Source organism: Amblyomma mixtum, chromosome 4 (assembly GCF_055824585.1).
Source record: "Amblyomma mixtum isolate Tamu chromosome 4, ASM5582458v1, whole genome shotgun sequence".
NCBI lineage: Eukaryota > Metazoa > Arthropoda > Arachnida > Ixodida > Ixodidae > Amblyomma > Amblyomma mixtum.
Window position 1 is genome coordinate 13,465,657 of NC_143015.1, and position 71,589 is coordinate 13,537,245.

The 71,589-nt window shown below is 49.7% G+C and overlaps 1 protein-coding gene and 2 pseudogenes across 1 annotated transcript; 1 reads left to right on the forward strand and 2 right to left on the reverse strand.

The window, feature by feature from the left end:
* Positions 1 to 9,768: 9,768 nt before the first annotated feature.
* On the reverse strand, positions 9,769 to 13,252 carry LOC149345735 (uncharacterized). Its single transcript, XM_089586217.1, has 3 exons — positions 12,518 to 13,252; positions 11,132 to 11,262; positions 9,769 to 10,324 (listed from the first exon to the last, which is right to left on the reverse strand). The coding sequence occupies exons 1-3, from the start codon at positions 13,124 to 13,126 to the stop codon at positions 9,934 to 9,936; spliced, it is 1,131 nt and encodes a 376-aa protein (XP_089442343.1). The 5' UTR covers positions 13,127 to 13,252; the 3' UTR covers positions 9,769 to 9,933.
* Positions 13,253 to 14,204: 952 nt separating this feature from the next.
* Positions 14,205 to 49,385, forward strand: LOC149345736 (uncharacterized; annotated as a pseudogene).
* A 2,036-nt stretch (positions 49,386 to 51,421) lies between these two features.
* On the reverse strand, positions 51,422 to 53,343 carry LOC149345737 (uncharacterized; annotated as a pseudogene).
* Between the last annotated feature and the right edge of the window lie 18,246 nt (positions 53,344 to 71,589).

Sequence of the window (71,589 nt, forward strand, 5' to 3'; positions counted from 1 at the left end):
CGCGACGGTCGTGGCTGGGGTTGAAGCCGATAATTGCCGTAGTTCCGAGAACCGTTAAGGTCACGGTTACTGCAGAGACAGACGTACCCGCGGAAGCGTTTTGACATGTTGTTTTTAAGTATTTTGCTTTTCTTTCCATAGGGGTGAGAGTTTTTCTAATAAAGTGGAAGTGTGGAGCGGGGCAAGTAACCCAGGGGGCCAATACGTAGGTGTGTGCATTCTCGCAATGCACTATGTTCTAAGTGAAAATGATGCCCTTTTCACAATATGTGCATTTGAGAGGGGGTTATGTGCCTTACGGAAATTGGAGGGCGGGCCACGCGGCTAATAACCAATCGTGTTAAGAGTTTGACACGATTGGATGCTGAAGAATGTGGGCCGGGCCCATGTGTCTTTAAAACTGGGTCCCGCGGAGCCCGAGATGAGGGTTCTGGGCTACGGAGGAAGATGTAACGCATCTTCGGCTATGCCCAGTATGGGCCTCCACTAAATGTTAGCCAGTTCCATGTTGGTGTTGCGCTCACTGCTAAACATTGTTTCTATATATGTAAACTATTGTACATAAAGCTTCAGTTATATCCGCTGCAAGCTCTCTGCTGTTTCCTAGTATTGTCTAGCAGACCTTGAGCCTTCAAGTCATCAAAAGCCGTCTCCGACGGGGAACCCCTGGTGCAAAGGAAGGAAGGAAGAGGAAAAGAACCTTTTCGCCTTGTGTTGCTAAAATTTACTGGCGCAGCCCACAGGATCCTATTGCTATCTGAAGGAAGCACAGAAAAAAGGGAAGGCAAGGAAGGGGAGACGTCCAGGCATCAACAAGTCGAACATCGGTGGTTCGGGAGGACAAGGTGCACGCGGAGAGAGGCGGCAGCCGTCGAGGAAGCTAGGGCTGGTCATCGGAAGTCAACTGACGTCGGCACCAGTGCAGCGGCGACAGTCGAGGCCACCGGGCGGCAAGGAACAACTATTCGCAGGCGGCCAACTTCAGTAGGGACAGCAACGATCTACGGGGAACAGCAGTGATCCGCTTCAAAGAGGTGAGTCCTCTTCGTTCTTCGCATTGGTGCGAACGCCGCTGTCCTAATAAGGCTTCCAGCATGGATGGAAACACGCTTCGGTTGCTTAAACCCCCGACAGACAAAAACCCCAGGAAATGAGTGACGAAGAGTACGGTGAGGGCGCCGGAACGAGTGATGTTCCGGTGGAGCCGGTTGCGTCGAGGCGCCAGATGTAAGATAAACAGTTACTGCTCGTTGAGCGACCAATTGAGCTTGCAAAACTGCAGGCTATAGACCAGATTTTTTTACCCTCGCACGCAGACTGCGGACGCGCGCCTACTCTCGACGCCAGTCGCCATCTGTCGGCGCGCGCGGCCCGAGGGACTGCGGGTCGCGCCGGCGCCGCGCTTAGAACGCATGTTTACGTGTTCGCTTCTGCCGTTTTGTGCTCCATCAGCTAACGTATGAGGGTGTGTGCTGTGCGTCACTACTCACATTTGCCCTATTCCAGACAGTGCTGCGGTTATCTTGTGCGCAGTTACTCGTTAACGTGACATCCGAGGGTAGTCGACCAGGTAGTGTACGGACTGGAAACCGGCACTTCGAAGCAGATTTCTGCGCTGTCGTGTCGTTTGTTGTCGCCTTTTACGTGCGATATCATCTATGATAATATTATGCATTAGAATGTTGTTCTATTGACTTGACTCAGCGGAGTAGTAACTGGATAGGCGAGCTGCAGACTGAAGGTTGTCCAGACGGAGCGCGTGTTTTCGATCACCAGTACGTGTTCAGCATCCTTGCGCTGAGCTTGCTCTTGTTCCCATTCAGAACATTTCATGCACAGGATTGTAAGCACGACCGCTACCGATTTCAGCTGCTTTTTCCGCACGCATGTCAGAGGTATCTGGGGGGTAAAGGTTTATCTATAGTATCTTTCTGCTGTTGGTATCTACCTTAGCTTGGTTTGGTTGATTAAGGTTTTACGTTCCAAAGCGACTCAGGCTATGAGGGACGCCGTAGTGAAGGGCTTCGGAAATTTCGACCACCTGGGGTTCTTTAACGTGCACTGACATCGCACAGTACACGGGCCTCTAGAATTTCGCCTCCTTCGAAATTCGGCCGCCGCGGCCGGGATCGAACCCGCGTCTTTTGGGCCAGAGCAGAGAGCCGTAACCACTGAGCCACCGCAGCGGTGCGGTATCTACATTATTCATAGGAAAATATGCGCGATTTCATTACATTTTCCACACTTAGCCAAACGCCTACGCAACGCTTTCACACGCGGCGAGAGCTCCTGAATAACATAACGCAACTTCGGACCTCAGAATTAGTGAAAGCTGGATTAGCTGCTCATATCTATTCAAGCTTTTATAAATTAAGCGAAAGTACGTTTTTATGCACCAGGTTGCATAAACCATGACAAAATTTGTTTTCTGTTGGCGCTGCGACTCAGTTGAGCTCACAGCGGTAATTTGTTGATAAACTGGCGCGGCGACAAGAAAGCCGTTTGTGGAGGGGGGGGGGGGGCTTTATTGCCGGCAGGAAGGAATAAGAGTGCATGGGAATTGGAACTGCATACTAGCCGCACACCTAATTCTTGATATTGAATAAAAAATTTCTTTGCGGTGGAGCACCAAGACGGAATTCGATATAAGCACGAGCGCGTTCTAAGCGCCGGCACAATTAACCTGAATGTCAAACTAAATGTCATTAAAACACGTCAATGTTATCGCTTCGATAACGTAAATACTTCCCGCAACACAGCCACGCAGCGGAAGTATGCTCGACAATGTTTTTTTAGCGCCCGAAGCGCGGCTATATGCAGGCGCGGCCGCGGAACTGCCGCAGCCCCGCAGTCCCCAAAGAAACGCCCGCACCGCGGCGCGCCAGTCGGTGCAAAATGGCCGCGCCCAGGAGAGGCTCAAAAATCTGGTCTATACAGCGCAGAGGCGGGCGGAGAGCTCGTGCTCACCAGAGGCATGGGACGCGCACAGGGAGTTGAGGCACTTCTCGAAGCTACTCGCAAGAGCCCTCCCAAAATTTCCGGCGGACGCCGAGGTTCCAGTGTGGTTTGAGTCCGCGGAGAACACGCTCCAGGCGTGCGACGTCCCAAGAGACCGATGGGGGCAGATCATCTTCCCGCTAATAGCGGAAAAAGTCCAGTTTTTCTCAACACGGCGGACGCCATCTCAGCACAAAGATTACGACGCGCTAAAAAGGGCGGTGCTGGAAGAGCTTAGGCTTTCCGCTGGAGAATACCTCGGCCGCTTCCGAGGCTCGCACAAGAGAGCGAACAAAGGGTGGCGGACGTTTGTAACGTGCATCCAGAGTTACCTCCTATTGTATCTTGAGTCGACAGGAGTCAAAACCCTAGAGGGACTAACCGCGTTACTGGTGGCGGAGCAGGTAAAGAGCCATTTGTCGGAGGAAGCTCTAAAATACACAATCCTTCATGAAGGGAAGGAGTGGGTGAAGGCGCCCGAGATGGCCGCGCTCCTTCAAACGTTTGAGGAGGCGGAGGGTAAGAACAGCGCCGGCCAAAAGTCCGAGCAGAAAAATTTCGAGGGTCCCAGCGCAAGAGGTATCGCGCCAATCAAGGAGAGGGGTAAACCGTTGACTCTAAAAGCTCAGGTGCCGAACGCTAAGTCGCGCTTCATCAGCTGCTTCAGGTGCGGCTCAACAGGACATTTGAAATCGAACTGTCCGCATATATCAAACCAGACCATCCTGAAGGCACTCAGTGAGAACGCAAATAGCCTGTCCGCTCGGGTAGCTACGGGGTGTGTAGGAGGCGGGCGTAGTGAGCTGACGGCCGTGGCACTCCGTTGCAAGGGTAAGTAAATAAACGCTATCCTTGACACAGGCGCGGAAATTACGGTTGTGAGGGAAAGTGTCGTACCACCCGGGCTGACTAAGCCTCATGGGAAATTAAATTTGATTTCCGCATTCGGTGAAAAGGTGGAAGCCAAGCTGGCGTTATTGCCAATGACGATACACAAGGACACAGAAGTTTGCGCTGACGTAATGGAAGCCGTACCTGTGCTATGCGCCCTCACTGAAAAGTTGGTCACGCAAACCGATTGCCTGCTGTCGCAGGAGGCATGAGAGTCCCTCGAGGTGGAACGAAAATTCCAGGGGATTATAGCTTCAGATGAAAGGGAAACTGCGGACTTCATACAGTCAGATGATATAGACAATGGAGTGCATATTGCAACCGCGCAAAACGACGCAGGACGAAGAGAGGAAACCACAGGACAACACGCGGAACTTCAACTGTGCTTTCCTCTCTTCGTCCTGCGTCGTTTTGCGCGGTTGGTTGGAATATGCACTCCATTGTCAACCACCAACTAGCCCGCCTTCACTTGTTACAGGTGATACAGAGCAAGCCACGGGAGAGATAGGTGGTACGCTAATCGCCCAGACTTCTCTACGCGATGAAGGAGTAGGCTCTGAGGAGAGTGAAGTTCCTGGGCCCACAGTAACGCCAGGGAATGCGAAAAGCATGGCGGAGGTGTTCAGGGAGGAGCGAAGGCAAGAAGAGCCTTTACAAAAGACATGGAAAGATGCGCAGGCAGGCAAGGGAGGTATGACGGTAGTCTATGGGCTTCTCTACCATACGAATAGGATAGTGGGGCAGCCGGTAATGCAGCTTTTACTGCCCAAATCCCGGCGTGCAGAGGTCCTTCAAACTGCGCATGAGTCGAGCTGGGGAGGCCAATTGGGGTTTCGGAAAACAATGCTTAGAATAAAGTATAACTTTTTCTGGCCGGGGCTGCGGGAAGACGTAGGGCTACACTGCGATCGTTGCCACAGCTGTCAGACGCGATCAGACCTACGCAGGGCGGGCAACGTGCCCATTCAACCGTTAGTTAGTAAGGCCCGGCTATCCCTTCGAGCAGGTGAATATTGATATAATCGGACCGCTGGAGCCTACGTCAGGGAGAGGTCACAGGTACGCGCTGTGCGTCATTGATCTGTGCACTCGCTGGCCTGAAGTAGTTTGCCTACGCTCCCTCAGTGCCAGGGCAGCCTGCGACGCCATCCTGACGGTGTTCAGCAGGACCGGTGTGCCGGAAGTAGTCGCGTCGGACTGCGGCACGAATTTCACCGCGGAGCTCACAAAAGAGTCTCTGGCAAAATTGGGCTGTTCGCCGAGATTTTCAACCCTGGGCCACCCGGAAAGTAACGGGGCAGTGGAGCGCTTAAACAGGACTTTTAAGAACAAGTTGTATCATGTTATACAGAAGGAGGGCAGGAATTGGGACACGTGCGTCCCTTTCCTTCGGTGGGCCTACAGGGAGGTGACCAACGACACGACCGTGGTGGCCCCTTTCCAGTTGCTCTACGGGTGGCAACCGGCGGGCCCGTTATCTATTTTGAAGCGCTCTTGGGCAGGCGAAACGAACTTGCCACCAACATTAGCTACGTCCCCCGTAAAGTACTTGAGGCAGCTACAAGCGCACTTAAGGCAAGCGGCGGAAGCGGCGGAGCTGATCAGTGAAAGGCAGCAGAACGTGTACGCCCGCCAGTATAATAAGCGTGCTTCCATCAAAAGCTTCGAGGTGGGAGAAGCGGTGCTTGTGTTTGACGATCAGCGCGGAGGGAAAATGCTTCCAAGATGGTAGGGGCCAGGTACGGTCATCGGCAAGTACCACGACCATTCCTACTTTGTACAGATGCCTGAAGGGGGTAAAAAGCTCGTTCATGGCGGGAAACTCCGCGCATATCAGAGTAGGGTAAATGGCGCTCAGCGTCATGTTTGAGGAGGACGCGTAAGCGGATGTTGAATGCACCTAGCCCAAATAGTTCCCAGCTAGGAACAGAGGTACTCTATGCGGAAATAACCGCCCACATGCAGGAGGGACCGAAGTGCGATTCGGGACATATTTAAGAGGTACCGAGACCTGTTCGACGAGAAACCCGGGGTGGCCAAAGTAAAAGAGCACGACATAATCCTGGCAGAAGGTTTTGCGCCTAGAGCGTTGCATGCGTACCGGGTGCCAACAAGCTTGAGAGGGGAGGTGAGTAAGCAGGTAGATGAGCGGCTGAATCTCGGCTTAATTGCCCCCTGCGAGAGCCCCCACGCCCATCCCGTCGTCTGTGTATCAAAACGGGATGGTAGCATAAGGTCATGCGTAGAATTCTGCATGCTGAATGCGGGAACGGTTGCAGACGCCTATCATATGAAACCACCGGGAGAACTAATAATGAGAGTAGGTAGGGCGAGATTTATCACACTCCTAGACCTCCGAAGGGGCTACTGGCAGGTGCCGATGGCCTCCTCCTCTCAACCCCTGACGGCATTCCTGTGCCACTGGGGGCAGTTCGCTTGGAAGGTGATGCCCTTCGGGCTAAAGAACGCCGCTCAAACCTTTCAAAGGGCGATGGACGACCTCCTGCGGCCACATGCAGAGTACGCGTGTGCGTATCTGGATGATATTTCGGTGTTCAGTGAGACCCTGCAGGAACAGCTGCAGCACCTACACAGGGTTTTCGAGACTCTGAGGCGCGTGAACCTGAAGGTAAAGGTAGAAAAGTTTCAAGTAGCGCGAGAGTCGATAAGATACCTGGAACACATCGTCGGTTCTGGGAGGCACGCGCCCGATCCAGAGAAGTTAGCCGCAACTCAGGGGCTGAAAGCGCCGACGACGACGAAAGAGCTCCGCAGCGTCCTAGTTTTGTGCGGCTACTATGGAGAGTATGTGCGCAGCTACGCTGAGGTGGCGAGGCCGTTGACAGCACTGACGGGAAAAAGGGTCGCGAACAAAATTCCGTCCTCTAGCGAGGCCGGCAGCGCTTTCCAGCGCCTCAAGGCTGCGCTTTGTGAGGCCACTGCTCTTGGGACGCCGGACCCGGACAGGCCATTTTGGCTTTACGCAGACGCCTCCGCGCTCGCCGCCGGGTCTGCATTTCTCAGCGGGATCAGGACGGTGCAGAGGTCCCGATCGCCTTCGCGAGCCACAAGTTCTCTCCGACGCAAACCCGATGGTCCACTATTGAGAGGCAGGCCTTTGCAGTAATCTGGGGTCTAAATAAGTTTGACATCTGGCTCTTCGGCGCACCGGTTACAGTAGTATCGGATCACAACCCCCTTGCGTTTCTAACGCTCAGCACTCCACACGGGGCCAAGGTAACACGTTGGGCGCTAGCGCTGCAAAGCTACAACGTCGTGGTGCAGCACCGCAAATGGAGCTCGTACAGCAACGCTGACGCATTATCACGGCTACATAGCTTTGCCTGGCATTCGGACGGCGGCGTACGGGCCGTGGCGGAGGACGGGGAGGAACCCCTGGTGCCATCCGCAACCGTGATGTGAACGTGTGATGAAAGATGCGAACTCTGCCAACGGAAACAGTTCGGACATAAGAACACTGTGCCGCGGGCTGTAAAGGACACTGCATGCAGACCGTGAAGCCGTAGCTTTCATTGTTTGTACGCGCGTTGGTAAGCACGCCTTAGACGGCAACTCCTCACTGGCATGGACAGCAACTGCAGAGTGCCGTCTCTATTTGTCTCGCGCCATGTGTTTACGTGACATTGTTTGTTGGCCACGCGGGAGGGGAACGACCGACTACAGCCGCAGGGGTAGCGTGTAACGCGGAAGCTGTAAGCGAGTTGCGGGACTGCTGGTGTTGCAGTTAAGCCACTAGCCCTTTTGTTTGTGTGTGCTTATTCATCTAAGCGTGCTGCAACTCTGAGATGAATTTTGAGTGGGGCGTGTAGAGGGCTAGCATGCGCTATGTGTGTTCATTCCCCGCCTCCTCCCCCCCCCTCGTTCTGTCGCGGCTAAGGGAGGTTAGCTTCGCCGTTGAGCGGGCCCCAGGGATATTTGTGGATGCGCGCGGTCTCATTAGGAGCGCCCATATTACTGTCTCCTGTGTCGCTGCTGCAGACTCCGGAGAGCCCCCGGCGGGGTGGGATGGGGGGGGGGGGGGGGCTGCGAGGAGGGCGCAAAACGGGAGGCGGCAGTTAGCGCTCAAGGCGGGCAGCAGCGAGAGAGGGAGCGGCCGGCTCGCCCAGACATCCCATTGTCCCTTTTCGGGGAAAGACGCGAGTGTCGGGGTCGCGGAGCTTGTTTCTCGCCGGGACCGCTTCGCGCCAGTGTAGAAAGAGCCATAAAAATGTCAGGAGCGCCACTGCATTGTACGCCGACGGCTCACAGCGTTTTGACAAACAGCAGTTGCGGCTCAATTTAGATACTAACGCTTCGTCGGAGGTTCTACACCTTTTCTTTTGAAAAGAGAACACTGCTAGACGAAGCCGGGTCGGGCGCGTCCGGATGAATGGGAATTGTGGGCGACGGTGCAGCTGGCTGGCGTCCGGTATGGCCACGAGGCTCGACAACTCGGTCTCAAGAAACGGGCGCGCGCAGAAGACGTCACCGGACAGAACGAACACAGCCACCTGCTTAATTAAGCACAGTGACGGCCACTTGAGTTATGACGCCGCCCGAACCCCGGAGGACGGCTGTTGGGTCCACAGTCCATTGTGATCCGACTCGTATCGGAAAGTGGTTCTGCGCTCCCGGGTGTTGTTCGCGACGGTCGTGGCTGGGGTTGCGGCCGATAATTGCCCTAGATCCGAGAACTGTTAAGGTCACGGGTACTGCGGAGACAGACGTACCTGCTGAAGCGTTTTGACAATTTGTTTTTAAGTATTTTGCTTTTCGTTCCATAGGGGAGAGAGTTTTTCTAATACAGTGGAAGGGTGGGGTGGGGCACGTAACCCAGGGGGCCAATCCGTATGTGTGTGCATTCTCGCAATGTGCTGTTTTAAGTGAAAATGATGCCATTTTTACAATATGTACATTTGAGAGCGGGTTATATCCCTTACGGAAATTTGTGGGCCGGCGACACGGCTAATAACCAATCGTGTTAAGAGTTTGACACAATTGGATGCTGAAGAATGTGGCCCGGGCCCATGTGTCTTTAAAACTGGGTCCCGGAGCCCGAGATGAGGGTTCTGGGCTACGGAGGAAGACGTAACGTATATTCGGCTATGCCGAGTATGGGCCTCCACTAAATGTCATCCGGTTCCATGTTGTTGTTGCGCTCACTGCTCAACATTGTTTGTATATATGTAAACTATTGTACATAAAGCTTCTGTTTGTATGCGCTGCAAGTTCCGTGTTGTTGCCTAGTATTGTCTAGCAGACCTTCAGCCTTCCAGGCATCTAAAGCCGTCTCCGACGGGGCACCTGTGGTGCAAAGGAAGGAAGGAAGAGGGAAAGAACCTTTTCGCCTTGTGTTGCGAAACTTTACTCCAGGACTCGATCAAGACATTGAGAAGCTGACCAACGCATGCCCAACGTGCATATAATAGTGCAGCATGGCCCCTGCACGACTAGCCGTGCCGTGGCCGGAAGCAGAGGAGCCGTGGTCCTAGAATACATGTCGATTTGGCGGGTGCTGTTCAATGTCACATGGTGATGATTGTGGTAGATTCTCATACGAAACAAATCGATGTAGCTCCAACGAAGGCTGACATTTCGGGATAAAGAATTGAAGTACTGCAGACGATGTTCAGCCGATTCGGCTTGCCGAGAACCCTTCTGACGGAAAACGGTTGCAGTTTACTAGGAAGGAATTCAGGCCATATATGAAGCGCAATGGCATCAGTCATATACGGACAATTACCCACAAGCCACAGTCTAACGGTCTGGCGGGAAGGGCGGTACGGACTGTGAAGCAGAGGTTAAAGAAAACCCTCGAGGTATGTTGAGACGGCGTTGTCGGTGGACAAGCCGCTCCCGGTCGATGCATCAGACAGCGTAGCCAGGCCGGAGAATGACGCTTTATTCTCGGATCAAGGGATATTATATAGCCAGAGGGGCGAGGGAAAGAGGGGCGAGGGAGAGAGAGAAACGAATGAAAGATCGGTGTCGGCACGGGTTCAGTTGGTGGCTTATCGCTTCTGCTATCAGCAGCATCCGTTCCTCCTAATAGCCATAGCGATCCACTGGTTTCTTCACCCGGGCTGACCGGCGCAGCGTCGTCTCCTGGGGTGCAGGGTCAACGGGTGCTGACGTGGGTGCGTTGTGTTCAGCCAGCGGATGTCCCGATGGTGCTGCTGCTTGACTGTTTGTCCCTGTGTGTGTGGAGCCCTCGTCGTAGCGTTTGCGGACTTGATCAGCATGACGACGAACCACCACCTCATCTTCCGTCTTGACAGTAACTAGTCGAGCGCCTGTTGTTGACTTCACCTTTCCGGGTGTCCACTTGTCACCCACTCCATAGTTACGGACTAGTACTGGGTCCCCCGGAGCGAAACTCCAGCTGGCGTCGTCCGAAGTTCTCTTAGCTTCCCTGCACAGCTGCGCAGCTTTGTTCCTGGGAGGAAAACACATGTCAAGTCGAGTGCGTAGTCGATAACCTAACAGTGTTTCTGAAGGTGAAAGGCCGGACTGCCGCGGGGCATTCCTGTAACGACACAAAACTCGCGCGAGTGCGGTTGAGAGATCCACGCCCGGCATCTTCTTTAGTCCATCCTTCACCGTCCTGACTGCACGTTCTGCGAGTCCATTGCTCTGAGGATGGTAGGGCGGTGTCCGAATGTGGGCAATGCCGTTTCTTTCCATGAATGTGGCGAAATCCGACCCCGTAAAGGGCGTGCCATTATCAGTTACTACAGTGCGCGGTAGTCCGAACTGGCTGAACAGCGTACGCAGCGCGTTTACCGTGCTACTTGACGTTGCACGGGCTAGTGGAATTGCCTCGATCCACTTACTGTGGGAATCTACCACGATTAGCAACATTTTATCTCTGATAGGTCCGGCAAAATCCAGGTGCAGACGGGACCAGTTTTCTTCGGTTGCTGGCCAGTTCACTGGCTCACGAGCTGTTGGCATTGGTAAAGCCTGGACACAGTTTCTGCATTGAGCGGCAATTCGGCAAATATCCAGGTCAATCTCCGGCCACCAAAATTTAGACCGCGCTACCTTCTTCATGGTGCAGACGCCCTGATGGGCTTCGTGCAGCATCATCAGCAATCTAGCGCGTGCCTGTTTGGGGATTACTACACGATGTCCCCACAGTAGGAGGCCATCCTGAACAGATAACTCCTGCCGCTTTTTGTAGAAAGCCATCATCTCAGAGTTACCGGTTGAACACGCGTTGGGCCAACCCTCACGGACGTACCTGCATACAAGGGGTAGCACCTCGTCCGTTGCTGTAAGTGACCGCAATTCATTTATGGTGATGGCCGACTGGTCCCACTGGTCGATGGCGAGAACAAACTCTGCGTCGCCTTCCGGTGCCGTCTCGGTTTCCTGCAAGGTTTGAGGTAAACGGCTTAGGACGTCCGCGTTGACCATCATTTTACCGGACTTGCAAAGCAGCTTGTATTTGTACGCTCCCAGTAAGAGCGCCCATCTTTGTATTCTGGCGGCGGCCATGACTGGGGTCTGGCGATCCATTCGCAGAAGGCCAAGCAGAGGACGGTGATCCGTGACCAGGGTGAACTCCCTGCCAAGTAGGTAGTCACGGAAACGTGAAACACCGTAGACAAGAGCTAACGCTTCCCGTTCAATCTGTGAATACTTCGTTTCAGCCGAAGTCAAGGTCCGGGACCGAAATCCAATGGGCCTGTTTTCTCCATTTATGCGATGGAACAGTGCCGCTCCTACCCCATGAGGAGAGGCGTCGCATTCCAAAAGTAGCTCGAGCTTCGGATTGAAATACGTTAACACAGGAGCTGCGCAAAGAGCCTTTTTCGCCAGCTCGAATGCAGCTTGCTCTTTTTCGCTCCACATCCACCTGGCTCCCTTCGTCAGCAGCTTGTACAAAGGAGCAAGCAATGTGGACAGATTAGGGAGAAACTTATTGTAGAACGTGATGAATCCAAGAAAAGCACGCAACTCTGTAACATTACGCGGAGAAGGGGCTAGTCGGATAGCATCGATGTTCTTCTCAATTGGATGCAACCCGTTTTTGTCAATGCGATGACCAAGATATGTGACTGCTTGCTCGGCGAAGCGACATTTATCAGAGCGCAGCTTAATACCATGTTCCCTGAAGCGCTGCAGCACTGCTTTCAAGTTGGCGTCATCTTGGCTCTTATCAGCTATCAGCACATCGTCAAGGTAGGCCTGCACGCCGGTTAACCCTTGAAGTACCGATTCAATTTTCCGCTGGAAGATTGCTGGCGCCGATGAGATACCGAATGGTAGCCGATTGTAGCAGTAGAGCCCTTTGAGTGTTAATGACGGTCAGTTTACGCGAATCCTCGTCTAGCGCGACCTGGTTATAGGCATCCCGCAGATCTAGCACACTGAACCGTTCTCCTCCCGCTAAATTGGCAAACATATCGTCAATGACTGGCAGCGGGTATTGCTCAACCTCACACACTGGATTTAGTGTAGCTTTAAAGTCTCCGCAAATGCGCACCGAGCCGTCCTTTTTCAAGACGGGAACAATGGGCGTGGCCCATTCCGAATATGGCACTGGAGATATTATCCCCGCTTCCGCGAGCCTATCCAACTCCTGCGACACTTTCTGTTTGTACGCAAAAGGAACCTTCCTTGCCTTGAAAAACTTCGGAGTCGATCCGCTCTTGAGATGAATCCGGGCTGGCGGGCCTTTCAGGAGTCCCGTGGTCTCGGTGAAAAGATCGGCGTAACTGGTCAGTAGTGCCAAAGCCGGTAGCGGGGCAGCTGGCGGAATTGTGCTGGTCTTGTTGGGTTGCGCCTTGACGTGAAGGACAGCCGTTCCCGTGTCATCCAGTTTCTGCAATAGATCCCGGCCACAAAGACTGGGGCCTTTGCAGTTTAACACCACCAGGTTGCATTCAACGGTCGCTGCTTGATAAGACACGTCCATGCTCATTACCCCAAGTACGGGTAGCTTCCCGAGAGAGCACGACAACTTTATCGGCGATTTCGCAAGCGGAGGCCATTCCTTACGATGCTTGTCATAGATAGCTTTTGAAATGACGCAGACTGGGGATCCGGTATCAATGTCCATTTTTAGGTCAACGCCGTTCCACGTGAATGTTTTCTGAATGGGCGGTAGCAGTGTCTGCTTCGTGCGGAGAGACCAAATCTGCGATGTACTACTATCACTGTCCTCAGATTCCTGCTGCGTTTGCGCTTCCATGGTACCGGTTCTGTTAACAATGTCCGATGAAGAGCACATCCTCGCTAGATGACCGTACTGTCTGCATTTGAAACATTGCCGTCTGTTAAAGCGACACGCTTCCGTCTTGTGGCCATGGTTCCCGCAGCACTGGCATTGCTTTTGTGGCCTGAACTTCGGCTTTTCTCTCTCTTGTTTGCGCCGACGAGTTACATTGAGCACGTTAGCACCCAGAGCTTGTCCGGTTATGCCCCGTGAATCAAGTTCCGCGCTTTCTGCAGCTAGCGCGAGAGCCTCTGCTTCCTTTAGCGACAGGTCCTTTTTCGCCAGAAGTTGCTTTTGGAAACTTTTCGATCTGACGCCGCACACGATGCGGTCTCTGATCATTCTGTCTAGCATAGACGAAAAATTGCAGTTCTGTGCTATTTGTCGTACAGCAACAATGAATTCTTGCACAGATTCCTCTTCTTTCTGATAGCGGTTGAAGAACTTGAAACTTTCTGCTATCTCGTTCGGTGTAGGATCATAGTAGCTGCTCAAAGTGTCGACCACCTCATCGTAGCTCAGCGAACTTGCTTTTGCTGGCGCTACTTTACTGCACAAAACTTGAACTGTCTTTGTCCCAAGGGCGGCTACGAGCAAGGCCCTTTTCTTTGCGTCAACTGTGATTTCATTGGCTTCCAAGTACGCTTCAACTTTCACTAGGTAAGCTTGCCACTTATCTTTTTCATCATCGAAGTCCGGTAGCCTGTGACCCATGTGTGCCGCTGCCCTGGGCCCGATGTCCTGGTTCAGCCTCGTCGCCACTGTTGAGACGGCGTTGTCGGTGGACAAGCCGCTCCCGGTCGATGCATCAGACAGCGTAGCCAGGCCGGAGAATGACGCTTTATTCTCGGATCAAGGGATATTATATAGCCAGAGGGGCGAGGGAAAGAGGGGCGAGGGAGAGAGAGAAACGAATGAAAGATCGGTGTCGGCACGGGTTCAGTTGGTGGCTTATCGCTTCTGCTATCAGCAGCAAGGTAGTTTGCAAGTTCGTCTTGACCACATTCTAGCTCATTATCGGCGCACTACCCTTCCAAACGGGAAACCCCGGCTTCCATGCTTCTCGGATATCAGGCACGCTGTTTTCTGAACAATGTCGTATCACAATCATTTGCTTCTGCAGGTGCGTGCAGCAGCGGGAAACCAGTGCACAATGAAATCTGGTTGAAGAACTGTGGAGTGGGTGACAAATGGAAACCAGGCGTGGTAGAGTCCACTGAGGGCTCAAGCATGATATCCGTAAACACAGAACATGGGGAGCAAAATCGCGGCCACCTGGACCGACTAAAGACCAGTAGGGGACAGTGTGCAAGGGGCGGAGATTAAGCCCCAGGCACCCAATGAAACATCAACGGCTGGGGACAGCGCAAGGGCGTTCTGTAGAAGCGCAGCCTCATGGTCACGCCAGTAGGGCAGTCGGTCTCAAGCAGGCCCGAACCCTCAAACGGCGCTAGACGCGCAAGTCGAGCACCGTACAAATGAGGCACAAATGTTGCTTAGCGCCATCGGCCCCGATGGCGCTTAAGCAACACTGCGTAGCTCGAAACGGAAGCCGCTTCACTCTTAAGGGGGAAGAATTGTTGTGAACCCGCAGACGCTTCTTACACGTGCCGTTATGGGCACGTTATCGGCTGTTATCGGCAGTGGTCTCGGTGACGTCACTGGCCAACAGGCTGTAAAAGCTACTAAGCCTTAATAAATCTGGCTCGTTCTTCACCAACCACTTGCCAACCACTTAGAACTTATGCCTGGTGTGCATCCGTGGCAGAGCGCGAACAGGTTAGTGCAAACAACGAAAAGACCGTTGAAACATCGGGATACTGCATGTACTTCAAAAATATGCAATTTTCGAAACACAATGATGAGTGAATGTGACTGCTGCTTATGGCCTGTTGGACAGGCTTGCTTTGCACGAGGGGCGGGAATCCCCGATCTTCCTGCAATTCAATTGACTCATTCCCTTTGTGAGAATATCAAAAGAACAGAGGAACCGAGCTAAGTAAGAAGGCCGTATGTCGTATCCTATCGACGACATACGAGGACGTGGTTGACGAGGACAGCAAAGAAACCAGAAGGTCCGCAAGCGTCGGGAAGCTACCGGAGTTCCAGCCGGAAAGTGGCAACTTCGAAGTGTACCTCGAACGCTTCGAATTAGTCGCAGCTGCGAACGACATCAAGGATGACAAGAAACAGCAAGTTTTCTTAACGGCTGTTGACAGAAATCCCTAAGTCACGCTCCGGAGCTTGCTGTTGCCGGCGACACCTGCTAAGTCTTCATTCAAGGAAGTGGTGAGTGCTCTAAAGAAGCACTACGTTCCCAAACGCTCCGGCGCAAGTAAGAAACCCATGAGACCATCGCAGACTTCATTGTCGAATTGAAGAGACTAGCTTCAGCCTGCGAATTCGGCACGTTTCTAAACGAAGCTCTACGGGATCGGCTCGTCGCGGGATTTCGTTCCGAACCCATACGGTGCCGACCGCTAGCTCTTCCTGACGATGAGATAACAAGGGACCGAGCGTGTAGTGTGGCCATAGCCATAGAAGCTGCAAGCCAGGGCACCAAAGACATGCTGAAATCGCCGAGCAAGAGAACTGCTTCGTCGGACAGCACCGAAGTCTACTGGACACGAGAGGCAGGGAAACAGTGTAGAGCTGATAACAGAGAAACGCCTGTTAAGAAAAGAGGCAGAGAGAGTCCAGTTCGGAAAACGTCACAAGGGACGAAAGCTTCATGTCACCGATGTGAAGGTCAACAGACACTCTAGAGTTGTTCTTTTTTAAACAGCCGGTGCTAGAAGTGTAAAAAGGAGTGACACGTTGCAAAAAAAGTGCAGAACTAAAGTAGCGCACTCTGTACAGCCAGATGATAGCAGTACTGAGCTACTGACCTTGTGTCACACTACTGAAAAAGCTGGTGCACCTGCTACTGTCATTGTGGTTACGATAAACGGCAAGATATTCCCATTGAAATTGATACAGCAGCAACTGTCTCAATGATGTCGGAGGTCGAGTGGTCAAAACAGTTTCGTAAAGCCGGTTTAAGACAAGTCAATGTGAAATTGGTGACATACAACGGCACGGCTGTGCCTATTGCTCTAGTTGTGGATGTCAAATTGCAGTACAAGGATAATTCTTTCGAGCTGCCTCTAGTTATTGCAAAGGAAACGGAAGGGCGCGAGAATGCCCACGTTGTTCGGCCGAGACTGGCCTTCCCAGATTGGGATCAATTGGCACGAGATCGAATCTGTGCAGGCAGCGGAAAGGGGCACGCCCCTTAAAAAAAATATAGCCTTGAGTTTGACCCAGATTTTAGGGCATTCAAAGGGTTGAAAGTTTGCGTTGTCTTGAAAGAAAATGCGCGCAGCGTTTGGTAAAGCAAGGCTAGTTCCTTATGCTTTACACGAGCAAGTCGAGCAGGAACTGGCACAAGTAGAGAAAGCTGGAATCGTGTATCGGGTCGGGCACAGCACTTGGGCAACGCCCCTGGTCATAGTCCCTAAAAAGAACAGCATGGAGCTTCGCCTTTGCAGCGATTACCGGGTCACCGTGAACCCAGTAATTAAGGTGGACCATTATTCCTTGCCGCTGCCTAGGGATATTTTTGTCACTTTACAAGTCGAAACAATGTTTTCTGTTCTGGACCTGCCTAAGGCGTACCTCCAGCTCGAGGTAGACGAACCAGCTATAGAACTCCTTACTACAAAACACGCACTTGGGCCTTTTTAGGTTTCGTAGCTTCTCCATATGGCCTAGCTTTTGCACCTGCAGTGTTCCAAGCAGTCATTTATGGCATACCAAATACTCCAAGGTATACCGGGTACGGCCTGCTGCTTGGACGATTTGGTAATCACAGGCGGGAACTACAAGCAGTGCTACGAATGAGTGGAGCAGGTTCTCCGGCGCCTGAGCGAACACGGTGTGCGAGTGAATAAAAAAATAGTGCGTTGTTTTTGCAGCGCATGAAGTTGTTGGGAGATGACATTGATAAGGATGGGTTGCATCCCACGCCTGAAAAGGTGGTGGCTGTTAAAATGCTCCAGAGCCTACCAACGTGATCCAGCTGAAAGCCTTTTTGAGCATGGTCGATTTTTATGCTAAATTTTTGACAAACCTGGAAACGGTCCTTGAACTACTGCACAACTTGCTAAGCAAATGACATTGGTCGCGTTAAAGTGACGAGGTTTTCACCTTATGTAAAGAAATGTTGTCTGATAAAAATGTCTACCTCTCCCGGAGATTACAGTAGAGTAGAGTAAGCATGGAGTAGAGTAGAGTAAGCATGAGAGTAGAGTAAGCACGAAATGTTTACGGTCATAACACATTGGTTGTAGGCGGTACTAGTCAAAATCTTGAAATGGCTCTAGTGTTCAACACACCACACGACACTCTTCTTGTTGCATCGAAGCTATCGCCTGCAATAGTGCGGGCTTAGGTAGGCAGCCGCGAACCGTGGCGGCCTCGTTGCTTTCGGGAGCGGCCGCATAATCATGGCGTTGTCGGCAGGGGCGAGCAGTCTTCTGCTGTGGCGTGAAGCCCCAGCGGCCGGTCTTTTACATCCGTGAGTGTGGGACCACAGCGCCATCATTGAGGACGGCGCGGAAGCAGTTTTTCAGCCCCAAGGCCCATCTCGCCCTGGAGCTCCCCTCTTGCTCTAAGCGGCCCTCTCTCAAAGCCCCTAACAGATCACGTATGAGTCTCGTTAAATCTCGTACGGTGCCCAGATGTTCTCGTTTCAGTGCCCGGATGAGTGGAATTCAGTGCCCAGATGTTGGCTCTCGGTCTCGGCGTCACGTCACCACACTGCCGGCAACGGGAGCTAAAAGCATTTCATGCTTACAAACGTCTTGCAGCTTTACGATGTGAAAAAAAAAGAATTCAGATTAAATGTGATGCTTCTGAGTACGGGCCGGGCGCACTACTGTTGCGCGTCGAAAATGGCGGTGAAAAACCAGTAGCGGTCATTGCGCCTTCCGGTCATTGTCTGCATCAGAGAGGAGCTACAGCAAAATAGAAAAAGAAGCACTAATCGTTGTGTTTGCACTGTTTAACGTATTGACTGACGATCAGGCGCTCACTACTGTTTTTCATCCCAAAATATAGGGCACTGCTGCAGCTACTGCAAGAGTCCATCGTTGGCTCGCATTTGTGGCCAAATTTCGCTACCAGATAGAACATAAGCCGCGATCTGCTATCAGTCTTGCAGACGCATTGTCTCGCTTGCCACCTCCAGACACGGGTGACCGGTGCGATGAAATCCTTTATTTTTCGTCTTAGAATGTGTTCGCATTGGCTGTAAAGGATGTGGAACGAGAATGAAGGCGAGATAAACTACTCAGCAATGTTCGGGAAATGATAAGGCATGGCTGGCCAAAAACTGTGACTAATGAGCTGAAACCATTCTGGACGCGCCGACTGGAGCGAGTATAGACGACGGATGCCTTGTATGGACAAACAGAGTGGTCATTCCTGAGTCGTTGCAGAATCTTGTGCTGGGTTTGTTGCATGAGCAACATCTGGGCATTTCTAGAATGAAATCAGTAGTCAGATCCATAGTATAGTATGGTGGCCTGGAATTTATGGCACTCTCGAGAGAATTGTGCCGAATTGTCAAATATGCCAATCAGTTCTCTCCTCCGCACAGCCGTACCTTTGACACCTTGGCAACTGTGTGGAAACCCATGGGAACGAATACATTTGGACTTCGCAGAAGAAAATTAGAAATTGTTCCTTGTCGCGATTGATGCTTATTCCAAATGGTTGGAAGTCAAGGTTATGACAGTGACAACTGCCGCTAAAATGGTAGACTGTTCATTTGTGGTTTGCGTCACGTGGACTGCCTGTGGAAGTAGTAACCGATAACGGTCCGCAGTTTGGAGCAGCTGAATTCCAAGATTTTCTGAAATAAAATGGAGTGAAGGACACGCTCACGCCGCCCTACCATCCTCAGTCGAATGGTGCGGCAAAGCGTGCGGTGCAAACAGTGAAGAAAGAATTGCTTAAGCAGCTGCTGGAAGACGAAGAAAGAGGCACTTCTAGGTAGCTGCGGCGCAGAATTGATAACTTCGTCTTCTCGTACCGAACTAAACCTCATACTTTCACGGGAAGAACACCCGCTGAATTATTTCCGCGAAGGAAACTATGCTCGCTTATCGTTACTGAGGCCAAACACGTCGTAGGCGCTGAGTGCGAAGGCTGATAAAATTAAAGCATCTGCTTATAAACGCAGAGCTGCGACGTCAGTGTTTGCTGTTGGTGATCATGTTCGCTCTGTGCGTGATAATGTGGTGAAGTGGTGGCCTAGAAAAGTTGCCCTAGTGAAGTCACCGTCAGTGTACTTGGTGCGTGTGAGAGAAAGAGTGCGGTGTGTGCACGCCGACCACCTGCCACGAGGAGACATCGCGATACGATACGACACTACAAGGGTGGTGGGGCAGAGAAGAGAGAGATCTCTAAAGGATGCCGACCCAGCCTCGCCTGCCGACAGACTGCGATCTAAAGTGCAAATATCTGTCGCGAACTCTGGCCGTCAATGTCTATGCAACTGGTCGCGGGTCAGCCATCCCATCGGCGCTGCCACAGCGATGCCGAACTGCATGCACCGAACTACCGCAGTGGCTTAAAGACGTCTTCTCAACACGTGCAGGTGAGCGGGGGCGTCCATTCCGGATTAAATTTATTGGACCCTGTTTTGAGTGAGGTTCCTGTTCTGCATTCCGAAAAGAGTCCTATAGCGGGGGCATCACATGTGCCAGCGGTTATAAAATAAAAAGAAAATGAATTAGGTGAAGGTTCTATACAGGCAGCACATAAAACGCTGGTGCCTACAGGCACAGGGGCAAAAAGTCAAAATATTGTTCGTCTATGCCTTCATATATGTGATATTGAAAAACGCTTTGGGAAATTCAAACGCAAAACGAGCACGCAATTCAACTTCGTAAAGTTATATCAGAGTGGGCTCGGAAGCACGCAAGCGATGACCCGCGCTAACGTTCCGCGCTTCTTCCTGCTGCAGTTCTTCGGATTTGGCCCCTGCACCTGTTGCAGCTTTCAAGCCTCCGTGTCCGATGCCCAGCACTTGTCGTCAGGCCAAGCCCAGGCGCAACACTCCTGCTCTCCTGGCATCATTCGGTGTAGCCTTTCCGGTCCTCGCGTCGTCCAACCACCAACAGGGCATCCCGGTCCACACAATCACAACCCCGACCATATCTGCAAGCATCATGCTTTACCCAGCGCCGTTTGAACACCGGAAAAACCCCTGTAGATTCTGCGCATGCGTGGAATTGACTTAAAGAGCCAGCTTGGTGCAGCACGCCCTTTGGTGGGCTAGCCAGCATGCCTCCGATGACACACGCTAGCGCCCCGCCAAGCCACCTAGCACTCTTGGTGCTGCAAGGCCCAAGGCCCAAGGCGTTTTTGCTCCATTGTGTGTGTCTGTGCTCATACGCTGTTAAAGCTTCTCATGCTAGCCGGTGATATTGAATCTAATGCGCGACCCTGACAAGAAAGAGGTTCTTAGTGTTTTTGAAGAACTGCAATCCGGGCAGACGGCAATATTAGAAACTAAAGTTTATTGCAGTGAAACTGGCTGACCACGGCAACACATTTCGCGAAATAAGTCGGCTAGATAAAATTGAGCCAGCGTACGCGGATATCGATGACATGCAGGCCGAAATAAAGAAAACTAAGGTATCCATCAAAAACACAGCAAAGGCAAATATACTATCTGCCCAGTTGAATGTTGTAGAAAACAGATCAAGAAGAACTAACCTTGTCTTCTATGGCATCGAGGAAAAAGGGAAAGAAACATGGGTTGATTCTGAAAAGATCAGCATAGCACATTGTGAACAGTACCTAGACACCCGGATGGAACCACGTGAAGTAGAGCGTGCACATGGCATTTGGTCTTTCAAACCTTGCAAATGCAGGCCTATAATTGCGAGGTTTTCTCAATTTAAGACAAAAAACAAATACCATCTTCGGCCTGAAAACTCAAAGATACGGGCTATGCCGTTGCTCAAGGTATCATTCCAAGCACACGCCTTGCCCAGAAATGCCTCAGTGAGTTTAGAAAGGGCCGAAAATTGCGGTACAAGCTGGAACACGAAAAACTTGTTACAAGTGAAAAAAACTGATATTTCGAAGGCATTTCTAACCGAGCCATTGACGAATGACCATAGCTGTCACAAATACCAATATACCGACAGCTTTCGCATATTCGTCAGCCTTTATCATTTCTGCTGGCTAACATTCGAAGTGTTGTACCAAAGCGCGATTCGTTGCGAAGTCTAAGAGCCCAGGCAGCACAACCATATTGGCCGAACGTCGGACAATTGTTGGCGAAAATCGGCACGAACATTGGTCCTAGACTGGCATTTGGGCCGAGCGCTACCATTTTGACACATTGGCCCTGTTTTCATGCCAGTTTAGGGCCAACGTTTGGCCGATCGAGCGGCCAACGCAGGCCCGGCGTTCGTTCTGCAGCATGGGCCAGTAAAGGTCTCATACTGGAACGCAACTTTCGAATAATGGTATCCAGCTTTCTAATAATGGTATAGCGCCCGGCGACGCTATAAAGTGCAGGCGCTGAGATCGGCGTTACCAGCGCGCGCTAGAGGAAAATAAAGATGGACAGCGCGTGCTCGGAGCGCGCGCCCGGCACGGGCTGTTCGGAACTAGAAGCCTGCCACGCTGGTCATCTTGCTCTGGTGCTCCGCTGTGACCCCGCAAATCCTCAACAGTGGTGACCCGGCGAACCGTGCCTTCTATCCCAGCGGCGTCCTAGCATGGCGTACTGGCAGGACCCAAGTTTAGACCCGCCGGTCGCAGCGTTCCGGCCTGTAGGCGTCGGACGTTGGAAAAGACAGAAACATAACAGAACACTCAAGAAGCGCATCCTAGATCTCACTCACAAAGCAGCTCAGTATGCCTCAAAACTTGCTGACGCCAACTGGATAGATCGCTGTAACACGGCTGCCAGGCAGATGTCCGGGAAGAACACTTGGAGGCTTTTCCGCAGCCTTATAGACCCCGCGCAGACCCGGGGCGAAACACAGCGCCACTTACAACGAGCACTTCATAATTTCAAGGGCAGCACAACACAACTCGCAGACACACTCAGGGACAAGTATCTCTGCTGCAAACAGGACCCTTGTGGTCAGGAGTATCTTTACGCAGGCAAAGATAATCCTGAGTTAGACGAACCGTTCCAACTCTTTCACCTCAAGGCAGCCCTGGCTAAAATGAGAAGGGGCACTGCGCCTGGACGGGACAAGGTCACAGTCAAGCTTCTGGCCAATCTCCCTGACCAGGCGTATGAGGCCCTTCTGGAATACATCAACACTATATGGAAGGGCGAAACCCCGCTCCCTCTAGACTGGAAAACATCTCTAGTAACCTTCATCCCCAAGGCGGGAAAGGAAATCAACACAGACAACTTGAGGCCTATCTCGCTCACCTCGTGTGTGGGCAAGCTAATGGAGACAATGGTGCGGGATAGGCTCTCCGAATACTTGGAACAACGGAATACGTTTCCAGACACTATGTTCGGCTTTCGCCCACATAAGTCGGCACAGGACATACTCCTCCAACTCAACAGAGACATAATACAACCAGTTGAACATCCACATAATGACAAGGTCGTCCTTGCCTTAGACTTGAAAGGAGCCTTCGACAATATCAAACACAGCGTCATACTGACACACCTCAGTGAGACCCACTGTGGCCGCAACACTTTCAACTATATCAAAGACTTTCTCACCCATCGAACAGCATTAATCAAAATCCAAGAGGCAGAATACGGTCCGTATCAAATGGGTACGCGGGGGACACCACAAGGCGCGGTGCTATCCCCCCTACTCTTTAATTTGGCGATGCTCCATCTCCCGGACCAGTTGCAGGGTATTGACGGCATACGGCATGCGCTGTATGCCGATGATATCACGATCTGGGCCACAGAGGGAAACTTAGGGCGCATGGAGGAATGCCTGCAAACAGCCGCTCACGTAGTGGATCGCTACGCAGGGCACTGTGGTCTCCAATGCGCACCCAGCAAATCTGAATTTGTACACCTTAGGGCATCACCTAAGGACAATACCAAAATACATCTCTCCTTAACAAGTGGCCCCATACATGAGGCCAAAGAAATTCGAATACTCGGACTCTTCATCAATAGCCAAAGAAGAGTAGACACAACATTGCACAAGCTCCGCAAAATTGGAGACCAGGTGGGCCGTATGGTCCGTCGCGTCTCCAATAAGAGAGGGGGTTTGCGAAGCGAGGATGCAGTTCGGCTGGCCCATGCTTTCGTAATCAGCCGAATTCTCTATTCGGTCCCTTATCTACACCTGCGGAAGCACGACGAAGACAAAGTTGAGGTAATACTCCGTAAAATGATGAAGAGGGCACTTGACCTTCCTGTCTCCACCTCCAATGCGAGACGTCTTGCATTGGGAGTGGTGAACACCTTTCAGGAGCTCAAGGAAGCCCATCTCACAAATCAATACACGAGGCTAGCCCAAACGAAGTCGGGCCGGGACTTGCTAGCCCGGCTTCACATCCAACACGATTTCCACATTCAGGAGCGGGTCCGAGTGCCCGAACTCTGGAGACGCGCCGTCAGAGTTCGACCCCTCCCCACTAAGATGGATAAGGAAGACCATAGTGGTCGTCGCCAGGCTAGGGCGGAAGCCTTAGCGCGCCACTATGGCAACAAGAAAGGTGTCTACTACGTAGATGTAGCCGGGCCGACCCACGGGGGGTGGTACACTGCCGCGGTCATACATCAAGAAATACAGGTGGATGGTCTGTCCTTTCAAGCCCCAGGCACAACACAAGCTGAAGAGGTTGCTATCGCCCTAGCTGCTTCTGATACCAAATCAAAACACATCATAACAGATTCGCGTTCGGCGTGTAAAAATTATGAGACTGGCTGGATAACTCCACTAGCTGAACGAATACTAAGGAACTGCAGCCGAGACATCGATCCTACTCCCCGCTGCATAGTTTGGACTCCGGGCCATCAGGGCCTAGCAGGAAACGAAGCTGCAGACGCGGCGGCCCGAGCACTCATTCACCGGGCGTTCCCATTGGCTCCTGAGCACCTGAAACCTGAAGGTGGCTCTTTACTCTCATTCAAAGACATAACATCTTATTATAAGGATAGGCACCGCGTGTACCCAGCCCCTGCAAAGGGACTGGGGAAAGCAAACGAACGCGTTCTACTTAGACTATTCACTAATACAATGCTGTGCCCGGCAGTATTAAAACATTTCGATCCCGCGTTCACTGGCAGGTGCAAACACTGTGGCGAGGTGGCTGACACCTACCACATGGTTTGGGCTTGCCAGCGTAACTCAGCTCTCCCCCCCCACCCCAACCCTACCAGAGAGGAATGGGAGGCGGCCCTGCTTGGCTGCTCGGACCTTCAGGCCCAAAAGGCTTTGGTCAAGAGGGCTAAGCTGGCGGCTTCGACCAATGGGGTCCCGGAATAGGGACTCCACCCATTGCGGGGCTCTTTAAGAAAGCCTCACCTCTTTTATTAAATAAAGGCTTTTCATCATCATCATCGGCGGGTGATTCGCCCAACTGGAGGCTGCGATGTACTTGAACGGCATTACCATCCAGCCAATGGTATCCAACAATGATACCATCCAACAATGGTATCCAGCTTTCGAGCATTGATATCCTGCTTTCGAAAATTGGCACATGCAATTAACCCACTCGCCAATGATCGGCACTGTGGATGTACGGTGTCAGTGCACGTTAAAGTACCCCAGGTGGTCGAAATTTTCGGAGCGCTTCACTACGGCGTCTCTCATAGCCTGAGCCGCTTTGGGACATTAAACCCCATAAACCAAAACAAAACCATTCTACCTAGCAAATATTCATAAATGAGGGAGCCAAAGAATTCCAGAAAAAGAGACCCGTTTATTGCTTTCAGCTACAAGAATCACGCTTCTAGCGCACAAAGGATTGCTGCGCTACCACCAGCCACCCTTGGGAGTAAAGAAACGGGACCCATGAGCATGGTGGCAGAGGCTGCGGGGAAATAATTTATTTTCAAATTTGGTGCGTGCCCATCATTCAGGTTGTACAACGTAGCTCGGAAAGATTGTCTGGCACGGCTAAGGCATCCATAAATGAAGTGCTTAACGGAGCTGTCCTCGGGGGAACTGATCAGTCATATCCGAAGTAATCGTTGCACTCCTCTTGGAAGAGGACTGTCGCACTGTATTCGAACAAATTCCTCGTCCAGTTCTTGCAAAATGGCCTCACGATGTGTCGAGCGTGCAAAGAGATGCATGATGTCATGATAAGCCTAATTATGGCCGTCAAAGAACAAAAAGAAAAACGGTTAAATAACACTGAATTTTGTGATACGCAGTATGCGTGATGACACTAGCAGCATACTTTACAGGATAATTTTTAATTTATGCTTAAGAACTAACACCCCATTAGGTGCACAAAGTGGAAGCCATTTTCTAAACTTGCCTTGTACCAAATGGTTCATTTTTAGTTTAATGCGCCATGCCGCACCCCCAGTAATATATTCAATGCGCCATAAGAAAATTATTGAGATATTGAAAACAGTTTAATGTATTATTTTGTTTTAATACCATAGCTCGTATCTCTAAATTGCGGGCTAAATTTTTATTCAAGTAAATATGCACAGGTTGTAGCGTCTCTTCCACATGAACGTCAATACAACATTTTTGATCAGTTTTTTAATGGGGTTAAATATACGGCTCGCCATTTTTTGCAAAATACTCTGAACGCAAGAAACTCAGGGTACGTTTGATGTTTAAATAAATCTAAGAGTTTATAATAATAATAATAACAATAATAATAATAATAATAATAAAAATTATTTATTTGAAAAAAGACATTGTAGAAATACGAGCCTGCCGAAGCCAACAATGGTTTTGTGGGGCAGTGCTCGGCAGAATGGAGCAAGCCAGAGAACGCCACAGGCAATAAATACTGCACAAAAATCAGAATAAAAACTAAGGAAAGGCAGTAAGAAAGGACGCAGAAAAAAATTACACATACAAATTAAAGAGAGCAGATTTCACTTCTTTCCGAGTGCTGAAAGGTAAAACATTATCTGGCAGGTCGTTCAACACATCTGGTACATAAAAGGCAGGGACACGTTTACCATATCTTGTGCGTACTCTGGGCAAGGTAATGACGTAATGCTCTGGTGGGGACATACCGGAGGCAGAACTCATTGTTGCATATATACATAAGAATTACAGTTTCTTTGAATAATAGCCGGAATGAAGGCATGTGCGAGCATGAAAAAAGACTGGAATTGTTAGTAATGTGCACACCATACATCACAGCCCGAATTATAAATTTTAGTAAAGAATGAACTTTGTTGCGCCAAAACAGTGAACAGAAATAAAAAGAACAGATTGCATACCGCAGCACACTGTACGCCAATGCATGTGCTATTGTTTTCCTTATGTAAATTGGGCATAGTGCTTTAATAGGGGTTCTTTAACGTGTCAGTGCACGTTAAAGAACCCCAGGTGGTCGAAATTTCCGGTGCCCTCTACTACGGCGTCTCTCATAGCCTTAGTCGCTTTGGGACATTAAACCCCATAAACCAAACCAAACCAGACTATAGCAGGCAGGCTATTTTGCGCAGCCTTTCACAAACGTTAGCCAAATGAGTGTTCCAGGACATGTTAGAATCGAAATGGACACGGAGATAATTGACACTTGAGAGGTATGGAATAGGAGAGCAAGAGCAATCGTTACAGAGAGGAGAATGAAGAAACACTGGAGTGATTTGAAACAAATTTCAGCGGATCGTGAAAACAGACTAATTGAGTTTTATTTTCGTTAATAGAAATTAAGTTTTTATGGTACCAATTGATAACATTTACAGTGTCAGTTTGTAATTCAGCCACGGCTTGATGGTAATTTGTATGACGAGATAATAAAAACGTGTCATCTGCGTATTGAAACACCCGACAGTAAAAAATTGCTTGACTGAGATCATTAACGTACAAGTTGAATAAAAGGGGAGCTAAAATCGACCCCTGGCGAACTCCAGCGGTCAACTGTCTAGGTTTCCTTTTAATATTTCCGAAAACTACTGCTTGGATTCGACCGTGCAAATAATTCTCAAGGAAAGTTCTGAAGGGCCCTCGGAAGTCATAGCTATGAAGTTTACGAAGTAATATTTTATGGTTTACGGAGTCAAAAGCTTTTGATACATCTAGAAATATTGCACAAGCGAATGCGCTACTTTCGAGAGTACTATTAAGGAAATCGGTTAATTCATCTAATGCTAACCTAGTGTCACGCCCGCAAATAAATCCGTATTGATTAGGTGACAGTATGTTGTGCGCATCAATGAAGCTCCGCATTAAGTGAAAAATATGTTTTTCAAGTATGAGAGCAATCCACGAAAATATCGAATTGGGTCTGTAGTTTGTGACAACATTAACCTGGCTGCGTTTGAAAAGAGGAACTACAAGGGCTTCCTTGAGGCCAGGCGGTTTTACTTGTGTGGCTATATTGTTACTTATAATTGTAAAAGAACATTCTTGTGGGCTTCGAAATTTCTGCGAAGGACGTCCACAGACACACCATCTAATCTAACCGACTCGCGCTGTTTGAAGTTGAATAAGATATGTCGAATTTCATCTTCAGTACACTCAGGCAGGAATGCAGACTCAACCGCCGGGTGTGGCATAGAATAGCTAGCCGTATTACCGGACCAGCTTGCTGCAGCAGACGAGAAAAAGGAATTAAATTGGTCTGTTAAAGTTATAGACGGTGGACCAAAATTTTCAGCAATAGTTTGGTACGCGCTTTTCCTGGGACGACCCCTTGATTCGTTAACCATAGAGCAAGCCTTGGACGGGTTATTTCTAAATTCAGGAAATTTACCTTGGAAGTGCTTTCACCTGGCACCTCTAAGCACAGCAGTGACTTTATTGCGAGCCATCTTATAAGCTTCACTAAGATACTGATTATTAGGTTAGCGACGACAACGCGCCCAGGCCAGTTCTTTTTCAGCTATCGCGGTTGGAGCATTTCCATTTATCCACTGGCATCCCGGCTTTCGTTGCTTTAAGACGACTACGTTTTTGCAAAAGTGCACTGTCTGCGTATAAACGGTAATAAAAGATTGATACAGGTGACTGGCAGGAACTTTTGCAAGGAAAAAATTCAGGGGGCACTTTGACTGTCTAAAGTGGGTAGACGCGGAAGCGTTTTCCGCACCACCTTCGCTGTTTCTGTGGCATTGGTGGCGTCACATATATTTGAGTACTAATTACTAAGTGATGGCAAATCACTAATTAATTCTTAATTACTGATTAATGCCTGAATACTAATTAACTGCTAATTAATGACGCTTAAGCTTCGCCTTTAGGAGTGGAACGCGACGGCGCGTTGTAGCGCTGCCAGGGAGTCCACGGAACGGCACCACCCGTTCGGCGCGATGCCTTGCCCTTTGAACGCAACGCTCTTTGGGGAAAGGAAATGGCGCAGTAATTCTCTGTCATCTCGGTGGACACCTGAACCGCACCGTAGAGGAAGGGAGGTGGGAGTGAAAGAAGATAGATAAAGAGGGGCCGTAATGAAGAAAATGAAAATTGTATTTGAGGAAAGGAAATTACGCAGTAACTGTCTCACATATCTCGGTGGAGACCCGTCAAAATTCAGGGCGGCACTCTTTTTACCTAAAGTGTGGTCACTGATGTGTGGTTAAGATGTTAAGCTTCGCCCCTAAGAGTGGAACGCGACAGCGTCTTGCAACGCTGCCAAGGAGTCCATAGAACGCCATCGCCCATTCGGTTCTACGCCTCGCTCGTCGGTAAATTGGTTTTTGAGGAAAGCAAATGTATCTATCTCTCATTTGTCGGTGGACACCTAAACCTCGCCGGAGGGAAATGGAGGAGGATGAGAGTGAGTGAAGACACCGTATTCACTAGACGCGCCTTTGTTCATTCCAAACCATCGAGCTGGCATGGCGGAGTCGATAGCGTGCTCGTCTCTCACGCCGAAGACCGGGGTTCGATTCCTGAGCTCGACCAATTTCTTAATCGCTTTTATTTATTTATATGGCCTGACTAGTAAAACTAATTAGGCTAATTGGGTAATTAAGCAATTAACTAAGCTCAGTCCCACTTACTTGGAGCATCACTGTACGATCCCTTCAATTGGTTGTATGGTTACTAGCCAAAGTGCAATTGGCCCCGTTTGAAATTTGCGCATGTGACGTCACGACCGTTTCCACCAATTGAAAAGCGTGACATCTTCTGTCGACAACTGCTGCTTACAACGATGAGACATTAAAGGCTTCCGCCTTAATATTTCCAATCGTAGCGTTGCAACAACAAGTCCAGCTTTCTTTTACCAACAACCTCTATCTGTGATACCGGGTTGTTAGCCGCACCATACTGAGACGATAGAAAGCTACACCCAACAAAGAAGTGATCGGATAGCTTTTGCTGAATAATAAACCGAAATGCCTGGTTGTTCTCAGTGCGAATGTTGAGGTGATCTATGCATGAAGACACAAGTGATGCACCCAACATTTCGACACATGTGGGAAGGTTGATAATGGATTCTATTCCAACGTCAGCAAGCTTGTTCAAGTAATCAGATGCAATGTGCCGTTCTTTCTTCAGCACGTCAATGTTAACATCACCTATCATGCACACGTGACCAGATCGAAAAGCAAGTAGACGCAATTCATCTACAAACTTTGTAAAACTTTGATTTGGCGGTCTATAAATAGCGAGCAACGTGATGGCAAAAGATTGTGTGCGAGTACGACGGGCTAGCGATTCAGCTCTTGTGAAAATTATGTCCAGAGGACCTGAAATCCAAACATTTTTAATAAAAGTGGCAATTCCACCGCCACGGCTGTCCGTGCGCGTCAAAAAATGATTCTGATGACTCTGGAATTGAAACAGATCAGTATGTTCTTATCCAATATTAATTTCAGTTAAGACGAAAACATCAGCTATATCACGTACTGCACCAGCGTGGAAACAAAATTCCTTCGAGTGCTTGCGAATACTGCGCACGTTTATATGAAAAATAGTTAAAGTGCTTCGGAGCAATAGCGCAAACAGGACAAAGGACCAAGAACGAGTAGACACACACAGCGCTGTGTGTGTCTACTCGTTCTTGGTCGCTTGTCCTGTTTGCGCTATTGCTCCGAAGTATAAACCAGGAAGCCCGAATTTCAGCGTTGTCAAAGGATATTTCTAGTTCAACGGGCCCTTTTCAATGTGCTTCCCTTGATCCGTCTATGACGGTCACGCTCATTGCAGTGGCTACATGCAGTACCAGGACTCTTTCGTTCTGCATTCGGAACTACATCTTGCCAGAAGACGTCAAGAGGCTCTTTGGTGGCTTCCTTCCTTCAGTTGGCCATATAGCAGGAGTGTGCAGGATCATGAAAGTTGATTTAGCGCTGTGTGTGTCTATTCGTTCTTGGTCCCTTTTCCTGTTCGCGCTATTGCTCTGAAGTATGAACCAGGAAGCCCGAATTTCAACGTTGTTAGTGAAACTGCCTTCGTATGGTTTTAAAAAAATCAGAAAGAGAAGGAAAGTCTCGAAATTGTTCGCACAGGGCCATGAATCAAGGAAAAAGATTACAACAGACAAAGCGAAGAAGAGAAGAGGTGAGACTAGCCGATACAAGTCACAAGGGCTCATTATGCGCACAACTGGGTCACCGTCCTTCTTCGGGCATAAATTTTGCCATGTTTCACCCATAAAAACTTGAAATCGGCCTCCTTGGCCTTAGTCTTTGCCTCCCAGAACAATTCTCTGTTGTATTTCGTCAAGCTTTCGACAAAGAAAACCGAGGGCTCATTTTGCCTTCGCCGCAGACTCCAGTTTCTTTCGCTTTGCCAGCCAGCTGTCAGTGCCTGCCGAAAGGAAGTGCACTGAAACTGGCGCTGGTTTCCTCTTCCTGGGCAACCGGTGCACAGCTACTACATGGCCTGGCCGGAAGGAATAAATGCCTAGTTGAGCAGCTAGTTCAGCAACGGTAGTAGTTAAGTTTTCACTAGGAAATTGGGATAGGCCATGAATTTCGAGGTTTGGGGACCTACTATACTTTTCAGAGGCATTTATTTGCCTCTAAGATCTTGAACGACAGCTGCCTGAGGAGCGACGTGATCCTCAAGCACCATCACTGTATAAGACAATGCAGTGACCTCTTTCTCATCATATTTATTTGAAAGAAAGTCAATCGAGTCGTGTAGTTCCTGCATTTTTGCTTTCACTGCTTCGGTCTCGGACTTCAGGCACAATAGCTCGTCTATTTTGCAGGGAACCAGGGAAAGAGACTCAACTTTCTCGCGAATAGGATCCAGCAACGATAGCTTTTCAGCAATAGCTGTTAACTGGCTAGAACTGCCTTGGGAAGAATCCGCTGATCTGCATGTTTTGCATCGCCACTTTTCTCTCTTTTTCGGGCCCATCAACGAGCATGTGCCTTCAGCCACGCCTGAGCACTCCTGAGCGAGGTGATACAACGATGCACAGTTGGAGCATTCCATGCACCGGTCCTCGTCATCAAAATCATCCCCACACTGAGCATATTTTTTCCCTCCATCACACATGCGTACAAGAGAACTCATGCGGTAGATCAAGCAAATACCAGTGTTGCAGTTGGCGGCATGGAATGCACAGAAGAGTCGCTACAGCAAAACCACCTCACCTGCAGTAACAGAAACAATTTTTTAAGGCTGGCTCTGGACGTGCCGCCAACTGCGCTTGCTGCTTGCAAGCGATGCGCTTTTATGGGGACAATGACGGCGCTTGTTGATCAGAGCACCACCTTGCGCCGCGAACCGAAGTCAAGAAGAACTGGAAAAGTTCCACTTATTTTCAGCAGAGCTGTCACACCGACGAACCATCCGTGCAAAAGAGCATCCGACGCCCCATGGACAACTTGAAACTGTTGGGACGTAGTTGCGCACCTGCAGTAACAGAACAAATCTTTTAATGCCGGCTCTGCATCGCATGAATGCTATAATTGTATTCAAAACTGCGACTTGAAAGCCACACAAAAACACTCGTCTGATAGTCCAGAGTAATGCCCCTTTTCATTGAGAAACAACTTGAGCAAAAGCTTTAACCAGAAATTGCGGATTTTCTATGCGCCTGCAAGTGTAGAAGGCAAAAAGAAACTGTACGGAAGTATTACACATATTCTTACTGACTGGTCGATAGTGGAAAATTAATTAAGCTGTTCTGATTCCTGTCGTACATAATGCCAGGTCGCATGAATTCAAACCGCCTGTTAAACATTGTAGTGAATGTTCGGTGAGTTCATCTCACCGGGACTAAAAATGTTCTTACCATTCGGCCACATTTCCACTGCGCAAGCTATTTCGCAGTGAGAGTAGGTATACAGAAGTCGTCCTCGTGCTTTCGCTCGCCTTTTTTTCGTGCAGGAAAAATAAAGGCGCATGTAGTCAAAAAGACATTTAGTCCCAAATTTTCTCTCAATGAAAAGGGGCATTACCCTGGACTACCAGACGAGTGTTTCTGTGTGGTTTTCAAGCTTTCCTAACATGTGAGATGTGGCTTTCGCTTGCACTGACTATGAACGGTGCCAGCGAGAGTGTGCATGCATTTTCTTCGCGCTGGTTGTGGACGTGATTGGGCTCCGCCGGATGTGTCATTGCGATGGTGGCGGTGGTGGTAGTGGTTTATTTAAAAAAAATAAATAAAAAAAGTGAAGCAACCGAGTGTTGCCAGTTGCGGCAATTGCTGTCTAATATCTTAAGCACCCGAGCTACAGCCGGCGGAAATGAAAGGGAAAGGGAGAGGATAGTGAGGAGAAGTATAGAGGGGAGCGACAGAAGAATGGACAGGGGAGAGCTTTCTACACTATTTACAAAATACAAAAGTAATCAAGTTCGCGCCGCTCGCGCGCTAATGTCCAAGCATTGCCCGAAAATAAGTGCGCGCGAGCGGCCACTGCGCACAATCACTTACAAAAGTAAACTGTGTGTACATAGCCGCGCGCACGTAGCGTCCTATCTCGGACTAATCGCGCGCGCGGCACACTGCACTAGCGGCCGGGGTGGGGCGCCCGGCCGGGTACACCGTCCGAGGTAGCACCCACGGAGCGTTCATGTCACGTGTGCTCTACCTGGCGAAGAGCAAGCGGGAAGTCAAGCCCCCCTGCTCGATGAACGCACAGAGGCTCACCATTGTTCTGTCACGGGTGCGCGCACTGCCGCGCGGCCACAGGAGCGCTTCGAGACTGTCCGGGATGATTGCCAGCGCCCTGTAGGCGGCGAGCATCTCGCGACGCGGAACTGCAGAAGCGGTACAGCGAAGGAGCATGTGCTCCAATATCCCCACTGCGCCGCAGTGAGCGCACGTGTCGCTCGGCGAAAGTCCGTGGCGCACCCATCTTTCCCCGGGCCACACGCAGCCGACGTGCACTCGGATGATAATCGCCCGCTGGAGGCGCGACAGTGAGCGCGCGCCGAAGAGAGAAATGCGCTCTCCTCGCGCGATGCGAGGGTCCGGGGGTTGCTGACAGAGGTGGTCGTAGATCACCGGACGCTCGTCTTCCAGGGCAAGCGGTTCGTCGCTGGGAGGAAGCTGATATGCGGCGGTGGCGAGCTCGTCGGCTTGCTCGTTGCCGCGGATGCCGCAGTGACCGCGCACCCATTGCGCGCGAATACTGCATCTGCGCTCCGCGAGGCGCTCAATGCGCTCGCGTAACGCGCACAGCAACGGTGTGCCACGGCCGGGAGTACAGGCGGCTAAGGGCGGCACGGGAATCACACAGCAGAGCACACCTGGTTGGCGGCGGAGTAAGGGTGAGCACCAGGTCCAAGCCCAGGCGAAGACCCAGTAGCTCCGCCGTGGTCGAAGAGCCCAGCTAAGCCACTCTTTGCTTGCGGCGCAGCTGCAGGGCGGGGATGGTGGCCGCTGCGGCGAGCGAGCAGTTTTCGCTCACCACGGAGCCGTCAGTGAACACAAGCAGATGGCGGTTCCAAGACGAGCAGGGGAGACGATTGGAGGAGGGGAGAGGTTGGCTGGAGGGGAGAGAGTCGTTATCCTTTACGCAAGTTTTGTGGTCCCGAGAAAAGGCCTCGAGCAGAAAGGTGGAGAAAGGGAGATCGCTAACGGCGAAGCGCGCAGCTGCGCGCGAGGGGAAACAGATTCCAGAAAGTGAAAATCAAAAAGAAAAAATAGCGCTTCCGGGGGGGGGGGGGGATGAAGGGGGTTAGCCTGCTACTGCTACCTGGAAAAGAAGAGGTGTGGAGATATTGGACTTGAAAGAGAGAGGGCACGGGCTAAAACATGCGTAAAAGGTGTGGAATTTTTGGAGAATAAGTCACTTGCTCACAGGCAGTACAGAAGGCAATGTCTATGAGGAACAAGTGGATGGGAAACGGAAGCGTCAAGGTATTGTTACAAAGCCGCAGCAAAAGCTAGAAAACTGAAAACGTGGAGTTTCGAGATAAATTTCGCCAAAACGACTTCAGACACTGGCGTATTTGGTGGGGACGCATGATGCGGCTTCTGGTAGTTTAAGATGGCTTAAAATGCTACCACATAAAAACAAAAATACAGTGCAATAAAAATATCTAAGCAGAATACGCACTCATTCATAGTTTCATGTACCGTACATTTGCTAAACAAGCTAGGTTAGCATGCGTCCAACACCAGTAGTCAGTCGATTTATTCGCTGGTCATCGAATAATCCTCAAATTATTTGTTGGTGTGGAAGTTTTACGCAAAAGAAGCAAAAACAACCAAAGGCATGTTGAACTGGGGTTCGCAACTCCTTCCGATGGTTTTCATCAATAAACGTTATGTTCGAAAGCAAAAAAAAAACGCGAGTAAATTTCCGGAGCCCTTCACTACGGCGTCTCTCATAGCCTCAGTCGCTTTGGGACGTTAAACCCCAATAAACCAACCAATAAATATGCAAAGAGGTGAGCAAGAGCTGTATAGTCCCTAATGCGAATTACGCAACAGAAGAATAAAATGCACAAAAATAACAATTTTCAACACTACAATTTGCAGAAAAGGAAGGAAATAGAAAAACAGAAAACACGGCAAAGGCGCGATCACAGAGCGCGACGTAGGGAACCGTAGGAATCTCCAGCGCGTGTCCGCGTGCGTTTATGAAGCGCCGGCCTAATATTTCACGTGCACAATGCCTAATTCGAAATTACGAGGCGACTGCTTCGTTTGTGAACGTTGCTAAAACTGCGCACAATTACGGTTTAGCAAATGCACTTGCACAAAGCTATTACGTTTGTATCGCGATCTCCATAAAGCAGACACCCTCTGCACACTGCGGCAGCGAATGCCTAGAGCGAATAAAAAGTGATTTCTTAGTTCAAAAATTTAATCAAATGAAACTTTTTTCATTTTAGTTGAAGGCGTCTTTGGGCTGGCTTCCAGACATTCGCTCGAGCAGAGCGTGCAAAACGCTTTCAAATGCATGGTGTTCGATGAAAAATAGGTGGGTCACTATACCCAGAAATCCGACAGAGGCCACAGCGTGAGCTCTGTCTGTGCACTTCTCAAACAAAGAATATATTTTGTTGATTACCAGCTTGGCTAGGCCATATATTATTACACGAACCATTGCGACTGGGTCATGCCAGCGCGCATTCTTTAGTTACTAAATTTACTGGACCTTTTAAAAAAAATTTAGGGATTAATACAGGCGTTCTTAGTTACTTAGTATTAACGATATAATTCTTTACGTCTGTGGTCGTTGGTCTAGATGGAGTCGTCGTCGGTCTTATGCGACAGATCGATTCTTCTGTGGCGGAATAGGCACAGTCCACTGACCACCGCGAAAGTAGACGTCACGTCTTTGTTCCACTCAAAAATAGCGAAAGAACAGTACTCGACGGCAGCAGCAGCCAATGCGTTTGAAAACTGTTGTGAAGCACTGCACAACTCCGTTCGGTCCGAATGCCATTAGAAGTCTCGAGTGCCATTCGACTCCAATGCCACTTAAAATTCCGCGTAGCACGGGTGTTATGACACAATCGCAGTAGAAGTAGTCGAGCAACAGCACAGCGCTACTACTCTAATACTGCTAGTATGCAATAATGTGCTCAAGGAACATGTGTTTTTATCTCAAGGATCAACCTAAAACATCTCGTTTGGCAACGTATACATGTCAATTGTAGTTAAACTGAAATGAGATTTTTACAGGTCTCACACCTCTTATCTAAAGCTGAAGTGACTTTTTACGGGTTTGAAAAATAATAGAAACTGTCGCTTTCTGTTGTACAAACAGTGAATGTTGTCATGTGGCACACGGTTGACTGCCGTTTGCCAGTATACTTTCAACATGCGATGGTTGATGGCAACACTATGGACCAATAGAGGGAACTTTCTTAAATATCATAGCCAATTATGGTAAACAGTGGAGGAACTCTAGCTAACATGGCCCGTGATAGCCATTATTTTAAGATGGCACAACCAAGAATGGCAAACCGCGGGAAATTTCTAGCTAACCTGGCCCGTGATAGCCAGGATTTTGTGATGGCACAACCAGTACTGGGAAAACGATGGACAACTAGGGCCATCATTGGATGCTCTAGTGAGTGGTTCAGCCACTATGAGAAACTCATTGGGATCTCTAGGCCAACTTAGGGACATGCTTTGCCAAATATTGGCCCGCTGTCATGTGCTACCTGGGAAGATAATCTTCTCAAGATATCTTACTACTAACTGAAACGTTACTTATCACATCAGTTTATGCTAGCTAGGTTCTCCCCTTCATTTCGGATTATGAGGTATTCCGGAAAGATCGGCGGGATAATTCGCGCGGTGGGGCTGTACTAATCGCCGCTAGCCTGGACATGAATTGATGACTTATCAATAACTCCTCACAAGTGAAAATGATTTCGCTTCGCTGCATCGCTACACAGCCGCACATCCTGAGTGTCATTTGCTATCGGCCCCCTACAGCTGACACTTGCAAACCTTTACTTCATGTTGCTTTAACAACGCTAACAAAAAGATATCGAAATAGTCCTATCGTTCTGTATGGTGACTTTCATTTTCCCACCATAGACTGGTCTGACCTTCGCTCGTAATTATCTAAAAGGAGCCCTACTAGCGATTTTATGAAGAAGTGCATAACATTTGGATTAACGCAGGTTGTCACAGATCCCACTGGCGTTACTCATCACTCGTCCAACACATAAGACCTAGTTTTATCAACTCTTCCTGTTAACTATACCGCTGTCACCCTATTCCGTGGCTTGAGCGGTCATTTAGTAGTACTCATTTCATTTTATTGCAACGGATTAAAGAATCAAGAACAGAAGAAAAAAATTGCGCTTTATAATAAATGTGTCTATGAGAGCATTAACCAAGAATTATCAGATCATTTCGTTGCCTTCGCCGCTAACTACTCACTAAATTATCTAGAGTCGAATTACTTGCTTTTTGAAGCAGAGATGCAGAAGCTTATACGAATTTACATTACAGAACAGAAAGAAAAACATAACCATAGTTTGATGTATATCTCAAACGACTGATTAACAAGAAAAAACGCCTTTTGTTCAGCCAAACGATCCAACTCTCCTTCCACATGAAAAAGCATTGCGGCGCCCCGAGAGAGTACGATAGGTCAACTGCTCAAACTAAACGGCAGTTCTTTCTACTACTGACAATCCATGCTGCAAGCTAACTGTTGCAGCGAACGCCACAGAGAAATGTCGTAAACGCTCTGCCTACACTGTGGCGAATGCCAAGCGCATGTCTCACGCTTTCCCTCATTCCTTCCTCTCCTCACTCTCGCCCGATCACGCTATATAAGCTGGCTGATCGGTACGAATTAACGCTCTTTCTATCCCAAGCGTCCGTCTGTGTTCGATGGAAGCATGGCACGCGCAATGCGCGTAATAGCTATGTAACACTGGCAACGAGCTCAAAGCGAGCCCACGACGAGAGCCAACCTGAAACATCGGTCAAGGCTGAGTCGCTGGACACAACCATTTCGGCCATGGCACATCACCAGCTTTCCGAGTACGGCGAACTCAGTGACAACTGGAGGGCCTATCTGATGAAAGTTGAAGCCTACTTCGAAGCAAATGGAATAGAAGATTCAATGAGGAAGAGGGCATTCCTCACTTCTGAGCTGAGCACACGCGCAGTACAAGTACTTTCAGGGAAAGATGCACCGAGGAAGCCTAAGGGGCTGAAGTACGAAGAAGTAATTAAAGTCCTAAGTGCGTATTTTGACCCAAAATGCCACGAAAAAATGGAGAGCTTCCGCTTTTTCAACAGGCGTCAACAGGAAGGTGAGTCTCTTCATACATTCTTTGTTGAAATTCGACAAATTGCGGATGGCTGACACTTCGGAAGCATGCTCGATATAACGCTTCGCGACAAGATAGTATGCGGCGTCAGGTCTAGTGCCCTGCAAAAGCAGCTGCTGGCGGAAACAGACCTCGACCTGAAGGAAGCCGAAGCGATAGCGCATAGCTCAGAGGCAGCTGAAAAGGACGAAAACGCGATTTCTTCGGACTTTATGGCCGTAATGAAGATAAGCGTTGCAGGAGAGCTGAAATCTGGGTGAGTTGGTACATACGTAAGAAAAAACCAGCCAAAAGACGGGCACAAAGGAGAGACGAGGCACACACAACGACTGGACTATCAACTGCGCTTTATTGAAAAACAGTCAGTCTCCCAGGTAACCTAACAGAGCATGCGCAGCTGAACGGCACCGCAAAACCAGCACAAAAGACCGCTTTGCTCGTAATATAGTCAAGCTGCAGTGTCAGCGGGACAGGTAACCTACTTCTTCTTGCATCAACATTATAGACGCCGTGCTAATGCAGTTATCTGCTTGATTACTAATGTGAAATGCTTCGAGGATTTCCCGCTCAACCATACCCTTGCCTCTACCGAGAAAAGTGACATTAGAAAACAACGGGTAGCACCCGCAATCGCGGCAAAGGCGAGGCAAGTTTTCTCCGTCAGCCGGAGTCAGAGAGTTATGGTGCTCTCGCAACCTTTCATTTATAAACCGGCCAGTTCGGCCGATGTAAACTTTTTCGCATGTCAGCGGAATTTTATAAACCACCCGTGTCGCACAAGGAACATAGCAGTTTTGATGCCACGTCGAACAAACAGGGGGTCTAGTTCTGCCACGCGCGACACGTGAACAAAGGCTTGAAAGTTTGCAAGGAGCCGAAAAGACAACATAGACACCTTGCATTGAAGCAACTTTTTCGATGTTATAGGAAGCCCCATGCACATAAGGCATCACCTCAAATTTTCTTCTTTCAGCCCCAGTAGGGTCAGCCGCATTTTCGTCGCAACTCTTAATTCTTTGAAGCAACGACTCTGCCACAGCATTCAAAAGCGGTTTTGGGAAACGGGCCTCTTGCAAAAGCTTAACCTGGTTATCGAAACTTGACTTCATGCTGTGGTGGCAACTCTTCTGCAGAGCATTGCGAAAGCAGCTCATGGCAATCCCTCTCTTGACGACTTTTGAGTGTGCAGACGAGTACGGTAACAATGCATTCTTACTCCTAGGTAAAAAACACCAGCATACATGGCCATCGTCACGGAAAGTTAGTTGAAGTTCTAATAAACGAATCGACTGGTTAGCGGGTCGTTCAAAGGTAAAAGAAAGGGAGCTGGAGCAAGCTTTAAAATCTTCCAAGACATTTTCTGCAACCTCATGCAAGAAGTCAATCGGTGAAAGGTTTAACATTATCAAGAAATCGTCAACATATCTAGAAACTTTGCACAGTCGTGTGTCAAGAAGAGAGCCTAGAAGTGTGTTGTCAAACTTCCCTAAAAAAACCTGGCACAAGATAGGAGCTGCGCTAGCGCCAATACAGAGAATCCTTTTTTCTGTACGAACACACTGCCCTTAATATCTACAAGGGGAGATGAAAGATAAGTTGTTAGCAGTTCTAAGAACGCATCGATAGAGATGCCAGGGTCATTTTGGAAGGCCACTAGGCCGTTCTGTTCAATCATTTCACGCACACTGCAACAAATAGTTCGTCATGAGGGGTGCTGTAAAACAAGTCTTCGATGTCAATAGAAAACCCAGCGTTGGCTCCGAGACTGCCGTTGCTGAGTACTTCAACCACTGCAGCTGCACTCGCAACGTAGCAGGGGTCCTGCACATCAAGGGACATCAGGTGTCGCTGCAAATACTGGCCCAGTAACTTTTGCCAGGTTTCAGCCTCAGTCACAATGGCCCTCAAAGGGCAGTCTGTCTTGTGGGGTTTTGCGGAGAAGAAGTTCTGGAGGTGATTACCTTTGCAATTCTTCACCCTCTGAGCCAGATTATCCAAGTTGTTGTCTTCTAGGAGTCTCACGGCCGTGGTCTTCAGTTTTGAAGGCTTGCGTTTCGTAGGATGGAAATTAGGATAGATTAGTACGATGGATGGATGCGCATGCTCTGTTATGTTACCTGGGAGACTGACTGTTTTCCAATAAAGCACAGTTGATAGTCCAGTCGTTGTGTGTGCCTCGTCTCTCCTTTGTCCCCATCTTTTGGCTGGTTTTTTCTTAAGATAAGCGCGCGGCAACGGACCTGCTACGAGCCAGTATTAGAATGTGGACGGTGCGGATCCACAAAACACGATAGAAACGCGTGTACCTGCATGGGTGAAAACTCGATGCTACCGCTCCGGCAGGTTCGGGCACCTTGAAAAAAAGTCTTTAGTGACGTCAGCAAAGAACGCCATAAAATCCATGCTCGAGGCAGGTCAAGCCAAGCTTTAAATGTAACAGAAGATACCTTGGATGACGCGGCCGACAGCATGCTCATCTGGACTTTGGTTGCTTCTTCGAAATCTCAGTTGGAAGCTCCAATTTGCCCAATGTTCACGTAGTGTGACAGCAGGAAGAAACCGCATCGGCGCAGCTACCATGCACGCCGCCACCACTTCTACGTTCCACGGACCAAAAGTAGCCAATACAGCGACTTTTTTATTAAGGAATGAGAAATGTGGCAAACGCCTCGAAGAACTGTCGTAAACGCTCTGCTTCACTCCGCCGAACGCCCTGCCTTCACTTTGGCGAATGCTCTGCCTTCACCCTGGAGAACGCTCTGCCTTCACTCTGGCGAACGCTGTGACTTCACTCTGGCGAACACTCTGCCTTCACTCTGGCGAACCCTCTGACTTCACTCTGGCGAACGCTCTGCCTTTACTCTGGTGGACGCTCTGCGTTAGCTCTGGAGAACGCTCTAACTTCACTCTGGCGGATGCTCTGCGTTAGCTCTGGCGAACGCTAACTTCACTGTGGCCAACGCTCTGCCTTCACTCTGGCGGACGCTCTGCGTTAGCTCTGGCGGACGCTCTGCGTTAGCTCTGGCGAACGCTCTAACTTCACTGTGGCGAACGCTCTGCCTTCACTCTGGCGGACGTTCTGCGTTAGCTCTGGCGAACGCTCCAACTTCACTGTGGCGAACGCTTTGCCTTCACTCTGGCGAACGCTCTGTCTTCACTGTGGCGAACGCGAAGCGCATGTCTCTCACGCTTTCCCTCGATATTTCCTGCCCTCACCCTCCACTATACCGACCCATTTCTAAAGTAAAAAAAAAAACATTCCTGAAAAACAGACTTCCCACGAATACCTGGTTGAACGAGACATACAACAGTTTAATAACCTTTGAAGAAATCAATAGAGTACTCCGCACCGGAAAGCAAACAGCACCCAGGCCTGATGAAATACATTACAAGATGTTAGCCCATCTTTCAGAACCTGCCGTAGAAGCACTTTTAAAGTTTTTTAATAAAATAGAGGTCTCCGGGAAGCTACCTGAGGCATGGAAGAAAACAGTAATTGTACCTTTCTTTAAACCCGGAAAGCCTCCATGTTCCCCCGGTAGTTATAGACCCATAGCGCTCACAAGTTGTCTTGCCAAAACATTTGAAAGTGTTCTTAATATCCGGTTAATGTTCATCCTTGAATCCCGTACACTGCTCGATATACATCAATGTGCTTTTAGGAAAGCGTGCTCAACAACCGATCATCTAGTCCGCCTTGAAAATACAGTACGAGAGGCGTTTATTCACGGACGACACTATCAGGCAGTTTTTTTCGACATGGAAAAAATGGCTTAGGTTTAGCTAAGGTTAAGCCTAGTCAGATGCGAAGCATATTGATGGCTAGGCTTGGTAAAGTTCCTCGCTTTGTTCTTCAGTTGTTGTAGAACGTTGTCGCCGAGGCGCATATTGAGCACGCCGCTTATCCAGACGTTCTTCCCGCTCTTCATCGGTCTCTGTGGCACGCTGAAGCTTTCGCTTCTCGTTCAAATCAGCCCTGCTTCTAGGCGGCATCCCAACACCTGGCCGCCTTGTAAGTGCCCGGAGAGCGAGGCAAGCTCAGCTTTATACCGCTGCTGTAGCGTCACGTGGTCAGCTGCAGCGCCTCTGATGTGGAGCCTCCACCTCCGCGGCCGACCGCGCTAGCCGGCAGCCCATCTCTCCTCTGCTGTGACATCATGTTGTCAAGTGTTGTCACGTGGTCACGCTAAAGGTCAATGGTAGCTCCACCGCCGCGCTCGACGGGCTCTAGTCTAGCTCTAGTAATATGTTTCGCATATTACTGTGTACTGTGTTTCGCATGTGTTGGTCTTCCCAAATTGAGTATTTATTAAAACGACTCCGTGCTCTTTCTGTCCAGCTTTATCGTATAAAATACACTACACCTATAAACTTGCGTCAGACTGTGTATAGATCTCTAGGAGAATCTATCCTTAGATACGGCGTTTCAGTGTATGGTTCTTGTGCACCTTGTAAGATTAAGAAGGTAGATAGTTTCCTGTGCAGAATCTCCACTAATTTACTGTATGGCACTGCTCACGAGAAGTCCGACCATAACACCAGAATGGTTAAAGCAGGAGTTATTCCTCTGCATGACTTGTACTTACAGGTGGTAGTTCTGAGAAATTACTTTTCAGCACAGTTTAAGCAGCCAGATAAAAAACCAGAGTCACTTAGGCATATAGCGCGTTATAAAGTTCCCAGGGTTTACACACATTATGGTAAAAGGACACGACAGTTCTATATACCCTACCATTTTAATAAACTACCTGCTCAGATGTTTGGTTGTGATTCGTTGACGGCTGTGAAATCTGGACTGCAAGCGTGGTTTGAAAGTTTCAAAGAAAGGAAATACTGATTTGCTTTGTAATTTCTATATTGTTTTTAATATTGTGTTCCATTTATTAACTGCAGATTTTCTTTGCTTTACATAATTCTCAATCGTTAAATTTGTTGACTGAACTATATGTAATATTTCGACTTTGTGTTATTGCTTTTTTTTCTTCTTTCTTCTTCTTTTTCTTTATGGATTGTAAAGTGTGCACTTTCAGCGCTAAATCTGTATTCACCGCATGCTGTTGTGACTGCCGTGGCCCGCCCACAAGCGCTTGCGCTTCTGCGGGCACACGCTATGTACTGTGTATATATATCTTGCAATAAAATTCCTGTATGTATGTATGTATGCATAAAAGCTTATGACACCACGTGGAGGTTCGGTATTCTTCGTGACCTTGCAGATCTAGGCATATGCGGCAGGATGCTAAACTGCACAAAGGATTTTCTCTCTAACCGTTCATTCCAAGTCCGCCTTGGCTCAACACTCTCGAAGAATTTTAGCCAAGAAAATGGAGTGCCCCAGGGGTGTATTCTGAGTACAACTCTCTTTATGTGAAAATGAATTCTCTTGTGAACATAATGCCAAAGTCAATTATGTATTCTACATACGTTGATGATCTTCAAATAGCGTACACCTCCATGAACCTCTCAACATGTGAACGACAAATACAGGTGACGTTAAACAAACTGGCAATTTTGGCTGAAAGAAATGGTTTCAAGCTTTCTCCTCAAAAAACAGTCGCCATTCTTTTTTCACTGAAGAGAAGCTTACAGGGCGACCCCACACTCCACCTAAATGAAACAGTACTGCCTGTGAAAAAGGAACATACATTTTTGGGCGTAACATCTAACAGAAAACTTACGTTCCTACCCCACATAAATAACCTAAAAAAGAAAGCCACTAAATCACTGAACATATTGAAAGTACTGTCTCGAAAACACTGGGGGTCTGATAGAGCATGCCTCCTACACATCTCTCGCTCGTTGACACGTTCCATCTTAGACTACGGATGCGTAGTGTACGGATCAGCACGGCCATCATATCTGAAAAGACTAGACCCCACACATAACTCAGGCCTTCGCCTTTCATGCGGCGCTTACAGAACATCGCCCATAACCAGTCTCTACGTCGAGACAAATGAACCCCCGCTAGCAGTCAGAAGAAACGCCCTTACTTGTGCACATGTTTTCAAAGTGAGATCCTTGCCAAAACACATCTGTTATTCCATCATAACAAAGTGCCCCTCTAGAATAATATTCAGGAACAAACCACAAGCTACCAGGCCTCTGATTTTAAGGTTCGAAGAGATATGCCAGAATCTTGGCATAGCTGACACATTACCTAACATGGCTCAAAGATGGGACCCACTTGCCCCATGGAATAATTTCCACACCGACTATGATCTCACGCTTACACAGTTCTGAAAAACACAAACTCCCTCACAACACATCATCCAAGAATTCCTCGCACTCGAGGAAAGAAACTGTGGCCTTGAAACTGTTTATACTGACGGCTCAAAAACAGCCGATTGTGTTGGAAGTGATATAGTACAAGGAAGATGGGAAAAAATAATAAGACTTCCGCAGTATGCATCCGTCTTCACTGCTGAATGTTATGCCATCTGGATTGCGGTAGAGAAAATAGTAAACGAGAACATAAGCAACAGCGTTATTTTCACAGACTCGATCAGTGTACTCACAGGGCTTCACATCAGAAATGCAGTCACGCCACTGCTCGGCGACGTCATACATAACATATTAACAGCCGCTGCCCACGGACTAAACGTGAAATTCTACTGCGTCCCTAGTCACGTCGGTATAAAAGGGAATGAAAGAGCAGACGTATGCACAGCTCAAGCCCGGAACAAACAAATCGAGAAAGTAAATTTACCTTTTAAAGATTACATGAAATGAGTACATTCTAAACTAAAGGATAAATGGCAGGCAACATGGAATAATACAATAAATAATCAATTCCTCTTGGTGAAGCCTGTGTTGGGCGAATGCAAAACATGTACTGACCAGGAACGCATTAAGGAAGTCATTTTATGCCGTCTTCGCATAGGACACACACACTTCACAAACAACTTCATACTAACAAAACAAGACAAACCTATATGTGACGCATGCGGAGACGACCTCACCGTAAACCATTTGTTATACTCATGTGGAAAGCTCGAAACACTGAGGAAGAAACATTTCATACGGTTTTACAATGAACCAATCTCTTTCCATACATCACTGGTTTTGGGAGAGAATGCTCTTAACCACTTGTCCTGCATATTTAACTTTTTACAAGAAGCAAATATTCTAAACAAACTATAGGTTACAACTACTGTAACACATAAATTCTAGAAACATGCATTTAACCCCGTGTGTGGCGCATTATAGCCTCAGTTGCTTATGCGCCATAAAACCCAACACAACACAACACTTTGCCTTCACTCTGGCGAACGCTCTGCCTTCACTTTGGCGGACGCTCTGCGTTCTGGCGAGCGCTCTAACTTCACTGTGGCGAACGCTCTGCCTGCACTCTGGCGGACGCTCTGCGTTAGCTCTGGCGAATGCTCTAACTTCACTGTGGCGGACGCTCTGCGTTAGCTCTGGCGAACGCTCTAACTTCACTGTGGCGAACGCTCTGCCTTCACTCTGTCGGACGCTCTGCGTTAGCTCTGCCTTCACTCTGGCAGACGCTCTGCGTTACCTCTGGCGAACGCTCTAACTTCTGTGGCGAACGCTCTGCCTTCACTCTGGCGAACGCTCTGGCTTCACTGCGGCGAACGCGAAGCGCATGTCTCTCACGCTTTCCCTCGTTATTTCCTGTTCTCACCCTCAGCCGGTCACGCTGTATTAGCTGAATAACGAAATTCAATGAGTGAGCTAGTTTTCCATTTTGAAAGTGCAAGCGCTCAAAAGTCAAGGACGACAGAAAAGGAGAGACAGACAAAGTGCTTCGTATATCTCTCCTTTTCTGTCGTCCTTGTCCTTTTGAGCGCTTTCACTGTCAAAATGTATAAGCTGGCTGATCGGTACAAATTAACGTCTCTTTCTACCCCGAGCGTCCGTCTGCGTGCCATGGAAGCACGGCACGCGCAATGCGCGTACTTGGTATGTAACTCTAATTGTAAGCATTTTAGGAAAACAGTTGAAACTAATTTAATGAATTAGATTTTACTCTAACAGCCAGCTCTGAAAATTAGATACCTGAGATTCAGGTTGCAGATCTAAATGCCACATTCAGTTCAGTTTTTACTAATAAACCAGTTGACAGGTTTACTGATCCCAATACCTTGTGCATCGCACATGAAAAATTCAAAATCTGGTCTCACCGGCATTGTCAAAGTCATTCAATCATCAAATAACTTGGCACCCACCAGTGTGGACGGTATAAACGCTAAAGTGCTGAAAAATGCTAAACATCTGTGTTTTTGCAGGAATCTTTCATCGCCGGTTCATATCCGCAAGACTGGAAATTAGATAAGGTCATCCAAGTCTGCAAGAAAGGAAGCTGTTAATTACCGATTAATTATCGCCAGATTTTAATAACACGCGTCGCTCCTTAGGCAACGCAACATGTTTTATACTCTCATATAGCTAACTTCCTGACATCCGTAAATTTTTTTCATTCCATTCAGCACGATTTCCACCCAAAATCATTTTTGTGACAATCAACTCGTTCTTTTTCTGCCCGACTTATATTTAAACCTAGAAAGCAACGTTCCTACACATGCAATATTTTTATATTTCGAAAAATCGTTCGATAAGGAGCCGAAGTCGTCTTCTCTTACTAAGCTTATCACGCCTTAATATACATTTGTTTATTTTCAGCTAGATTCAGCTAACTGTCCTCAATTAGTATATGCACAACTCAAAATTTTCGTCCTTAACAACCGCGCTTGCCGGCGTATCCAAGGTACGTACGTGCTTGGGCCTCCCCTTTTCGTGGTATCCATTAATGACATGCCTTTAAATTTCTTTAAAGGCATGGCATGTCATTCATTCTTTAAAGACACAACAAAGCGCCGGTGTTGTTGTGTCTTGTCTCCTACTTTGGTCCTCGTTTTTGGCGCTAACTCCATGCTGAATTTCAATTTTTTCTCATATCCGCCTCTTCGCCGATAACTATGTCGTTTATCGAGCAACGATGGACTCCACGGACCATTTGACTTTGCAGAATGATCATACGCGCATACAGAATTGGTGTAAACGTTCGCTCATGTCACTTAATGTGTCAAATTGTCTTCATGCCCATCCACCGTCGTCATAAGTATGTTGTGCCTAATCACAACATTAATAACATCCAAACGGCAAAAGCTGAATCATTTAAATATCTCGGTTTTCATATTTCGCATGACCTAACTTGTACATGTCATGTTAACCGCATAACAAATTTTGCTAACCATGCTCTGCGTTATTTTGTCACGTAGTGGTCACTGCAGTGCGGAGAGCAGGAATACACCGGTAATGGCTCCTACACAAAACTGTTTATTCGGGCTGTCTTGCGCCCGCAAACAAGTGCATGAGTCGTCGGCGGCGGCGTAGCAACCAGCGCGCTCGGCGGTCGTCGAGTGAGTGAAAACTTTATTGGATATTTTGAAGGGTTTCGCGGTTGTGAAGTCTCCGTCGTCTTCTCTGGCGCTGGCGACTTGAGGCTTCTCGTCAGCAAGGGTGGGCCCCAATTATAAGGCTCCACTTAGTCGTGCTGCATCAGTCGCGTGCTGCACTAAGGCCCTTTGGGTCGCGAGCTCGCCGCTGGTGAGCCGACTCTCCCATTGCTCCGCACTTCGGTGTTCGTGTTGGTCGAATGCTTTGTTGCGTTCGCATTCCCACGTGATATGATAAAGTGTAGGTGTGGCATCGCACCAAGGGCAGGTGGCTCTGTATTGTGTCGGGAACATCTTATTAAGTATGTGTAGGTTAGGAAAGGAGTTGGTGTGTAATCTGCGCCAGCCGGTCGCTTCCTCCTTTGTTAGGGCTTTGTGTGGTGGTGAATATCTAATTCTTGCTCCAATATGCAAGTGCAAGGTCTCTGCGTATCCCCCCTCGCAAGCCTGTAGGCGGAGCTCCGGAGCATTTGACTGCCCTGCTCGGAATGCGTTACCTCGAGTTAGGCTGTCTGCCCTTTCGTTCCCCCCTATGCCCGCATGGCCCGCGATCCAGATTAGGTTATGCCTGGGTTTCTCCTCGGCGGAGGTTACCCCGCTGAGTATTTTAAGGGCTGTTCTGCTGATCCTGCCCTATCATGTAGTTCCTGCACGTCTCCTTCGAGTCCGTCAGTATGTTGAGAGATCGGCCCGTTCTGTAGCCTTCTGCTGCCGCCAGCGCAACGGCAATCTCTTCAGCCTCCGCTGTGCCGGCGACCTTTGCCGTGGCACACGTGATCATGTTTCTTTCCTTGTTTACCACTACCGTCGCGGCTACGCGTTCTTTCTCGCGCGGATATACGGCAGCGTCCGTGTATACGGTGTTGTCTAACTGGGCTAGCGTTCTCTCCACGTACTCGGCCCTCGCTTTTCGTCTGTTTTCGTGAAGATTGGGGTCCATGTTTTTCGGCAATGGTCCCACGTTAATGGTTTTCCTAAGGTGGTCCGGTACGTCCGCGTATCTGTCTACCAGTCCGCTCGTGTCCCGACCCAACCTTCTTAGGAGCGCTCGTCCCGTGGGGGTGCCTCTGAGTCTCGTGGTTTGCGTTCCCAGCAGAGCTTCGGCGAGCTCACTGAAGGTGTTGCTGATGCCTAGCTGGAGCAACGTTTCGTTCAACGTGTGCTTGGGTAGGTGCAGAGCAGTCCTGTACGGCTTGCTGAGAATGATGTCGGCTTGCTCTCTTTCCGCCTTGGTCGTCGCGTGGTACGGCAGGGAGTACGTGACTCGGCTGACAATTAGGCTGTTAGCTTGAGAGTGTCTTCTTCACTCATTCCATATCTCTTTTGGGAGACTCTGTTGATCATACGGCCCACCTGCTCTGCCGCCTTACTCAGCAGGCTGATGGTGTGGCTGCATTTCCGGCTTCCTTGCAACCACATGCCCAGGATCCTTATCATGTTCTTTTCCGGGATGTTCTGTCCCTCGAGAACGACCTCCAGTGTCGCTTGGGTGGGATGTTTGCCGACTCTGAGGAGTTCCGACTTCTCCGTCGAGCATCTTAAGCCCCTCTCTCTGGTGCAAGTTTCTACGCAAGTTGCCGCTTCCTGTAGTTTTTCTTGCTTCTCCCCGAGTGATCCTTTGGTGACCCATATCGTAATGTCGTCGGCGTACATCGCGTGTTGGATGCCCTGGATCTCCTTGAGCCGTCTTGCAAGTCCAATCATTGCCACGTTGAAGAGGACGGGCGATATGACGGATCCTTGGGGTGTGCCTTTGCACGGCGTGGGGAAGACGTCGCTTCTCAGCTCGCCCAGCCCCACGGTCGCCGTTCTGTCGCTCAGGAAGGCTCTAACGTAATCGTGCGTTCTCTTCCCGCAGTTGGTGTTGTTGATGCCTTCCATGATGGCCGCGTGGCTTACGTTGTCGAAAGCCCCCTTTATGTCGAGGGCCATGACGACGTTTTCGCCCGCCTTCGGCATCGCCTCGAGCACTTCCTCCTTGAGTTGGAGCAGCATGTCTTGAGTAGAGAGGTTGGCTCTGAACCCGTACATGCTGTCCGGGTACCATTGTTCGTTTTCCAGGTGCGACTGAATTCTCTTCGTGATCACTTTCTCGTACAGCTTGCCCAGGCACGACGTTAGAGATATCGGCCTGAGGTTCTCGATCTGGAGCTTCTTGCCTGGCTTCGGAATCATCACGACGACGGCGTGTTTCCACTCCGCCGGCACTCTTCCCTCTTGCCAGAGCTTGTTGAGGTAGGTCGTAAGCTGATCTATCGCCTCGTCACTGAGGTTCCTTATTAGCGAGTTCCGGGTCTTGTCCGCCCCCGCCGCCGTGTTCTTTGTGGCCGATCTTATCGCCTCGACGACCTCCTCTCTCGTGATCGTGGTCCATATGGCCGGGCTCTCCTCACCACGGTATTCTTCTCGGTAGCTCTCGACCTGATCTTTGCCGTAGCACTTTATCCGGACCTCTTCGAGTAGTTGTTCGTCCGTGCCTTCGTATTGGTGCACCAGCCTCTGTATCGACTTGCTGCCTTCAGATTTGTTTTTGCTCGGGTCCATGAGGGCCTTGAGGATCTGCCACGTTCTGGCTGTGCTGAGGGTGCCATTCAGCGAGTTCCTGAATTGCTGCCACCCCTGCCTGGCCAGCCGCGTCGCGTACTGCTCCGTTTGCTTGGTTATATCGGCAATTTTGCTCTTTAGCTTCCTGTTGAGGTTTTGTCTCTTCCACCGCTTGGTGAGCCCGCGTCTCGCCTCCCATAGCTTGAGGATCCGCTTGTCCACCTCCGGCGTTTGTTCCGTTCTGTCTACTTCTTTCGTGTATAGGTCTTGGATTCGTCTGAGTTGTTGGCTCCACTCTTCCGCAGAACCGATGTCGCCCTCGAGCTGCTTGCAGTGCGCTCAGAAGGCGTCCCAGTCCGTCAGCCGAGCCGTGCCAATCTTCCTCCTGTCGTTGTCCGCCACCGTGCAGATCCTTATTATGTGGTGGTCGCTTCCAAGGTTCTCGAGTAGGTTTTCCCACTCCGCTTGTTTGGCGCCCCTTATGAAGGTTAGGTCGGGACTCGTGTCTGGACTGACACTGTTCCCCTGCCTAGTAGGTTCATTCTCGTCGGTTAGCAGCTCGCATCCTACGTTCTCTGCCGACGTGCAGATGCCGCGCCCCTTTTTGTCCTCTCTGTTATAGCCCCATCTCGGACTCTTGGCGTTAAAGTCGCCCGCTATGATTAAGGTGTTTTGTCTCGCCAACTTTTTCGAGTCCGCAAAGAGCCTAATAAAGTTCCCATTTGTTTGCTTGAATGGGCTGTATAGCTTTACGATATAGGTGCTTTTGGAATTTGTTTTGTTTTTGGGAATTATCTCTGTAATTACGTGTTCGACCTGGGTGTCCTCTATTTCTTTGTGTGCTATGGCTACTACTTGTTTGCTTATGAGGGACGCAGTGCGACCGCTTTCCTGACGCGTGTAGCCCCTGAGTGTTGGGGTGTTGTTTGTTTCTTGTAACATAATTACATCCGGTGGGGTTCCTCTGGTGTATATGAATTGCTGCAGGAGGCCTTGCTTACGCTTGTACCCCCTGCAGTTCCATTGCCGAAGTTCTAGTTGTTGGTGGCGTTCTGGCGTGTTTTGTTATTGTTGTTTGTGTTGGGGGACTCTGCGCCGAACCTGCGCTCGTTGTATAGTCTGTCTCTGGCGTCGTTGGTGGTTCTTTGCGTGGTCTGGTTTTTAGCATAGGTTCTAAAGTTCTGTTCTTGCAGGGCAAACTTTTGTTGTGTCCGTTGCAGTTCACTTTGAATTTGCTGCATCTGTCCTTTTAGAGCCATTATGAGGTTTTTATATCATCAATTGGGTTTGCGCCTTCGTGGTTTTGTTGCGCCATGTCCATCGCCTGAGGTGGTGGAGTCGGCGTTCTAGCCGGTGAATAACCCGCCCTCATTTCTTGTTTCTCTCTGATAATGTCGTTTAGTTGTTTCTTTAGTTGCCTCGCTTCCTCGCGACTTTGCTCGAGTTCGCGCCTGAGTCTCGTAATCTCTTGTAATAGTTGTTTGTCTTGTGCGGTTTGTATGTTGTTAGTGTTAGAGTGCGGAGCAAAAAGTGATTTGGGAGGGCCGCCTCCCCAGCTCACCTTAACACCTCCGCCGCTCTTCTTCTTCTGTTGCCACGGCTCTTTTGCTGCGGCTGTTGCTTGCCGGCGTTGCCCAGGGGTGGGTAGGACCCGTCCCGGTTGGACCCTCGGCTCTGGCTCCGGCTGCTGCCGCGGCTGCTCCGGCCCGTGTCCTGGCTCTCGTCCCGGAACCATCTTGGTCTTCTTCCCCGGCTGCGGCCTCGGCTGCGCCGCTGCTGCTGCTGGGGTCCCCACCGCAGCTCGCTCGCTGACTTGAGGCGTTGTTTGCAGTCTCTCGTGCCCACCGCGTGATCGCCGCCACACAGCAGGAACTTGGGTGTGAATTGGTGCCCTGCCGCCGGATTCTGGCATCCGCACTGCCTGCAGGTCCTGGTTTCCGCGTTCGGGCAGACGTCCATTCGGTGCCCCTGTTGGCCGCAGGCGTAGCACACCTGCCTCGTGGGCCGGTACGGGTAGCACCACATCTCCCCGCCGTAGTATAGCACCTGCTTCGGGAGAATGGGACCGTCGAAGGTGATGACGGCCGTGCTGGATTTCCCGAGCATTCTGGCTGCCAGGATCTTCACTCCTTGCGTGCGGACTCTGAGGTTGGTCTTGAGTTCTTCCGGTGAGGTTCCCGGGTCCACGCCGTGGACGACCCCGCGCAGCGTTTCTTCCGGTGCTGCCACGTGGGCGTTGAAGGCGTAGCTCTTGCCCCCGAAGCTCAGCTGCATGATGCGCCTAATCTTCTGGGCCACTTCTTCGTTGTCGGTGCTGATGATGATGATGTTCGATCCGTTGCGCAGTCGGATGATGAGGTCTTCCGCCTTACATCCTTGTTCGGTAGCCGCGACTACCGCCCGCGCCACTTGGTGCGTTTGCAGGTTTTTAACAGCGAGTCCCCTCGGCCGAAGGACTATTTTAAGGTCGTCTCTGGGGAGCGGCGGCAGTCTCCGCCTCGGCGCTCCTACTCTCTCTTTCCTCTCCGGCGCAGCTGGCGTTCCATCTGTGACCTTCGCCGCGCCTAGGGAAGGCCCGTTCCCTAGGCTCGTTCCCGCCAAAACTTGCTGCTTGTTATCGCTGCATTGGCGTCTCTTCTGCCTTCTCGACATGGCGATTTCCCAATCTTCGTCGGTTCCGCCATTGTTGCTTACTTGTGAGCGTTGCGTTGATGGGGTGCTACTTCCTAGGGCTTGGCTGCCCGCCACCGCGGGTCCGCCTCGGACCTGTTGCTCGGGAGTCGCTTCGGTGGTGTCCTGGAGGTCTTCCTCCATGAGTTCTTGCGAGTCGGCCGGAAATCTTGTCGGGCCTGTCGCTGAGGGTCGGTCGTAGCTGGGGTCGCTTGCTCGGGACATCGCTCCGGGTCTTCTTTACCTCGGGCCGAGGCCGGAGAGGCCGCGGAGCCCCGCTCTCTTGCTAAGCCTCGTTAGGCTTAACGCCTGGTCGGCCACATGGAAAATTCACATGCCGACCAAATCCAAAATATTGGAATCACCGGCTTGAATTTGGGGTCCTTGTGGTCCTCTTCACTTCCGGCGGCGATCCCAGCCAAAATTTTGGTGGTCCAGTTGGGTTGAACGGGTCAAAAAGCCCAAAAACTACGGAGTGCATGTGACACGCGTCCGCTCGCCTTGGATGCTTGCAATAAGCCCCCGCGGTCGTCCACCAGAATGGCCGCCGATCTCGGCGGTACTCAATTTAAAGGAAATAGCAAACTTTCGAGGTAAAGCGTGCAAAGTTACTAAGACATTCTGTAACCACCTCGAATCGGAATTACTCCCCTTTCAAAGGAAGATCGACCCGATGCTTCAAAACATAAGCGACAACGCACAAATAAATAGACGATCCAGAAATTAAAACCGAATGTGCAAACACAGCGTCCTTCAGCGCACAGAATAGCGCTTTATGCAGACGACATGAACAATTTCCGGCCATACACGGCGTCGCTGGGATGCAGTAATTTTCTCAGGAACGAATTCATAGTCATCGTACTCTAGTTAACTTAGCCGACGAAGAACTTTTTACGGGCGGAAATAGCGGCGCAAAAGCTTTTCACTCAATCCGCGGCGGCGAATGGGCGTTCAAACCCCGACTCGGTCTCATGGATTGTATTCCGCGTTGAGTCTTCGTAGATTGTAGTGTCTGGCGTCGGTCCGCTGCTGGTCTTTGATCCGTATTCGGGTAAGCCTTCAGGCTTCTGCGCGTGAAGGTAGGCTACGATGTCGACGCTATCTTTTTCGGTAATGTTGGCGAGCATTCGCGTCCACCGTGGTCGTGGCCTCCCTGCCACGGACGAGCCTAAAGGACGTCGTCCCGGTGTTCTGTACTGTGGTGTTGTAGGCAAAGGCGATGTAAGGAAGGACGACATCCCAGGCCTTGTGTTCGGCATCGACATACTTGGCGAGCATATCAGCGATGGTTTTGTTCAGGAGGTATTGTTTGTCCATTCATTGATCTGCGGGTGGTATGCGCTTGTGCTCCGGTGGCTTGTTTGGCTGTAACACAGGATTGCTTGCGTAAGTTCCGCCGTGAATGCTCTTCGTCTGTCGGTGATGAGAACATCCGGGGCGCCGCAGCGCACGAGAATGAACTCCACGAAAAATATGGCGACTTCTGCTGCAGTTCCGTTGGGAAAGGGGGGGGGGCGGATTTTGGACTCGGCGTAGTGGGTCAGGTAGTCGGTCGCTATGATGATCCATTTATTTCCAGATGCTGACTTCGGGAAGGGGCCAACCAAGTCCATGCCGATCTGCTGAAGATCCTTGAGGGAGGTTCAATGTGGCTCAGAAATCCGGCTGTTCGGGTGGGGGGGGGGGAGCGTCTTTCATCGCTGACAATCTCGGCAGGTTTTCACATAATGTGCGACATCAGCACTCAGTTGGAGCCAGTAATACTTGTGGTGAATGCGATGAAGGGTGACAGACAGCATGAGATGTCCAGTTGTCGGCTAGTCATGTGAAGCCTGAAGTACTTCTTCGCGCAGGCTTTACAACAAGGGGGTAGACTTATTAAGGCGGAAACTTGGGCTGGTTCGAAAGCGGTTGGAATCATATTTGCTAGCACTTAGTGAACACATCAGACAAGATGAAAAATATAAATTTGTATTTGTGTTCTTGCCTCGTGTGTTGACTAAGCGCTAGCAAATATGATTACTAGAGGTAGACTCTTTTGTTCACCGCAAAGATCTTCAAAACGACATCATTTTTTTACAGGACGAAGGAAATCCTCCCTTAAACGAGGTGGGGAGGGGGCGGTGTAGAAACCTTGCCTTCTAAGTATTGCATGAGGCGTATTAGGTCGAGGTCCGAGCGTTGCTGCTCTGCAAAAGAGCTGGAGCTGATTGGTCGCAGGAAGTCGTACTCATCGTCGTACGGCGACGAGTATCTACAGGGGCTCGTGACAGGCAGTCAACGTCAGAATGCTTGCGCCCGGACTTGGATGGTGATGTCGAACTCCTGGCGATTTAGGCTCCATTCAGCAAGGTGGTCGGAGCGTCCTTCAAACTTCCAAGCCATCAAAGTGCGTGGTGATCGCTGACCGCCTTGAACGGTCGTCCGTATAGGTAGGGGCGTAATTTCTACGTAGCCCAGATGATGGCAAGGCATTCCTTCGCAGTTATCGAATAGTTAGCCTCGGCCTTGAAGAGAGACCGGCTAGCGAATGCGATTGCTTTCTCGAGTAATTCGAAGTTGTGAACGAGGGTGGTGCCTAGAACAGCGCTGCTTGCGTCGGTATGTTTCAGTTTCGGCGTTTTCATTAATGTGCGCAAAGATCGGTGGGGACTTACGACACTGAAGTTCTTTGAAGGCTCCCGCTTTCGGCGCTTCTCTTTGAAATTGCACGTCTGCTTTGTCAGGAGTGTCAAGACTCGGCGATGAGCGAGAAGTTCTTGACAAATTGTCAGTAATATGCGCACAGTCCGAGGAATCTGTGCACAGCTGTCTGATCGGCGGGCGGTGGAAGCTGTGCAATAGCGGCCGTTTTCTGCGGGTCTAGACGTACTCCCGGGGACCTAGAAACTGCAGCTCCCTCATAAGAAAAGTGGCACTTCTTTGCTTCTAAGGTTAGGCCGGAAGGCGATTGCGTCTAGCACTGCTCGAAGCTCTTGGGTGCTCTTCAAGGTTCGAGGCAAAGACAACGCCATCTAAATATACCGGACACACTTGCTACCTCAGACCTGGCCGCACTGTATCCATTACTGGCTTGTACCTCGCTGTTGAAGAACAGAGACAAAGTGGCATCAGCTTGAACTCGAAGAGGCCATGCTGCGTGATGAATGCGGTCTTTCGCGATCCCTTTCGTTGACCTCAGTTTGCCAGTAGCCGCTCTTAAGGTGCATCGATGAGAAATACTTGGCGTTGCAGTACCGGTTCAGTGTGTCGTTGTTGAGGGGGAGGGGTAGACGTCCTTGTTTCTTAAGTTGTTCAAGCGGCGGTAATCTGCGCGGAATGGAAGTGCGCCGTCTTTCTTTCTCACTACAACAACCAGTGCCGCCCAGGGGCTCTTTGAAGGCTGGATGACGGCGTCGCGAAGCATTTCTTTCACTTGGTCCCGGATGGCTTGTCGTTCTCGCGCAGACACTCGGTAGGGGCTCTGGCGGAGAGGTCGGGCGTCCTGGTCGGTTATAATGAGATGCTTGGCAATTATCGTTTGTCCGACCTGCGGCGATGACAAGCAGCACTCGCTGTAGCTTCGAAACTGGTTGCGGGTCTGGTATATCTTCCGGGGCAGGGCTGGGTTGATGTCGAATGTGGGCAAGTTCTCTTGGTCAGGCGAATCTCTGCGGATGGGTTAGAGAGGGCGAAGTCTCGTATCTCATATGTTTCGTGAAAAAAAGCAATCGTCGTTCCTCTGTTAACCTACAGGTATTCTTTGAAGAATTTACCAATACTTCAGGTTGGCCATTGCGAAAATGCGGGATACCTCTTGGAAAGTCGATTCCTTGGTCTAGAAGCAATTTCATGTTCCCTTATTTGATGGCTTCAGTGTTACTGGCTCTCGTGACGCGTATAGAGACTATGACTCTTGAGCGGGCTGGGACGCAAACTTAATCCGCCGCAACACTCAGGCCGACATGATGTTCCAGGGTTCTAGTCGATGTGATGGCCTCGTCCGCCGAAAACGGGAGCAGCTTGGATCGCAGTTCGATGATTGCCCGATGCTGATTAAAGAAATCCATGCCAAAGATCACTTTGCTGGAACAGTGCCGTAGCACAACGAAGGTCGCAGTACACGTCTGTCTTTTGACAGTTACTCGCGCTTTGCATCGTCCCGATCGCCTAATGAGGTGGCGTTCTGCGGTTCGAATTTGTGCACTGTTTTTAACAGTCGCGACTTCCCTGAGCTGCGCAGTGACTTTTCCATTCAGCGGCGAATAATCGGCTGCTGATTTTACAACAGCGGTGACTTTCCAGCCGTCGATAACCAATTCTAAGTCGGATGTGCTCGCTGTTGCGTTGTACGTCATCCTCGGCGTCGGGTCACGGCTTCGTCTTGTATGTGAATCATGGGTAGTGCGAGTCTTCAAAGGTCTTCTCGGTGGCGGCGTCGTTTTGAAGACTGTTTGCGTCATGGTGGAGGTTTTTATTGCATGCGGCGTCGGCGTGTCGGGATCGGCGTCTTGATGCGGTATGGTCGTTGGAGGATCTTCGACGTTTCGCTCGTGAGCAACCTATCCTCCAGAGGTTGCAGTCTTTAGTTTGCCGTACGGTGAATGGAAGAGCTTCCTCGTACCGCGGCTACATAGCTGCGGCGTGGCGACGCGAAACATGAGGCTGGCGACGATGTTGAGCCTGAAAGGCGGTTCCGCGCACATTCCTCTCAGCGCAGGTACTCGTCGATTTATTGCGGACGTTGGCCGAAGCGTAGCGTGGTGCATCAACGCGAGAACCACGAAGACCGATTGGGCAGTGACGAAGAATATGATCGGCGTAAACGAATGGATGACAGCTGGAGGTTGTCTGAACTCCTCCAGCCATCGGATTTCCTGTGGCTTGGGTGTCGTTCGTAGGCTGGGCGGGCGAGGGCAGAAGGGCGGCATTCGGGAACAGCTAGTTCACGTCGAAGAGGTGGACTTAGGGTGTGTCGCTGGAGCTGAGGACTGCGTACTGCAGCGGCGTAGGTCAATGCTGGCGTTTCAGGTGGAGGCGTCGTTGACGGGGAGCCAAGTGCATGCTGCACAAGGGTCGCTACTTGAGGCTGGTTGGAAGATGGTAGCAGGCGACGCAACTTCTCCCGTACATTTTCGTGCATGGCATCCAGCAGGTTGCCTCTGAATGCTGGGACATCTGAGACAGTAGTCGAGGTAATTTGCAGCTGTCGAAGAAAGTATCGGGCTTGTACTTCGAAGGCCTTCACAATGGTGGCTGTTCGCTAGTGAATTCAGCGAACGTCTTAGGTGGATTCCGGGTCACAACACTCAAAAGTTTCTCTTTAGCACCACGCATCAAAAGCTCCATATTCTATTTCGCCATGTCAGATAGACACGTCGAAATCGGCGCTTCATGTGTCGTGCATACTCGCTCACTGTCTCATTGCGGTGCTGGATGCGTCACTGTAGGAGCAGCTGAGCTCTTTCTTCCCTAATGACGCTTCTAAATACCTTCAGCAACTGCCGCTTGAATGATTCCCACGTCGCCAGAGAAAATTCGTAGTTTTCGAACCAAATTCTGGCTGGTCCCTCTCGGGCGAAGAAAACGTGGCTTACTTTAGTCTGATCATCCCAACCGTTGATAACGCGACACGGTCAAACTCTTCTAGCCATTCTTCCGTATCCTCGTCCGGTCAACCGTTGAACGGGGGGGATGGGGGGCAGTCGGGACTGGTGAAAAATAATGGGGGATGGTTTCACAGCCTTTGTAGATGTCGTCGGCATTGAGTTCTACTTTTCTCGGGTGCAGTCCTCTAGTAGTCCGTAATCAAAAGCATGCCTCTGGAGATGACGGCTGCTTCGCACTTCGTGTTCGTTGGGGACAGCTGCTGCGGCTTTCTAGTGATCTAGAGAGAGCGAGAAAGGAATTTTAGTGAGAGGAACACGAGGAGAGGTCGGCCGGTGGTAACATGGCCCTGGCCTGCTACTCCACATTGGGGAAACAGAACGGGAGGAAAGGGAAAGTGCGAATGAAGGTTGTTGATGGCATAATGATGTCCACACACACACACATACACTGTCTGGCACTCGCACACACACACCTACACAAGTCATTAACACATGCTGCAGTAGGGGCTGCATGAAAACAAAAATGTACACCGTGTAAACTGTGTAAACCGTGTAAGTAACGCATAGGCGATCACAGACGGGTGCCCAAGCCTGCATCACATAAAAAAATTGAGCACGGCCTTTTTTCACACACCACCAATCCGAATGTTTCGCCCTGGCGCCTAGAAGAGTTTCTTCAGAGAGAGGGCGAGAGTCGAGTTGTCTTGCGGTGGCTTCCAATGTTCTCCTCTTATCAGTGTAGTTCGACCACTTGCAAAGAAAGCGCGCAATAATAGTCTCTTGAGTGTGGCACTGTACGAAATTCAGGTTAGTTTCTATTCCGATCTTGTGAAGGTTGTGTTTGGCTTGCTGGTGTAGGCAAGCCAAGCCCCGGTGGAATAAAGTCCCTTGACGTCGCATAACCCTAGATGGCGGATGAAATTTTGAGCCGGCGTCAAGCTTAAAGCCGCGGTCCTGTGGATGGCTGGAGTCGTTCCAGTGAAACTGCATTGCGGCTTGCATTAAATGCTCCAGCATGGCTCCAATGTCAGATCTGGAGAACGCTATTTCAAAGAAAGCACCATCATCATGTGCCAGCCGAGCCTCCGCATCCGCACGCTCGTTTCCCGCTGTGCTGCATTGGATCGGTCTCCACTGACGCTTTGTGATATGGCCCGGTGAAAAGCCTCAGCTAACAAAAGCACAATCTGTTCAACCAACTGCTAGCATAAACTTGATTTAACATAAGTTTAACATAAAATTTGGACTGTAACATAAGAATGTAGTCCATTGGTGTGCTGACTGGTGACCAATATAACGGACGGCCTCTCGTATGGCTGTCAATACGGTTGCCGCAGATGATGTTTTATGCATTAGCCTAAAACGGTGACGTAAGGCATTTCCTGGCACTATCATCGCTGCAGATGAGGAGGTGGTCGTCACGGATCCGCCCACAAAAACTTGCTGCGAGTCTCCCTCCATAGATGCAATGCATGGCAGAGCCAGCTGTTTCAGATCGACTGTTGAGATGTTCGTCTGCTTTGTGATCCCTGGAATGGTTGTACGAGAAGGAAGCTCTCCAAAACCCCTAAGCTTCTCGGGATCTTCTTCTTTAAGACGGCTAAGGATGCTTTGCGGCTCCGAGGGGGTGAGGGCGGCAGGGACATCTGTGAGCACCTTCACCAGATGTCACGTAGTGGTGAGTGCAGGCGCAGAGCAGGAAGACAGAGATAATGGCTCCCAAACAAAAATATTTATTGCTCCTCACTTGCGCCCGCAGAGAACAGAATTAGTCGGCGGCGACGTTGCAGGAAGCGTGCACGGCGGTTGCCGAACCAAATGTCCGACGCTCTCGGCTATGCTCAGTTTTAAGGTGATAGCGAACTTTCAAGTTAAAGCGTTCAAAGTTACTAGAACATTCTGGAACAACAAAAAATCGGGTCCACCTGGATGCGATCAATCAAGACAAATCTGGTGGCGTCTTGCATCACAAAAAAAGCTATAAAGCAGCGTTTTCAATAATGATTGGAAAAACAGTACAAAGATTCGCGGCACTATACTCCGCAACCTTTCCCTCTGTTCGCCCCTTATTCTAAACGTGTCTGTGACCGAAGATGCAGTATGTGAATGCTATTTTTGACCCACACCACAATACAATAATAATACTAATGCCGTCGAGTCGCCTAGAACCGTGCAAATTGATTCATTTTTCCAATTATTCCTCCGATTCCATCATCTCAGCGCTAAAAGCGCAAATAAACTTACTCGCTCTAGCCTCACGCCGCAGGATAGGGCATCTTAGCCTTTTTCATAAATTTTCATTACTTGCCTTCCTATTACGAGTTCATCAAAAACGCCCACCGCATGGCCCGCTCCATCCACTGTAATGCAGTGAATTCCCCACAAACCCATACTACAACTTTTCAGTAGTCATTTTTCCTACTTGCAGTACGAGACTGGAATCGCCTGCCCACCGCAGTTGCCACCATCATCGCTCAGTAACATTCAAGCGGCTCATCGATAACAATTCATCGTGATTTTAATTATTTTTTTGTACCTTGTAACATCCACTCCCTCATGTAAAGCTTCAATATGCAACCCTCGAGGAATCAAATAAAGAAATGAACAATTTCTTGCCAAGTGCTTTCGTACATCACCGTTCAAAGAGGATGAAGGAGCAAAAGAATTCCAGTCGCTAAGACGTGACACCGAACGCTCAGATGGAAGGATAGAGTATGAGAATGTTGATTTCTCCGGAATGAAGCTCGAAAGAGCAGAGATTTTACTTCTGTCTTCTTTTCGAGGTCTGCAGCGCTCCAGTATTTTACGCACGCTATCATCAAAACGCTGTCTGCACCCTACGCTTCAATATTTAATTGTACAGATATTGTGCAGAATATTGTACAGAATATGTATTTATATATTCTACAGAATATGATATTGTACAGAATATAATATTGTAGCGTGCAACGCCAGCGCAGAGACGAAAAACCTGCGGCGGACGCTCAGTGGTTTGAGCGCGCGCGAGAGAGCCAACTAACTTCTTCCTCTTCTAGTGCATGCACTACTTCTGTCTCTTCGAATGCATGTATCACTGCCCCCCTCTTCGGCAGCATCGACACGATGCGGCTAGGAGAGAAAAGTCACCAAAAGGGGAGAACACAGCTGCAGTGAACCGCAGTTCAGTCAGGTAGCCGGTCGTGGTAAGGCTTCATGCGAACAACGTGTACGACTTCAGTTCGGTGCGACCGGCGCTATGGACAAGCTGTCGGGGCGGGAGCAACTGCATAAGTCACATCACTCATGCGGCACACTACTTCGTAAGGGCCGAAGTATCGGCGCAGCAGCTTTTCAGAGAGCCCGGGGCGACGAACAGGTATCCAAATCCACACAAGGTCGCCGTGCGCATAACTGACGAAACGGCGCCCAAAGTTGTACCTAGCGGCGTCAGTCTCCTGTTGACGGTGGATGCGCAGGCGGGCCAGTTGACGCGCTTCCCCAGCACGCTGAACGAAGGTATCTACGTCGAGGTCAGCGTCAGAGTCGCAGTAAGGGTCGACGGGCAACATAGCATCCAACGGAGCGGTCACCTGGCGACCGAAGACAAGCTGAAAGGGGGTCAGTCGGGTTGTTTCCAGCAGGGCGGTGTTGTACGCAAACGTTACGTACGGCAGAATGGTGTCCTATGTTCGATGCTCGACGTCAACGTACATTGATAGCATGTCGGCTAGTGTGCGGTTGAGTCGCTCTACCAACCCGTTTGTCTGCGGGTGATACGCCGTAGCACGTCGATGGCTCGTGTGCGTCAGAGTCAACACGGACTGGGTTAAGCGGGCCGTGAAAGCAGTTCCGCGCTCAGTAACAACAACGGCGGGTGCTCCATGACGCAAGACAATGTTGTGGACGAAGAACTGCGCCACTTCAGCAGCAGTGCCTTTGGCAAGAGACGTGGTCTCAGCGTACCGTGTGAGGTAGTCAGTCGCAACGACTATCCAACGCTTTCCAGACGAATACTTTGGAAATGGACCAAGGAGGTCCATGCCCACTTGTTGGAAAGGGGTCTTCGGTGGATCGACGGGGTGAAGAAATCCGGCTGGTTTCAATGCAGGAGTCTTCCGACGTTGGCATTCAAGGCACGTTTTTTACGTAGGTCCGCCCGATGGGAGTAGCCTGGGCCAATAATACTTTTGTCGAATCCGCGCGAGTGTACGGCTGACTCCAAGGTGGCCGGCGGATGGTGCATCATGACAGGCACTCAAGATCTCAGACCTCAGCTGTGATGGTACGACAAGTAGAAACACTTCTTCGCTGTTGGCGAAGTTGCGCTTGTAGAGAACACCAGACCGTAAAGTGAGGGTGTGAAGCCCTTGTAGAAAAACTCGCGGAATGGGAGCTTCACTGCCTTCGAGGTCATCGATGAGCGGCGCCAACTCCGAGTCCGCCTTCTGAAGCTGCGCCATTTTGGTGGTACTAACAGAGCCCAGGAAAGGAAAATCATCGGTGGTTTCTTCGGTATTGATTGGGATAGGCGCGCGCGACAGACAATCCTCATCCTGATGCTTACGGCCAGACTTGTAAACTACTGTTAAGTCGTATTCTTGCAAGCGTAAGCTCCATCTAGCCAAGCGTCCTGAGGGGTTTTTGAGGCTCGCCAGCCAGCATAAGGAGTGGTGGTCGCTTACCACACGGAAGGGTCGTCCGTAGAGGTACGGTCGGAATTTGCAGATGGCCCATATCACTGCAAGACATTCTTTCTCCGTCGTAGAATAATTGTTCTCGGAGCGCGTAAGTGTTCGACTAGCATAACTGATGACCCGTTCTGCACCGTCTTGCCACTGTATCAGCACTGCACCAAGACCAACATTGCTGGCGTCAGTGTGGATGTCCGTGGCAGCATGCTCGTCGAAATGGCCGAGTATCGGAGTGCTTTGCAGACGGCTGCGAAACTCGGTAAATGCAGCCTCTTCGTCGGTCCCCCACAGGAAGGGCGCGTCGTCACGGGCCAGTGCGTTCAGCGGTTCCGCGATTTTCGAGAAATCTTGAATAAAGCGCCTATAATAGGAGCACAGGCCCAAAAACCGGCGAACGGCCTTCTTGTCAGTTGGGCGTGGAAAACCTGAGACGGCAGCGGTCTTATCAGGGTCCGGGCGAACACCTTGTGCGCTGACAACGTGACCAAGAAAGCGAAGTTCCTCAAAGCCAAAATGGCATTTCTCGGCTTTGATGGTGAGTTGCGCGGATTTGAGTGCTTGTAGCACAATGCGCAACCGCTGCAAGTGTTGGTCAAAGGTGGTCGAAAATATAACGACATCGTCCAGGTACACCAAGCAGGACTGCCATTTCAAGCCGGAGAGAACAGTGTCCATCATGCGTTGGAACGTGGCCGGTGCTGAGCACAGACCAAATGGAAGCACTTTAAACTCATAGAGGCCGTCAGGCGTCACGAAAGCCGTCTTCTCCCGGTCTCGCTCGTCCACTTCGATTTGCTAGTACCCACTTTTAATATCTAATGACGAGAAGTATCGGGCATTCCTCAATCGGTCGAGTGCGTCATCTATCCTGGGCAGCGGGTAAACGTCCTTTTTGGTCACGTTGTTAAGTTTCCTGTAGTCCACGCAGAAACGCAGAGTATTGTCCTTTTTTTTACAAGAACCACAGGCGATGCCCACGGACTGGTGGACGGCTGAATGACATCGTCTGCAAGCATCTCGGCAACCTGATTTTGAATGGCTTTTATCTCCACCGGGGAAACACGATATGGGCGCTGGCAGACGGGTCGCGTAGTCTCGTCAGTGATGATACGATGCTTGGCGAGTGGAGTTCGGCCGACCTTCGAGCATGTAGCGAAACAGTCCGCAAAGTCTGCCAAGAGGTCCGACAGAAGATCCCTCTGAACCAACGGCAGGGCAGGATTTATTCTGACGGACTGAAGAACGTGATGTGGGCCAGCATGCTCCGGAGTGGGTCCTCCCACGGTGCACAAACCTGGAACCTCAGCAACGTCGTGGAGGAAGGCAATAGCCATGCCTTTGGCCAGGTGCTGATGTTCATTGGCAAAGTTAGTCAGGAGAACGTGGGTGCGGCCGTCACGTAGTTGGACGAGACCTCTTGCAACGGCAAGTCCCCGCTTAAGCAGCAGTGGGCTATGGCTGTCCGCTAGGCCCTCGTAGTCGTGAAAGAGGTCATTCCGCACGAGCACCAGAACACTGCACCGCGGCGGCACCGTAACGTCATTCTCAACAATGCGCAGGGCGTTGCTGCAGGGATCGCGGGAGTCAAAGCGCGCCACAGCCTGTTTGGTCGAGAACGTGACACGTGCCTCCTGAAAGTCAATCACAGCACCGTTCGACTGCAGGAAGTCGATCCCCAGAATCAAGTGTCTGGAACACTCGGGGAGTACGACAAATTAACCAATGTACGTGAAACCACTAATCCCAACTCTAGCCGTGCACTTGCCCACAGGGGAAATTAGGTGGCCACCAGCGGTGCGAATAGGGGTCTCCGTCCACGGTGTCAGAACTTTCTTAAGTTCTCCAGCAAAGACACGGCTAATAACAGAATAATCAGCACCGGTATCGAGCAGCGCGGTACTCTCAGTGCCATCAACTGTCACACGCAAATTGGATGCAGCGTATCTGATACTGTCGCTGCCTCTCGCTGTCCAGGTATCGTCGGCTCGTGGGTTTCGCGATGGAGGGTCTTGACACGTCCCGACGTCAGCGGCCTTGCCTCCAGAGGTCGCTGGTGTTAGTTTTCCCGACGCGGACTCAGTGAGCGACGGCCAGCAGAGCTACTCCGGCGGCCAGGGCTGGATGAGCGATAACGGAGAGGCGAAGGGGAACGCGACTCGCGCCTTCCAAAGTAGGCAGGGTTCTAGCGTGCCCATAGATGCTGCGCAATCTCATGCGGACGTTCGCCGTTCTGAGTGCAGGGTGCAACGGGATGGAAACCGCGAAGGCCCACTTGGCGGTACGGACATGCTCGGTAGAGGTGACCGGGCTCCCCACAGTGGTAGCACAGAGGCCTGCGGTCCGGTGTACGCCACAAATCCGACTTGCGAGGGCGTGGCCCAGCTGTAGCAGATGCGGTTGCGGAATATGTGGCGATGTTACTCACGGGGGTCGCCGGGGCCATACCGTAGCCAGGCACGCTTGCGTGACATGTGCCGATGTTGCTCACGCCAGGCGTTGGGGTAACGGGACCGTAGCCTGTCGTGCGACGTACAACGGATGCCTACGTGGGTCTGTCATCGAACCGGGACGGCGCTTCGGGGACAGGAGGTGCCTGTGCAGCCTGTCGCACCTCGTCCCTGACGACTTCAGTCAGTGCTGCCAGCGGCGCAGGTGGAACCTGGGGCAGATGGATCCGTTGGAGTTCCTCCCGGACAACTGAGCGAATTAGTTCGCGCAAGGTGTCTGCACTGCCGCCGAGACACGACGAAAAGCCTTCGGGCACCATGCAGTTGATGTCCCGGTTGTACTGGCGGGCCCGTTGTTGCAGCGTTGTCTCCATCGTGGTCGCCTCGGTTAGAAATTCCGCCACCGTGCGGGGTGGGCTGCCCGCGAACAGCTCCTGCTTAACCCCACGCATGAGATGACGTTGCTTCTTCTCCTCTGTCATTTTGGGGTCGGCGCGCTTGAAAAGACGGGCCATGTCTGCAGTGTACATGCGCACGCTTTCGTTCGTGCGCTGATTTCGGGAGTGCAGCGCAGCTTCAGCCTTCTCCCAGCGGTCAGCGTTGGGGAACGTAGCCAGGAGACTCCGGCAAAACGTCTCCCAGGTGGGAAGGGTAGCCTCGTGGTTTTCAAACCACGTCCGAGCAGACTCTTCCAGGGCAAAGTAGACGTTATTGAGCTTGCGCTCGTCGCACCAGCCGTTGTACCGTGCGACCCGCTCGAAGGTCTCCAGCCAGTCCTCAGCGTCTTCGAACACGTCACCGTGAAAAGATGGCGGTGTTCGCGGTGGGTGGCAAAGGATCGGCGCCAGGGGCCTGGTGTCAGCGGCCATGGCAGTTGGACTCGACGGTAGAGGCTGGATCGGCGGCGGGGTCCTGGTGTCAGTGGCCATGTCAGTTGGACTCGGCGGTCGAGGCTGCGTCGTCCTTGTTGGCGGGGGAAGGGGCCCAAATTCAGGTGACTCTCCGCGGAGACGGCGGCTGGGTCGCTGGTGAACCGGTGTGAGGTCCGTAGTGACGCTGTACGGAGTGTGCAGGTCAGGAAGCGTACCCAGCGCTGCTCCACCAAACTGTAGCGTGCAATGCCAAAAAGAACAGCAGCGCAGATACGAAAAACCTGCAGCGGACCCTCAGTGGTTCGAGCGCGCGCGCGAGAGCCAACTAACTTCTTCCTCTTCTAGTGCATGCACTACTTCTGTCTCTTCGAATGCATGTATCAATATGTTATTGTACAGAATATGTATTTAATTGTACTGAATATTTAATTGTGGAGTGCCGCAGGGAAGTATTTTAGGACCTTTAATTTTTAATCTCTATCTGAATGATATCGTCACTATTAACCCTAAAGCAAAATTTATTATCTATGCAGATGACACTAGTATTTTTTTTTTGCTGGCAATGATATTAATATTCTTGTTGAACAATGTAACAATGCAATGAAATCCTTAGAGGAATGGTCGAGAGTAAATGCAATGAAGGTAAATGAAAGCAAAACAAAAGCGATAATATTCAGGCCGAAAAACAAGCACATACCTCCGCATCAAGATATTATAATAAACTCACGATGCATCGCTTTAGTCGAGAATTTCAAAAGTCTCGGTGTCACCTTTTCCGCAAATATGTCCTGGAACAATCACGTCAAGCATATTTTTAAGCAAAATATGTCGAATAACTGGTGTAATAGGTCGTTTAAGGTATATCCTTCCCACACGCATCAAACGTTTGCTTTATCATTCACTCTTTCAGTCACACTTGAACTATTGTCAACTAGTATGGGGAAACACCACATCCACTAATATAGAACACATCCACCTGTTACAGAAAAAGTATCTCCGACACACATATAATGCTTCTTATACTGCTTCCACCTCAACTTTCTTTAGCAACTCTGGTGTAATTCCAGCTCACAATCTCTATAGATATCGCTTAAGCCAAGTATATAAGCAAGAAATCCACAGGAATATCAACAATATACGTAACCTATCCCAATTACAAGACAGAACTCCAAGTTACCTTACAAGACACGTCGAGGATTGGTCAGTACCAATGTCACGTTCAAGTTACGGGAAACAGTGCCTTAAGTACACAATACCAACGCTTTTGAATTATTATAATTCTGTCCGTTTTGACCTCTTCACGGAAACCTACAAGGACCTCCGCAAGATGTATTTGGTTTCTATGTAATGTTATCTAGCCTTCCTGTTGTTTTCGTTTGGATTTGTAGAAGTGAATTCCGCTGTTTTCTCTTCTTTTTGTTGTTTTCTGTTGTTTTCGTTTACGAGTACTAAGTCTGTATCATATTAAATATGTATGTATATGTTTGCATATCAAGACTACGTTACGTGATGCCGCCATTCTGCCATAATAAGGGTTTGTGGACCCGTCAAGCTGTCCACTGACAGCTTTTTTTCTACAATCCCCCCATATGTATTTGATGGCAAATAAAGATTTTCATATTCATTTCATTTCAGATCTGGTCACGGGCCCTATAGGCACAGCCGTAGCATCATGGCCTTATGTGTCTTAAAACTTCCTCAGATGAAACGCACAGCGTGTATAACAAACCTTCGGTGCAGGGAATAGTTGAAAATTTTGTATGTAGTAAACCCTCCCTTTTTTTTTTTTTGAAGCGAGAAAGTGACGGGTTCGTAGAAAATACTGCGCATGTTGACAGCTTTCTTTTTTGAAAAAAAGAAAGCTGTCAAAAGAAAGAAAAGAAAAAAAAGAAAGCGGCCTGCTAATTACAACGATAATAATGTTTTCTTACACGCTTTTCAGAACAATTACAACTGTTAAAAAAATCGGCGAGAACATACAGAAATACGTTAACAATGAAATGCAGAGCAATGGTTTGAGGAAGAGCGACTTTGAAGGATTCGCAATCGTTAACACACTTCCACCTGCTAATCCCGAAAGATACGTATTGGAAGAGGTAAGCTCTGCCATGATTTCTTGCTCTGCTAAAGCGTTCTTTATAAATAAACATCTTTTTATGTGTGTTTTAGCGGAGTACAACCGTAATTCTAGTGATTATTCCTGTTCTTTATAATTAACCACTGTCAGAAGGACGTAGTTGTATTCAGGAGACGCGCGGACATGGAGCCATCCTCCTTAAATTAAGCCGACCCGATTATTACTCCGACGTTTCCGCGACGCCACTAGTTAGCTCGTAAATGTTCCGTAAGAACATGTGACCATATCTTGGTAGCTACGTAGAAAAGAAAGCAATCGCAACTTTCCTTTTCCTCTCAATTATCCTGAAATTTTATAGAGTGAATACGATAGCCTTGATGTCTTGCACCTATCATAAACTGACATGCGCTGTCTACACCCGCTCACATCCGGTACTGTGTTACACAACCAGGTTCTGCCAATGAATTGTCTTCTGCAGACATTTTCAACCAAGTTTTAAGGCGGAAGCCTTTAATGTCTCATCGTTGTAAGCAGCAGTTGTCGACAGAAAATGTCACGCTTTTCAATTGGTGGAAACGGTCGTGACGTCACAGTGCGCGAACTTCAAACGGGGCCAATTGCACTTTGGCTAGTAACCATACAACCAATTGAAGGGATCGTATAGTGATGCTCCAAGTAAGTGGGACTGAGCTTAGTTAATTGCTTAATTACCCAATTAGCCTAATTAGCTTTACTAGTCAGGCCATATAAATAAATAAAAGTGATTAAGAAATTGGTCGAGCTCAGGAATCGAACCCCGCTCTTCGGCGTGAGAGACGAGCACGCTATCCACTCCGCCATGCCAGCTCGATGGTTTGGAATGAACAAAGGCGCGTCTAGTGAATACGGTGTCTTCACATACTGCCATGCTCCTCCCTTCCCTTCCGGGGAGGTTTAGGTGCCACCGAGATATGAGAGACAGATACATTTCCTTTCCTCAAAAACCAATTTACCGACGAGTGAGGCGTAGAACCGAATGGGCGGTGGCGTTCTATGGGCTCCTTGGCAGCGTTGCAAGACCTTGTCGCGTTCCACTCTTAGGGGCGAAGCTTAACATCTTAACCACACATCAGTGACCACACTTTAGGTCAAAAAAGTGCCCCCCTGAATTTTGACGGGTGTCCACCGAGATATGTGAGGCAGTTACTGCGTAATTTCCTTTCCTCAAATACAATTTTCATTTTCTTCATTACGGCTCCTCTTTATCTATGTCCACCGAGATATGTGAGACAGTTACTGCGTAATTTCCTTTCGTCAAATACAATTTTCATTTTCTTCATTACGGCTCCTCTTTACCTATGTCCACCGAGATATGTGAGACAGTTACTGCGTAATTTCCTTTCGTCAAATACAATTTTCATTTTCTTCATTACGGCTCCTCTTTATCTATGTCCACCGAGATATGTGAGACAGTTACTGCGTAATTTCCTTTCGTCAAATACAATTTTCATTTTCTTCATTACGGCTCCTCTTTATCTATGTCCACCGAGATATGTGAGACAGTTACTGCGTAATTTCCTTTCGTCAAATACAATTTTCATTTTCTTCATTACGGCTCCTCTTTATCTATGTCCACCGAGATATGTGAGACAGTTACTGCGTAATTTCCTTTCGTCAAATACAATTTTCATTTTCTTCATTACGGCTCCTCTTAATCTATCTTCTTTCACTCCCACCTCCCTTCCTCTACGGTGCGGTTCAGGTGTCCACCGAGATGACAGAGAATTACTGCGCAATTTCCTTTCCTCAAAAAGCGTTGCGTTCAAAGGGCAAGGCATCGCGCCGAACAGGTGGTGGCGTTCCGTGGACTCCCTGGCAGCGCTACAACGCGATGTCGCCTTCCACTCCTAAAGGCGAAGCTTAAGCGTCATTAATTAGCAGTTATTTAGTATTCAGGCATTAATCAGCAATTAACAATTAATTAGTTATTTGCCATCACTTAGTAATTAGTATTCAAATATATGTGACGCCACCAGTGCCACAGAAACAGCGAAGGTGGTGCGGAAAACGCCTCCGCCTCTACCCACTTTAGACAGTCAAAGTGCCCCTGGATTTTATTCGTACCTCCCGCATCAGTACCTTGCAATGCTTTAATTTGCGGTCTTCAGAGAAACCGGCTTTTCAAATACAGTCCAACCTGGATATATAGAATTCGAAAGCAATCTGGGAGCAGTTGGATGTGTCGCTAATTCTTTGTTCCAAAATGGACCTCATGTACCACTCGCGATCGTTACAAGTGGAGGTTTACCTACTGGAGCATCCAAGTACCACACCATTGGCGCAGGGAACGTGAGGCGCACATTATTTCATCAAAAAATAACTACTTTTTTATTACTTCTTGTTTGGCAGTGAAATTAAAAACGACAGTATCTATCTTACCGAGACTGTACAAGTGCGAGAGCCCGGTGCCCTCCATTTATTCGTTTATTCAAATGCCCGAACGCATTACAAAGTGGAATGGGAGAACTCACATTGGATAACATACAGTGCAGCAAAAAATATATTAACGCGAGGAAGGCGCCAAAAAAGAAAGAAAAAATCAGCAAGATCAAATAAGGCAAAGTATTTCGAGGCAGACAAAAATGACAGCTGAAATTTCTTTTTCAAAGATGACAACACGATTACAACAGAAAATTTCTGTTGTATTATGTGTCTCCCTCCTGTTATTGTCATGTTTTTGGCATGTCGTAAGTGTTGTCTGTCTTGCGTCTTGTATCTCCTGTGCTATTGTCTGTCTCGTGTGCTGTTGTCTGTCCTGTGTCCTGTGGTCTGTCCTGTGTCCTGTTCTCGGTCTTGTGTTCTGTTCTCTATCTTGTTGCCCGTCTTGTGTCTTGTTGTC

Coding starts and splice junctions, on each gene's coding strand:
- LOC149345735 (XM_089586217.1), bottom strand. CDS start 13,126: ATGTGCTCTTCATCGGACATTGTTAACAGAACCGGTACCATGGAAGCG. Junction 11,263..12,517: donor CGACTCCGAAGTTTTTCAAG/GCAAGGAAGGTT, acceptor CAAACCTTGCAG/GAAACCGAGACGGCACCGGA. Junction 10,325..11,131: donor GTGCTACCCCTTGTATGCAG/GTACGTCCGTGA, acceptor TTTTCCTCCCAG/GAACAAAGCTGCGCAGCTGT.